Source organism: Hyalella azteca, unplaced genomic scaffold (assembly GCF_000764305.2).
Source record: "Hyalella azteca isolate HAZT.00-mixed unplaced genomic scaffold, Hazt_2.0.2 contig6661, whole genome shotgun sequence".
Lineage (NCBI taxonomy): Eukaryota > Metazoa > Arthropoda > Malacostraca > Amphipoda > Hyalellidae > Hyalella > Hyalella azteca.
Genome location: NW_025936815.1, coordinates 165,849 through 237,937, shown reverse-complemented (window position 1 = coordinate 237,937; position 72,089 = coordinate 165,849). Strand labels below are relative to the sequence as shown.

The window sequence follows — 72,089 nt, the reverse complement described above, 5'->3', positions numbered from 1 at the left end:
TACTAATCTCCCGCGAATTATCAATTCAACAACCCACTCAAGCTCCAAAAAATCAGCTATTTTTCACCATTCTGAAACAAACGCAAATCATAAGTAGATATCCCCTGATAAACCGACACAAGTTAGCTATTGAGTCACGCTCCTAAATCCCATCCAATTCAGCTATTATGCCACCTTTTCCATTTCAAATAAGTAATCCAGTGAGTGACCCTCTTAAGCCCACGCAGATCTGTTAATAATGCATCCCACGAAGCATACACAAACCAAGTATTAGACCATCCCACTAAGCCTACATAAATGACCTATTGAACCGCATTCCAAACCCACACAAATTTAGCCTCCATATAAGCCAGCCTCCTCAGCCCACTCGAATCCGCTATTGTGTGACTTTTAGAAGCCCACACAAACCCGCTATTAAGCGACCCTTATAAGCCCACATATATTCGCTATTAAACTATCCTCCTAAGCTATAGAAAATCAGTTACTAAGCAATCCTCCTAAGTCCACACAAATCAGCTATAAAGTTACTTTCCCAAAACCAAAATAAACTAGCCAATAAAACGTACTCTCAATCCTACGCAAATAAGCTACTGAGTTAAAGCTGATTAAGCCCACACACATCGGATATTAAGCGATTATCCTATTGCTCATGTTATTCCACCACTAAGCTATCCTCACAAGCTCACCCAAATCTACCACTAAGCTATTCTCCTAAGCTCACGTAAATCAACCACAAAGCTATCCTCTCAGACGAATAGCAAGATTTGTTCCAGATAAACTCACCGCTGTGTTCCTGTCGTAATCTTCCTCATCTCACAACTCAATCGATACTGTCGGCTTGCAAAGTTCATGCACCGTTCTATTTAATACTTGTAGGTCAACTCTAGAGTCTAGAAAACCACAAAACTAAATAACTATATCCTTAATTCTAATGCTCGTAACCAATAAAGTCTAGAACTTACATGCATAATTTGTTTACCTTTTTTTGACCTGACTTGTTGTTTGTAACGTTGTGTGCATGGTATACTGTGTAGTTTTAATGTCAGTTGAGTCAGGAAACAAATGTAAAGTTAACTGCGATAAATAATATATCAAATCAAGCAGTAAAGCACGAAAGCGCCAAAGCGCAACAATTTGCTTCCAAATCACAGCTGCTTTGAAATAAAATAAAAAATTGTCTCTACAGTTCACATTTCGCATTTGTAGTTGGTAATGTTTGCTGCTAGTCGTGCATTCACAGCAGCTTATTCCTCACTCAGGCGAAAAAATATATTTGATTTCTAAACTGTACTTAAATTTTTCACGTGCGCCATTAAAGTTTTGTCGATCAGGAATAAAAATCATCTCGTGTTTGAAACTTTGTTAACCCACATTAGTAGAAACGTTTACCGAAAACATTTGCATAAATAAACTTCATTTATTCGATGCAGAATATTGATTGAAACCTATTCAACCAGGAAGATCAAAGAGTTGTAATAGAAGTGGTCGAATAATGAATCTTTTGTCCACAAATACGATACTAAATTTGTGAATGATTTGTTCTACATTTTTGTTGTAGGCTATCAAAGTAAGTGAACAATTTTTCAGTGAATGCCTCGTATATTTTATAACAGCCCTTAAACATTTTAGAAGATTTCATAATTACATTTCATTTTAATATGCCACGTTAATAGAGAGTTTTGTCCGACGTTCGTGACCCCGTTTTATGTTCGTTTTGACATTTCCAACGCCATGTGTCCAAAATGCTGTATGTTATTAACGTCATTGTTTCATTCTATCAGACACTCATCCCGCCAATGGAACATGATTATGAACGCCTTCAAAAACAGACCAGACGAAGCTATTCAGGAGCATATGTTCAGTCCTAAAATGCCTAGCAAATTACGGACCAGGCAATATGTCCAGCAGCTATCTCAATCAATCGTCAGCTATGGAAAGATCGGGTTCATAAGTCCGGATCCCTTGTGAATCAAGTCACGAAAAATTCAAAAATAAGCAACAGGCCATGGACCTATTTCTTTAATGCCGATACTTCTATTCTATTCAATTCTATGATGTTAGATATCCGCTATCCTTGTATTCACATCACCGGCCGCTCGTTAGCCACTCTGTCCACTTGCGCCGCTGGTCCGCCGCTGAAGAGCGCGCTGGACACTCGACTCCTGCACGCGTAGCAGAGATCGACTGAGCTGGAGCGCACACCTGTCGCTACGGTGTCTCCATTGATTGCTGGAGATGCAGGTCTGTTCGATTGCTCCCTACTAGAAATCTTGGTACTTATAAAGGCGGCCGGTCGTAAAATTGTGCTGTTGATTACTAGTACCCAGTCAACCAGGCATCAGTATATCAATTAAATATTATTTAAATGCTTTAAATTTGAGGAAAAGAAGCATATTACGAATAATTTTCCTAGGTAATATGAAATTGTGTTACCTGTGCTTGCTTGTCCAGTGTATTTCACATCTCTGAACTTTTTCTTGAGATCAAAGAGACTGACAAATGCCTTACGTCAAGGCAGCCCTCGCTGTGGTTCTGAATTATCCAGGAGCAGCACACAAACGATACGCTTACTGTGATGAAAATCTTGGCAGGATCATCGGTGGCTACATGGGGGCTGTGTATAAGAATACAATATGGTACGTAATGCTGAGTGCTACCTGAATTAACCGAGACTCAGAATTCATAAGGAGATACTCAAACATGCATGAAGGAAAAGCACGAGGGAATTGCAAAGACGAAGAAACTGTAACGATAGCACAGACAGAATGTTTTGAAAGTCAGCAACATCTGTACGATGTCCATATTGAGAAATTTCTGTAGGCGTGATTACTACCAAGAACTGGAATCATAAACTGCGTGTATTCACTCCAGTCTCTGACTTCGCTCTAAAATTACTAGCACTTGTTTATGTCAGCAGCTTGAAGTTGTTCTGCTCGATTTTACGAGGCGCTATAAGCTGCAGAGAGAAACGAAATCTCCGTTCAGACTACTGATTTATGGGCAAATTGCGCACACAATTCACATGCGATAGAGATCCTTCCTGTCGTATGAATAACCGAGCCTGCATACCAACCAATCATGTCCAAGTTCTTCACTTCGTCTTCTTTAGAATGATGCTTGCATTTAACTTCAATTTGGAGAATAAAGCCCTAGGTTCTGAATACATGGCGCCTTCTTCGTAATTGTCTCGAGAAATGCAATTTATAGTTTGTAATGAAGTGTTGCTGCAAATTTCCCACTACTGTATGTCAGACTACGAAGTTTAAGTAGGACCGACTCTGACGTCGGTGTTAGGTTCAGTATAGCCGTCAGATACTATGCCGATCCCGACTTGCGTCCTGGTTCCTCTCTTATAGGATTTTGACTCAGACGCCAGGGTGAGTTGCGTGCTATGGTGGTGAAATTTAGCTTGGAATACTTGATGGAATATAGTGATTTTTGTGTATATATGACTTGTCATGCGTAGATATTTACTTTCTGTTTTCTGTTGTAGGATCGTGCGTTATTCTCGGATCTCAATACTCAAGCTCTCTCCTCGCATTTTGCTCATCGCGCTTTAACTTCCTCCGCATTTAACTTGTTAGTTCGTTTCATATGCCGCACCTCTGTAAATCATTAGTGTTATTTGTTTATATTTATTGTCGTATATAATAAATAAATTTAAGAAAGTTTGTTCGAGTAACTATCCGCTCAGTCCAAGCTCTTGCTGGTAAAACCAATAGGGAAGTTGAATTTAATTTCCGGTCATTGGTGGACGTGACAATTAGACCATCCAAACTTTGAGGTGACGCGATTAATTAGCTATTATTCAAGATTAGTTCGTCACATAGTTGGAATTGGGAAACGCGTGAATATATTGTTTGATATAATAAACAATAGGTATTTTTTTTGCTATGATTAACAACTAAATGTACCACGTTAATATCAGTAAAATGGATAAAAGAACGCAAAATCAAACAATATATTCACGCGTCTTCCATGTCTAACTTTAATTTGCTTATCTCAAGACAATTACGAAGGAGGCGCCATATTTTCAGAACCTAGGGCGATATTCTTCAAATTATTATTATTATTTGGTATTGGCGAATATTAGATTGCTTGCTCGATTGTTCGCTTAAATTCATAGAAGTTACAATAAGAAAGTTTTGTTTTCCATAAACACAAGGAGATCGTACAGATCGAGAGCGCTATCATCTAAAATGAATGCCGCGTCGCATTTGAGATAACATTGATGTATTTCCCACAAGCTGAAGCAACTCTTTCGTTTCTCGTGTACATGTAAAAAGAGCTAGCGGCTATGACGTGTGTAAAGAGTAAAACAGAGTAGAAGTTCGGCTTTAAATTGATGTTAAATCGAATCTCTACTATACTATAAGAAAATCTTCAAAGTAGTTAGGAAGATCCTTTTATCAAACCCTCCTCATCATATCGAAATCTGTTTAATGAGGGAAAATAGTTTTCCTGTGATTATAACAACAGATGTTTTAGCGATGAATGCATACTTTAAAATTCGCACTAGAATGAATTCACGAGTCAGCTCGTGTAATTCAAAGTTAACTATCTCGATTTCAATCTTGAGATTTGCTATGCACGTATATGTAGTGCATATTTAAGTAGCATTACTGTCACTTCGCGTTAATAATAATAATAATAAGGTATTATTAGTGTCGGTTAGATAACTTTAATCAAAATGTTTCCCGATGCACCAGTGGCGGTATTGTTGACAGCGTAAACAGATGAAAAGTGATGGATCAAAATACTGTGAGATCTAAAAATTCCCGAGATCTACCAATGAAAGTATCCAACATGATTCCATGAATAATAATATCAAATGAATTTTGTTAGAAAGTAACAGAAGATAAAAAGACTAAATACAAGATTAAATAAGAGAACTGACTCTGAAATGCAATTTGTCCTTTAAAAACGAGGAAAATTCTGAACACTTTAATTCATATTTGAGTTTTTACATGACACTTAGAGAAAATTTCAGGAAATTTTCTCAAATTTTCTCGACGTGGACATACAGATGATTTATGTCATTATACTCTAAAAAGCTGAATAAAATAAAAAGTATCTCAAGGTAGATCATTTTAGTTAAAAAAACGTCCTAGCAATATTAATAACAGTGAAGGGTCGTTCGTTTCTGTAAGATAACAATATGAAAAACTTGAAGAAAATTCATTGAAATAACGCCCAAATGAAATTAATTTATCATAAAAGTAAAATTAGGATGCACATACGCAAAGCAAGGTAATTCTACAAAGTTATTATTCAAAAGCCAAAAATTTTTAAAATGGATACAATTTTAAGAAACTCATTTTTTTATCATCACGCCATGAAAGAAGCGGTCCGTATTAGCACTGAAATAAAAATGAAATGAATGTTCATTTCCAAATACATTAGCATCGAGTTGATCCAGAAATTTTGGCGGTCTCTCTGATCTTTTGCTCTGCATTTGACTGCAACGAATGAAAGTGTGAATCACTCCAGCCCGAATATTCACATATTAACCATAATTTTCAAAATTACGACGGATGGATATTCGAATGACGACACAGGAAACCAGGCACTTATTTGGAATAGAATTTAAAAGCAAAGAAACACCACGAAAATTCATCACTTTTCAATAAAACGTTTTGGAGACCAGCTCTATCGACAAATCAGGATATTAATTCTGCTCGGATGCGATCTATTCTTGCTACTGAATACAGTTGTGCGTGATGAGCATCAGCGTTATACGTCTGAATGACGTCGCGTTACTTCTACAGCTGGGTTGCCGAAAACCGCTGCAAGGATTTTCGTTCGAATCATCCACTTACAGCCTGTCTTACTCTGCTTTACGCCTTCACACAAAATAGTGCATCGTGAAATACTGGAGTGCAATTTAAAATACTTAATTCCATCTCTGGTGGTTTGTATGTACAACCACAGGAGTTTGTTTATTCTACAATAACTAAAAATTTTTAGACGAAACCCTTGCCATGATAACGCTTGCAGGTCGAATGCCCATGAAATTGTAATATATAATTTTTTATGTTTCGATGTCGGTTTTTCATTACCTAGGTTCTCATCTCTTTCGTGTGAATTTGGATTTCCTCTGCTGATTGTACTTGTTTCCTATGTGTGTTTGAACTAATGAATTAGCTGGTCACGAAAACAGCTTAGTGAACATGATTTATTTACTTGGTGTTTCCTCTGCTTTTAAATTCTCGGTGAACTTTCAATTTAAGCCAGCTAATGATATAAGTACTTATTAGCCCGACCATGTTAAACTTAAAAGCAATTACAAAGAATTACCGCTGCAATAAAATCTCTTCCTATCTCCAGAGATCGCTCGCAAGCTCGAATGAAATGTAAGCCCCAAGCGAAGCAAAATTCTCAACTTCTCTCCTGCCATAACCAGCTAGGAAGCTTTCCTTTCGAAGATCCCCCTCGGGCTTCGAGATTTTGTTGCGGATAATTTTTCTTGATATTAGAGCAGGTTATATTGAGCTCGCTTCTAATGCTTTTTTACGAACTTCCTCCTGCGTATACATCGTGTAATCGCGAGTATTAGCCGAGTTAGAAAAGGAAAATTAGATACTAATACTAAAATTTACCATTAACTTTATTAACTTGAAATCATTTAACGTAAATTAAATCTAAACAAAATTGATTTTTTACCCCTTCAAATTGTCTTCTTCGAAATATTGACGGACTTCCCGAACGTATCAAATTTTTCTTCATCAAATTCAGTCAGAGTAATACAGAACAAAACTTTATTGAAATCGAATGAAAAATGTCCGCATGATTAATGGCAGTCTCTTTATCTTTTCCATTCATGCCGTATATGGACTGTTACCCGCAAAGTTCAGTCATGGAGATCAAACTATTCAAATGCCCTTTCCTTCCACTAGTATTAGTATTATTCCATTTTATTCAACTGTAGCGAAGAGGCATTTTTAACGCACATTACAGATTCAGCCGTGTCCATGCCGAAGCTATCAGGTGCCAAATACGCGCGCCCCGCGAACGCCCCAAGCTCACTCGGTCTATGAACGGATTTTATTCAGACGCTTATTTCACTCGCACAACCAGAGCGTAAAGCAGACATAGAGTCGCTAATTATTTACGCGTTGGGCGAGCTAAAAGTGTCTTCACTTCAGAAGCTAACCACCCCCATTTCGATAGGGTAAGACCATATTAATTCATCAAAACAAATAAACTATTTCGTGATAATTATATAAATTCATGCATACCATGAAAATTGCCTATAGTTACCTGAAAATCATGAAGCTAAAGGACGTCGTGACAAAAACTGGCTCAAGCTAATTTTATTCTAACCCGAAGTGTAAAGGATAAATTTAAGTTGAAGGCATCGAATCTGATTTTTCCTTGACCATAAAATAATTATATTTTGTTTCCAGTTCCCTCTTCTAATCAGTTCAAAAAAATTACATTCCTTAGGGCAATAAGTTAACTCGATCCCATTTCTCAAAATTATTAAGGGATGCTCACAAGTTTGACGTTACGCGAGGAAGAATATAATATATTATAAAATAATATTTTGTGAAAAATGAAATTGAAATTTTCCTCGAACTTGCGTGAATAAATGTTCCAGTTTGTCGTGGCTCACACGCCGCCGCGGTTTACACGTGGCTACCACTACACAAAAACCATTTGTGATCGTGCAATTCTGGTAGTAAGCGTTGTAGGATATAAACAAGACGCTGTGATTCACGACCGTAAACTCAGAAGCTTTACACATAGGACACTGTACATGAGACTTCTCTATTCGACTTTTGTTAATTGACTTCCATTACCCGACTAACCCCTATTCAAAAATCCTATCAAATGAGACGTCCTTATTTCTCGAAAGATCCATTTGTTTAGTTCATAAGCATGACTATTTATTAAGAGAAAAATACTATCAAAACAATTTAAGAAAATTAAAGATGAGCTCAGAAAACTTCAGAGTAGCAAAGGTAAATACAGATTCAAGCAAACAAATAATTACTATACGATATTACGATCATAACAAGCTACGCTAAAACATGGTTTTGTAATCATTTGTACGGCAACCACTTTTGTTTCTTGTGACATCCTAATGTTTTTTTTTTCGATCGAGAATTGCAAAGACAGACGAGAAAATCTTTGGACTTGAATTGCTACTCGGGGGTTGCCTTAAAAATCGATTCGGTTCATCAAGGACATTAATTTCCCAGCAATCAACGGGAACAGACTTTCAGGTCTTCCAATTTCCCGGACGGCCACTCAACTTTGAACTTTATTCAACTAATTGGCATCAATGGTAGGATTGTAACTGAAATTTAAATTCGAACGATAAAAGTGTTCGATGGGCCGAGCAAAATTGCAAAAAATACTCAATTCTCGGGTTTAATCATGAAATTTCCTTATTAGTGCATTGTCGGCACCAACAAATAAATCTACCGAATAACATTGACACAAATTAAGTGAACCTAGTTGTGTTACCACCGATAGCCAGTTAGATAAGATTTGTTTCCTGAAATTCCCTCTGAGAGATGTCGAAGAATTTATTTGAAGTTCATTCGCATTCACTCGACATTCCAGACCGATGAGCGTAAGTGAGCTCCAAAGGGAGTAGGCTCTGCCAGTCCTAGCACGTCGTTTCTGTGAAGCGATAGCTTTGCAGTCCCTAAGCCCGTGGCATTGACGAGCAAATGTTTCTTGAAACTAAACATTGGCGTTGAACAGAAAATTATTTCACGTTAACTAATACTCCAAAGAAAAGTAGTGGTATTGTTGAGTTATTCTAAGTGAAAATAAAATATACATTCCACTTACGTCTTGTTTAAGCTGCTTTTAATGTGATACTCAAACTAAATCGCATGATTCAGGCTTTGACTCTCTAACTAATATTTTATCAGCACCAACATGTACTAAAAATTTCTGATTACTACGTACACTACGTACATTGAACACGTACTAAAAAGATCAACAAACCCATTAGCAGATTGAGGTCAAAGTAAGCAAGCAAATGAAAATTTTTAAATAATTGATCAAATATATATACAAGAAACAAAAAACATAAACGAAATTGACATTCTTTTCTCGTGCACGACAGACGCGTTGCAGCGATTCTCGTCCATGTTCGTCTTTATAACTTCGTTCTTATTTATATATTTTTTTATAACTTGTTCGTTATTATTTTCTTTGTTTCGATCATAATTATGACCTAATTTATTACGAATTCATTCTTAAAAATCCGACTGGAGTAGCTTGAGATCTTGTATTTTTCGATAGTGGGAATTCTTTTTAAATAGTGTTGAGATATAACACTGTCCCTAAGTCATCAGGAGTGTAATGTTGTGTATATCCTGTTGTGCCGCTTTACGTCGTTCATGGAATGCAAAAGACTAACAAAATGGTCTTTTGTGGGTCACCCTAAAATAGTCCAGCGGTGCTTCAGGGCACAAATTCAGCAGAGAAAATTGCAAATTGGACAGCAAATGGCTCCCTCAGGTGCAAAAAGTTTGACGTGCTTTTGGAGACTCGAGAACCCGGATGATCTTGACACACATTCATCCCCATTTAGCCACGTATTTTTTTGCCGCTGTTATACGGCAATAAATTTTTCCGTAAATAGGAACGAGGTGAGCACTTGAGTAATTGTTGCATGACAATTCAACTGAATAGGAACAAATGAGGCCACTGTAATTTTAATAATTGTTTTGAAAAACATCAGGCTTTAATATTAATCAATAAAAGAATTTAAATTCAAATGCATACAATATGAAAATTTAGAAAAACTTGTCTTGATCAAGCAAAATAAGAAAAATGAGTTCCATACATTAAGTTACACAATAATAATTCCTTATAATCGAGTTGGGTTTAGAGATGTCGCCGTCTCGAGATCCGAAGGCTGCAACCTCAGATTTTGTATACAATACACGCAAGTTATTTCTAGAACTGCACATAGATCAACAATTTCTGAGTATATGTCCCGGTTCGGCGACCGGGGACCTTTGTCCATATTTCACCGAGGAGTTAATTTCATGAAAAGCGTGTCGTTTCTTCAAGACTTACAGATAACAATGGAAGGAATCTTCTCCTATAACTTTCCATTTAAACACAGCGAAGCAAAAAGGAAGCATATAGGTATGTCGACGCGGGAATAAACTCAGACGCGTGAGAAAGTCTGTGCGGCCTATAATAGCATTGATTACATTCGATTTAATTAGCATTCAATCTCATTAGAGTTTGAAATTTTATTTTGAGATTCTGTTCCCCACACACAGTTACATTATCTGATGATTGACAATTGATTTTGCATGTATGCATTTAACAAAAAATGTATAGAAGTTATTGCCATATATGCCGTATTTTTTAGTCTAAATTTAGAAATATAAAGTTGGTTGTAAATAACCATATTTCAGCAGTATTATATTGTTCAGGTTAGTTTGTTATGACAAATTTTAATGATGCGGAGTATAGTATTCTGTCCCTCCAAATTCAAAGAATTTAGATTGATTATCTTGCTAAAAACTCCATAAACAATCAAAAAAGATAAATTTTATAGTAAATTCGATCCAAAGTTTATTTTTATCCTATTTAAGACCTGCTCTACGCGACCGGACGAGGTCTCACTTCTTTAATTGCAGAGACCGGTCGGAGACCACTCGATGGCTAATTTTCAGCCTCCTTGAATAAGGAATGATTTTTAAAATGGATTAAAGGGAACGACCTAGCCTTAAATAAGGTTTATTTAATCAGCCTTAATTTCTCTGCTGAACATGAAAAATGAACTGAAGTTAGAGAGACGCTGTGCTCTGACTGCACAACGGAAACGCACGAAATGAAAGCTAAAATTTTTTTAACAAATAGATTATATTGAAACTCGAATCGTATTAAAACTCGTCATTTGATAATCAAACATATTCATCTTTATTAAACTTGTTCATCTATGAACATTGGAGGCAATCAAGTTATTTACCAGGTATTTAACTATACACGAGTGATTTTCATCAAATCAGCTTCCTACTAAAAAAAACAGCTTTCCAGGTCGAAAAATTTTTATCACTGATTCAATGAGAGTTTTCGTCAATAATTGACTTAGAATAATTTTGTTTTTAATAAAAATTCGAATGGCTGTAGTGAAGTATTTATGGCGTAACAGAAGTTCCATTTACTTGATTATTCTGAAGATATTTCAGGGAAGTTTTTACTCCAAATAAATAAACAAATCTGAGTATCATTACGACATTTGGTAGGGACACAACGATCGTCAAGATTAACGATTAAAAGGATATGAATCAAGGCGGCAATTACCCAGAAAATAAATTGTATGAATGATACCAAAAAGATTTCATAATAGTTAATATTTAATAATATACATAATATATAGTATAAATATAAAACTTGAAAGTCGGCATGTTGTAATATAGTCCTGATTTCTATATGAATAAAGTTCATAATAAGATGACTATCTGATGTTACATGGTCAGGCTTCAATACCTATACCGTATCAGTCTCAATGTACCCGTCGAGCTGACGCGTTCTAACTACCGCCGTAATGTAATGTAAGTTTTCTACCACGTACATGCTGACTTTAAATCTGCCGTTTAATTGTTTGTTGTTGTTGTTGTTATATATGTTATGTTGATTAGTATTTAATGTCGGTTACTCTCTTTTCAGGTAACCGGACATTTGTTTGAGTAAAGCTTGAATTGCCAAGTATTACTTATTTCACAACACGGCATTAACTATTTCGAGAAGGACGGGAGATTCATACAAATAACGCGTATTTAGATAAGCTTTTAAAGTTCTGTGATAGATACAGTATTACTATTTTTGCCGTAGGAAATAAACTATTGGAAACAAAAAATATTTTCTGAATACATCAGAACACATTTTGAGATTTAAAAACTGCAGGAATCATTTTTAAATTTATTGAAAAATTATACAAATTCATTTTTAAAACTAATAGATTTATTATAGTTTTTCGCAACAAATTAATATTTAAAGAATTATTGTATTAGACGGTCGGTCGAAGTCAATGGCACATAGACAGATGCTATTCTGTATGCCAGATTCAATTTATAGGTCCCTAAAAGGCATGCAATACATTTTCACTCAATATCTGTTTTGTTGCAGCTACCTCAGAGAAAAAATTTACGCGTGGAATAATCTAACAAGACTAACGCTTCTACAGGTCATTCCCTAATTAACTGAGCGTCTTACTGCGGTCATAGTGTACACATGGGACCACAAGAATTATTCTGAGCCTTGAAGGTCACAGGCAGGCAAGATTATGTTAATGCACGCTACGCCAAAACCTGCAGGAAAAAAGTGATACCAAAAGATAGTATAACAAACATATGTTTTCATTATTTGCTATACATTTTTAGGGAATTTTCAGAACATTATGTAAGGATGCAGTTCATTTTTCCTGTCAACTGCAGATATCCTTAATGAAATTCGTGAGAATTTTTATCCAATTGAAATTTCAGACCTTGGAAAATTGAAATAATATGCTGGCAGTATAAATAAGTTAGACGTAAATGGATAATACGGAGGTGAATTTTTGTAGAAACGTCGGCAAAGTTTTGATTGCGAGATAACCAAGCACGCTCTTTCAAAAAAATTGTTCAAGAAAGACAAGAAAACAGGGAGAATTTTTTTCCGAAGCATTATTGAAACAATACTATCGATAAAGACAATCAACCGTGTTCGCACAAAAATTGTTCAAGAACGAAAAGAAAACAGGGAAATTTTTTTCCGAAGCATTATTGAAACAATACTATCGATAAAGACAATCAACCGTGTTCGCACAAAAATTATTCAAGAACGAAAAGAAAACAGGGAAATTTTTTTTCCGAAACATTATTGAAACGATACTATCGATAAAGACAATCAACCGTGTTCGCACAAAAATTGTTCAAGAACGAAAAGAAAACAGGGAAATTTTTTTTCCGAAACATTATTGAAACGATACTAGCGATAAAGATAATCAACCATGGTCACACAAAAATTGTTCAAGAAAGAACAGAAAGAGGGAGAATTTTTTTCCAAAGCATTTATTGAAAAGGTACTAAACTTTTTTCGTGAAGAAATGGCAGAAGTAGCCACTTGGGAGTTAAAATAATTACACATTACACGTCCGCACAAACGAGCGGGTTTGAACATAATTGAACCATAAATCACTAAAGTCGAAATACTTTATAATATTCTTGATATGAATGGTTTATTCGGTCACTTTCTTATCAATCGTTGCACAAAAATATACGAAAATTTTTTCTTCCTTCCTGTCGTCTGCTGCTATCAAATGACAGGAACGCTATCAGTTTTTTAGCGCATTTTCTTGTTTATAGAAAAAAGGCGCTATCGTGCTCGTCATATTCGTCTGTCTGTCCATCCGTCTATCCGTGACTTCACGTTTTCGTCGACGAGAAAATGCGCTCTTTGTCATTCACTGCAGTGAGTACTGAGTTATATTTTAATTTGTTCATTTTGTGACAAATATTAAGTTGTTGTCATTGCTGTATTCGCTCTCAATGTGGAGTGGTATCATCATATAAATTATCGGTATTGCTGCTGTTTTTATTGTCGTTATAACGCATAAAAACTCACCATGCTTATTATTTTATATTCTCCTTGCGACGGAAAATAAATCGTTTTTCTAGGTATGAAGTTTTCGTGGAAGAGGTACAACATTCTTGAAACCATTGAGATGAATATTGTACGTAAAAAGTGTATTGAATCTTACAAAAAAAACATAATGAAGCATCGAGTGATTCATTTTTTAATGTCTCCCATTAACATGGAATAAGCTTTTTTGAAAACAATCGTTTTTCAAACTAATTGTCAATGGGCCACAATGAGCTTGAATGGCAGGTCCTTCGAGGGTGCAATTAAACCTCAACACACGTAAGTATTCGATTACATCATCATTAATTTCACGCATAATGTATTCGTTTGCGACAGACAAGCTCTGGTTTCGAATAGCCTAATCCCTTATCACCTCGGGTCCAAGCAACAAGCAAACAAATTATCAAGAGGTGTCATTAGGATACTGGTAAATAAAAGATTAGAATTTGCACTGTCCTGTTGCCGCCATACTTTTGTTGTGCAGTAGCGCACTGTTTACTATCAAAATAAATATTCTAAAGCAATATTGAACGCACTGCATGACATGGTTCCTAGGAAATAGATGAATTAAATTGTCAGGCATCTTCACATGTGTACCGCAATGTTCACCAAACAGCAACATCGACAGTGATTTGCATCGGCAACATATATAAGCGCTGCAACACACGCGCGCCACCGCAATATCCCCAAGCCGAAATGTTTATAAGACTTCATGAAAATGATCGAACTATAATTCAATTGATCACAGACAGAAAACACTTCTAATATCAAGAATAGTTCGACTAGCAAGTTGTTAACTTCTCATGGATTTCATTTCAAAATAGGGAAGCTTTTTCAGCGTTATTCAAGGATTTTGGAATTATCACAAGTGACGGTAGTATGGCCGTTACTAATACTAACACGCATCAGAGGGTGCCAACAGAAATTATTGAGACACTCTTTACGTAACTTCGTTACGAAGGACTTTGAATACGCGATTCTACGTCGTTCACTCTTATTAAAATCAGTTTCTGTAGAATTTTTACTAAAATGTTATTGCACTAAAATTATGACTAGTAAGTAAAACAATAATATATTTCGAACATAGTTCACTAAATTAAAACAGTTTAAAAACACACGTACCAAATATTTCCTTCTCCTTACTCCAGAGCCAGCACCAAACTAAAATTTGGGATGCTAAATCAATCGACTTTGAGAGCGCTGTACATGACACGCATGCCCCAGGCGAACAGAATACATAAAAATTGGACTCCAGAACGGAGAACCAAACAACGATCATTGCCGCCTACAGCGATTTTATATCAGCGTTGATTTGGCCTCATTATAACAACACTTTTCTTCGACTTCACTTCTTGTTTGTCTGCTACAAATCTTAGAATCGATATTCAACTCGCTTCTACCTGTCCATTCAATCGGAAATTTTTTACACTTGCATTAAGTCGGAGACAATGCTTGAAACAATTGACAGAATAAATAATTTAAAAAATTAAAAATTTTATTAATATTCAAAAATGTTTGAAATTATTTTCTTCTTAAATATTTAAAAATCTGATGAGAAATTCTTTGTACAAGTGTAACATCAGAAGCACTGGCCTATTTAGAAGTGTTGTATTTAAAAAAGTAATATTTAAATGCATATTATTTTTGGACTGAGCATGAAAAGAAAAACTTCAACGCAGCGATGTAACGGCGCAGAGAATCGGCTTATGAGTAATATATTTTTTACAAAAAGAAAAGAAAACATTACAATCGAATAACGTAAAATGGTGTAAGAGGCCTCGCTGCAAATAAGATTTTGGGAATATTTTGTAGTTAATCTTTCGTAAATTTGCGGTATGATGCATTATTTTTCGCCGTATGATGCATTCATTTGAGAACTAAATTTTACTAAATTTTGCTTATTGAGGAAAATGAAATTCGTCGAACAACAGCTAAAAACAAATATTAAAATACGCTCTATGCTGATAAGAATATTCTACTTGCGGTAAGAATGCCTGGCATTCCAATAATTTCAGGACACTCTATTGGCTTGATACAAACTTCTCCGGAATTGCGTCAGCATTTTTACCAAAAACTTGTGACAGATCCCGTAGCAATTGTGCTGAGGCAGCAACCAAACAACTCGATCAACCCTGGGAAGTGCTTGCCAAAAACATATTTAGAAGCTCCGAGATAGATGGATTGGTGAATAACAATAACCACCGTACGCATCCAAAATATTTTTATATTACTTTTTAAATTTGGTTTCAAAATTTCTGCATGAAAATTTTCAGTAAAAATCGCAAAAACACATAATATTATACGAGCGCCACGTGCAGTACACATATAGTTCATGTATGTAGTGAATAGAGCATCCAAATGATAAATTTCTAATGTCAAGGTTAATTAAAAATCAGGTGTCAGAGTGAGACCGATTATTAAATGACATCATCACTCATCAGCCTCAGTGTAACACATGCTAAACAAAATTCGGCCAATCAGAAGCAACGAATAGATTATGAACTAACTAATGAGATTACATATATAACGTCTTTCAAAGACGTTATAACTAATGAGATTATATAACGTCTTTGAAAGCCTCACAGAGCTTTGACTCAGCAAAGCTTTTTCCAATAAAGGCTTGTATTCCTTATTCGCTGCTATTTCACTCGTGTTCAAGTAAAGAAATGTTAAAGCCAATTGTCTTCATATTTATTCACTCGAGTAATTACGTTATTCTTGACGAGGGTAAGTACTCTTGTATTCATCACAGGCTAGCCGCGTTAGACGTTTTTACAGTACAAGTATATTCATTCAATGCTGATGTCAAGAAAACTTCAGTTCATCATTTTAATCATTTAACCGAACAACGAACTTCTTACAACGATAAAATGATTCAACGAAGAATTTTTACATATATAATATAACATATGAAGAGATCTTACCTTTCAAAAGGGTAAGCGTCGAAGCGACCGCCTGTGTGCAGATCCATTTGATCTAAAATTCCTTCCACAGAAGTTGAAAAAAATGTTCTTTTGTAAAGATGAACTTGGCTTTTTGCATTTATCCCACACTCCACGGAAAAAAACCGAGCGTCAATGGGAATTAATAAAGGAGTTTTTCAGGAAAAGTTTCATAAATTGGCACTGAATAATATTGTCTTGAGCTGAAGCCAAAATGAGATTCCTCAGCAAAGTTTTGCTTGGTCTGCCAGCCATCGCTGCGCCGGAAATACGGACGGGAGGCACGTTAGCTGCCAGGGGAAAAACTTGTTACCCTAACAAAATTTAGAGTCGCCCCAGCTTCTGATAATCCAAATCAGAAGCTGCCGCGTCTGTAAATTTTCACTGGGAGCTATATAGGTCCTCAGCCGCGGCAACGGCGGCCGACCGGCGGCCATCGAGAGGCTGCCTGCGATTTTTATCAGGGGAAGAAAAATAAATTGTTGTAGATTTTGTTACTGGGTTATAAAAATAGTATGGAAGTTGCTAATGAAAACAAATAGTATAGTTTACCGTTGTAATCCGTTATATCTGTATAATATTGTTTTTCACAGTATTATCCATTATATCTGTATAGTATAGTTTTCCATAGTATAATCCATTACATCTGTATATTATAGTTTTCCATAGTATAATCCATTACATCTGTATATTATAGTTGTCCATAGTATAATCCATTATATCTGTACAGTATAGTTTTCCATAGTATAATGCATTATATCTGTATTATATAGTTTTCCGTAATATAATACATTATATTCACGATATCTTGCACACATTAATCCCATCACCCCGTGATTGCATGAATTTTTTTTAGTATTCACGGCAAGTTTACAATTCTTTCAATAAAAGACTTATTAAAAGACACAATTTCAACTAATTTCAATGATTAACTTAGTAAGGTGTGAACGGCTAATAAAAATGTAACACGTGAAGACAAATTCGTGTAAGTTTATTCCCCAACATATACGCATATGCATGCGAATCGAGTCTTTATCTACTAAAAAACAAAATAATTTATTTTAAATGCAAAAGATATTATACAACACATAATCTGTCGGGGAAAAAAGTTAACAATCAAAGATAAACAGTTATTAGCTGTTTAACATGAATAATTTATATTGATGAATGCTACATTAATTCAATATTATTCCTCATTCAAATAATATGTATCGCCAAACAAAACAGTTAATTTCTAAAAAAAAACATATTGTCATCCTAGCATAAGAACAAAAATATATAAAATTCCGGTTTATTCTCGCTGATACCGTAAAACCACTTTACATTTTCCAATTTTCTCTGTCCATGAATTCTTTTGATCTTTAATTATGGAATAACTGATCGCTTTTTTGAACTGTGGATTTTTGATGCCAAGAAATCCGGTAACTAGATTTACATCTTCAAAATATTGTATGCATGAATTAACTATAAGCGTGTTGTGGTAAAAGAAAATTTTCCAGTAAAGACATGAAAATAATCGCGCAGTTGCCAACTCCGTCTTCTAATGTTTTAAGTTTTCGTATTCGTGTTCACGTTACATTGAGAATAAATAATTTTTTTCCGCCAAGATACTCAACTTAAATCGATGTCGCAAGGACTTTTGTAACAATTTTATTGTAAATAATGTAGTGTCCGTCTATAAATACAAAGCTCCAAATAAACGGCTTATTTTCCAGTTAGTTTGCAATTCTTCATCAAAGATCACATCAATGGCGCCAGTTTATATTTGTTATTTTTCAATTATGCCGGTAATTACCTCCCCAGCACCAAGCGTCCTATGAATATTTTTCCTCGTGCTGCCTTGATGGATTAATTTTATGCTTAATTTCTGCAGGCATCGTGGCTGAGAATAAATTAGAAGCGAGTATTCAGTTTATGCGCTCTTTAAAACAAAAGAAAATATCATACTGAAATATTAAATTTAAATGTCATTTTATCCCCAACTGGATGTCGGCCCCACGTTGCCCACCCATAAGCCGACGGTAATTTTCAACAAGCTGAGACTAAGTCAGACAATACCCCAGAAAAAATGTGGATTTTAACATTTCTAAAAATATAATAAGCTCTTGCGTATCTTAGTAGTTCTTTTTACGATGACTTATTAATTTTGCAGTGATCAATACTTTGCGACTCGCTTCTACGACTGTTAATTATGGGTGTGTGAGACCAGCTTCTAGCGAGGAAAGTAATGTTTGTTACCTGGCATACTTAATCTTCTTGTCATCATGTTGCTCGGAGGATATTCTTTCCTAACCGACTAGGGAACGTTCAAAGACGGAAATTCAGATCCTAGGAAATTCAGTGAATCCCGAGGAAAATACAGAATGTCCATCATATAAAAACGAAAAACTGGTACAAGAAATTCTATCGTAAATCCATCAGCCAATGAGATTCCGGCCTAAACAGGCCGATTTCAGACGTGAATCTCGAATTAATGATCTCCACCGTATTCATGGACAAAACATCATTTGCAGCAAAATGGACTAGAACGCACCGTGGATCATCAGTCGATAAGTCACGTCCAGCGGAGCTCAAAATTGCCGGCTGTCAGGGCCATATAGGTTTTCATAGGCGGAATTTGGTCCATTCATTTTATATATAGATGCATATACATATTGTATGTATATTGACTCTTCTACCTCCTTCCAAAGAATTGAGCAACTGTCTTACCGGATTTCCGTTATGACGAAAGTTTCTGAATACAAAGTTCAGTTATAGCGAACCGTTCTTAACAACAGTTGGGTACGGCAAACTGACGATTCTCGATGCTCAGAATCAAGACTGTGCTGTGATATAATAATCTAATATAAACTATTCACTATTATAGTACGCGAGAAATTCTCTACTTTACCTATCGATTGATCAGTCAACTGTTCCGGTAATATTGATAACCTATGGCCAATGTTAATATATCGTCAGGTTTGATTCTCCCTAGTGGCCTCGAGGTTCGGCTTGCGATGGCCTTCAAGCTTATATTATTCAGTTAACAGTGAAGGCTAACAGTAAAAGAGACCCATAAAACGGCTGTTGTTAAGATTGACAACTTTACTATTGAATCATCAGACCCAGATAAAAAGAGACATGCACTCTTCAGTATGTCACCGCGACATATCATGTGCGAAGCTCCCGGCTGCGCTCTCTATTTGAACTCTGGTTAAACTGTCCAATGTTCTGGACTGCAAGTTTACGGGAAGTTTACGGTAGTGCTGTGCTATGGTAGTGCTGTGCTCCAATGTGGATATTCTTGATAGCACCGAAGCGTTTCTCGCGGTCACGTGTTAGTGCGAACTGAATTTGGAATCTTCGGTGTGGTTCGTGCGGACGTTAGATTTAGCCAAAATATGACTAGACGCGATCGTTAAATTGTTTAGAAGTTCATCGGTGACGGACTTCAGTACGGTGTGCTGAAAGACTGGCACCGTGGAAAGATCCTTTGGATGCTTCGCTATCCCTAAACTCGGTCAGATACACATTTTTCGGCTAGCCGAGTTAAAGATGCTATGATATATTCCTTAAGCAATACAGATTGTTTGCAACTCTGTCTGAAAATCATTACATAGGTGTGAGTTTGCTGCAAAATTGAATTAGCGACGAGTTTGTGTTCAGGCGACGAGCTCACGACGCAGGCGACGAGTTTGTGTTCAGGCGACGAGTTTGTGTTCAGGCGACGAGTTTGTGTTCTGGCGACGAGTTTGTGTTCAGGCGACGAGTTTGCGCTCGGGCGACACACCGGTCGCCAGTGTCCACCGCACTGATGATAAATGACCGCCTCATTGATCCTATCGTCCGCCCTCCTGCCTCACTTTTGACATAATACTGTACACTACGGAACAAAACTGAACTACACGGTAACTTAGTAACCTTGTCTCATTCGAATATTTCTTTTAAAAACAGATGGAATCATTACTCCGAAAATGAATTATCGCTGAATAAAGTTTTAAATCAGCATGTAGCTGAAAATAATAGGAAAAGTGCTGGGAAATTTTGACGTGTACTCAATTAACGGAAAATATTTTCAGACTGAATTTTTGGGGTAAATATTTATTGCCGCTGAGTATGATGAGCGATATTTTAAGCAATTTTTAGATCGTCACACGATGTTAAAATTAAGGATTTTCAGATCCAGAATAATCTTCCCCTTAAAAATAATACGGGAAGAGGTGTTTCAAGTTCTATAATGACTTCCCCTCTATGCACCAGTGATTTAGTAATGTTATGTGACTGTTATCAGTATTCTACATTTAATCTCGGGGGTGACAGATTCACAATAATATTTGTTCGCGCCTTTACTTGAGTGCCAGTTCTATTCTTTGTTCCTTTAATGAAAATATGGACGTTGCAGTCCCAGGCCATGCAAGCCTTCGTCTTTTGCCGCCTCCCAGCCCCCGGCAAGCAAGAGGCCCTCACCGCCAAGGCCCTAGGAGACGGGAAGAAGAACGTAACTGCTGCGCATCTGCCCTCATTTAGGCCCTCAGTTGGGTAAGAGATGCCCTCATTTGGGCCTACTGATGTCCTCAGTTGGGCAAGAGATGCCCTCAGTTGGGCCTGCTGATGCCCTCTGTTAGGCAAGCTGATGCATAATGCTTGGGCTTGATTCTTGCTCGTTGTAGAAAAGCAGAGGTGGAGAGTCAGGGATTGTGCTCAGGCAGGAACACGTCCAGCAGTCTCTTGATTGTCTCTGGGGTGAATGCACCCTCTCAGCTCCCACTGCAAAGCGTTAAACAGCCTCGGCTTCGCCTTGGAAAGAGATTTTCCAGCAAACATCGGTCTCAGGCCGCTGCTCTGTTGTGCAATAGGAGTTTTCAGAACAGTATCGCACTTTTTCGCCGTGAAATGTTGCAACCTTGAAGGTCTCGGTCGCAAAGCTCACAAAACCTTATTGATTGCACTAACAATACCTCCAAATAGTGTTAAATCAGATTTATGTGGCCAATAAAGATCATGCAGCTTCCAGTTCGGCAAGCGAAAAAATTCCTTCCAGAGGCTGAATCAACTCATGTGCTAAGGGGAGAGGGAAGTGAATCATCTAATCACGGCGCACACTCCACCGGTGCATTTGTTTTTTCACAACAATAAATAGAGGCTTTTTCACAAGAAACCTTATAATCTGTTTTCTCAATTTTAGGTGAATTTACACATCCCATTCCTAATTTGACCTTATTTAATTTCAAAGAATGGTTGAAATTTCTATAGAAATGGTCGAAGCAAATTAGAAAATATGAATGTTATTAGAAATTTTCATACTTCTTTGGTGGCAACTTGAACGTGTCTTTTTTCTTCGTACCTATCGATATATCGATAGGTACGGGTCTGTAAATAGGTGGCATTCATTAAGATTTAATTGTATAAACTATCGAGTAATTGTAAATCGTACAGGAGTTTGAAGCCTTCTCTACATTATTTCTACTTATATTTTTGGTCGAGTGACTACTCTTATTTTCGAAATAATAATTTTCGTTGATATTGCATGTTCACTCTAACTTTAGTAAGGAGAGAGTCGACTATAGTTCAAGTTTCGGGCTTTGCCTTTTACTTCGGGACGACAACTGCAGCTCTAGAGCTTTTGCTTGTTGCTATTATAAATATTCTCAACGGTATTGAAAAGCCAAGTGCTTTTCTAAGTTTAAATTACTGTATTATAATGGAGACAGCACTTCATTCCTTCTTCTTTTTTATTTTCTTATCTTAGAATATACAATTCCGTTAAAATTATCACTTGGTGACTTAAGATTTTATTGCAGGTGCAAGGCTGTAATCTGTAACTATACTGATACAGAGAAACAAATCTTTAGGTTCTGATACCTTATGATTGATTCCTATATAAAGCTATTTCGCATGAACCTATAAAATAACGGCCATTCTAAAGGGCCCATAGATAATTTATTCGGATTCTAAACCGCCACTTAATTTGCAGATCGAAATTCCTGTTGTTTAAGATGTGTGAATTTGGTGCTTCATCGACTGCATTCGTTACCAATAACTTGAATATTTTCATTTGTATTACTTAAACTTTACAACTTGTTTTATATAAAGGTTTACTTGTTTGTTTTCTACTGTTAATTTGGGCTGGGTCTAGTCGTTATTACTGCGACGACCTGTATTTACTTCGCTACCAGGTAATTTTTCTATCTTAATTAGTCTTTTCTGAAACAAATTGTCGGATGGTCACTTTTAATTTGGAGATCTCGAGGATTTGAATTAGGGCTCGAAAATAAGGGTTCCTCTTGTCTATTGTCGTTGTATGTATTTAAGCCTTAATGTTATAAGAAAAGGATGCAAATTTTGAATAATGAGTAATAATTGTGGGAATGAATTTAAATTCCAATACAAAGGGAGAAGGACCAAGCCAAACTGGCAAGGCAAATATTTATCTCCGAAAATAGCATTGTAAACTGATATGCACTACCCTTAATTAAGCTACACGAATGAAATTATCATGAGATAATCAAAAAATTATTCATACATCTTCATATTCTAAATGTTCCGCCTAAGTATTCTGAAATCTGTTATGCAAAATTGACATCACTCAAAATTTGGTTATTGTTGTGGTTTTAGTAAAAAATTTTTTACATACTCTACAGCCCTTCAGCTCCCTGTCGCGAAACAATGAAGATCCTCGGCTATTCATCCCAGAGCGGCTCCAGTGCTAAACAAAGAAGATAATAATATACGTTTAAAAATTACTTTTTAAAGACAACACTTCCAAAGAATCCAGTATCTCCAATCTTACAGATGTACAATGAATTTCTCATCTAATTTTCGAAAATTAAAAAAATTTATTTTTCAATTTTTAATATATACGGTATAGATTTTTTAATATATAAATTTTTTCAAAATGATTTATTCTGTTAATTGATTCATGCATTGCCTCTGAGTTCACACAAGTGTGCAAAATTTCAGATCAATTAGACAGGTAAAAGTGTGTCAAATATCAGTTATGAGATTTGTAGCTGGCAAAATTATTTTGTCAATTTTTTTTAATATAAAAAAAAAATTTACATTTTAAAAATCATTTATTTTGACATTTGATTCATGCATTGTCTCCAACTTTAAACAAGTGTGCAAAATTTCCGATCGATAGGATAAGTAAAAGTGTATTAAATTTCGATTACAAGATTTGTAGCAGACAGACAGACAGACAAGAAGTGAAGTTAAAGAGAAGTGTTGTAAAGATGGAGGATAATTTTCTGCCATCGCTCATTTTAAGTTAGGAAAAAGGAAATAAGAAACAGCTTTGTACCTCCCGCTATACACTAGTTTCAATACACAAAGAAGTATACACTAGTTTCAATTAAAACTAGTGTATACTTTTGTATAAGTGAAAAAAATTAGAAACTGGCGTTGAATCTCAATAAATCAAGAAAATTTCACAGCTTCGCAATATAAGCTCATGATGAGAAGAAAGCCGAAAATTCAATGAAAGAATAATATTTCATATATATTTTTTAATTAACTTCAAGAAAGAATGAATAAATATCAACGTACACTATTTGCCCTCACGCACTATAACAGAGTCCAATACTTCAAATTTTCGGAAAGCGGCCTTTGTTTAAATGAGGTTGGAGTATCTGCAATACGATACCTTATCCAATAATTTAGGCCGATTCTGTTTTAGCAGGAACAACCACCGTGCTAAGGTCAATCAGGGAATGTAAGAAATGCTTAGTAACTAATTTCCTTGATAATGATTTTTTTAGTGAATTTCTCCGAATAATGGACAACATTCATTCATATGGATCATGATAGTATAAAATAATCAATAGTTATTTGTCATCTGACATGGACTCACTTCATTATGTAATGCTTGTCCGCTATTTGGCGATGGAAATTAAGGCTCTAAAAGTAACTGACAAAAATTCATAAACACACACGAGTAATACAGAAATGGGACTGTACAGCTCACAATACACAATAAGGGCACTTTTCAAACAGCATCTAAATTTAAAACGAGGAACTGTATCTAAAAAACAGACACGTTCTTGGAGCGGAATGGTATAATACAGTTAAAAGCGATTTAAAATGGTTAAACGATTTAAAATAATTACATCGAATCAATTTTGGTCCAATGCAATTTATGGTTAAATTAAGTGCAGCATTTCGCATAACCAAACGAAATTCGAAATGGTATAGTTCTGTCAACAATCCCTGCTCATTTCGCCCACACCTTTTAGTGATGAATTGCTCTGTAATCAGAAGCAATTAGCCCGGTGCATTAAAAAAATTAAAAAGAGCTTCAAAGCTTTCAGGCCTCCGCTGCTGTCCAAAATAGGGTCATTTCAATGAATAATACATTTCATAAAAAAATCGCAATGAAAAGAATATTTCATTAACTCATCATTGTGATGAAGGCTGAAATGGTTTTAGGACACCGAAAATATTATATATAAAATACGGAACTTAACATATTTAATTTTTTGCACGCTGACTTACAAATACATCATTTGAAGTGATGCATTAGTCGGGTTATCATCAATTTTTGTATTAAATGGATCATTTCACTTCATATAGAGCTTAGTTAAAAGCCAATATATAAATGAGCCAAATAATTATCACAAATTTTTAAATACTTTACTTATACTAATAATGCTTTCTTTATTTGGAAAATTTTATGTCATTACCCTGATATTGTTGGAACAGTTTTAAATTCGAATAGTTAATATTTTTGAAGATAAATGAGAAAGCTTTTAAATCTGTTGTCATTTAGTTATTTATTTATTTATTTTTTTTATAACCTTCTTTAATATTCCTGTTCCTGATGGGACGGGAATGTGAACAACCTCGTGATAACCTGACAGATCAACTTGCAATTAATGAGCCCCGTTTGTAGTTAAAAACATATATGGATATTAATGGAATGTAGTTGTGAAATATCTCCTGAGCCTTAGTTCGTTTTTTTATCAATAAAATTCGTTAATAATTTTCATCTCCCTTGAGGCGCCAAAAAAATTAACTTTTGTTTTAAAGAAGTCTTGATATAAATTGTACTCTATTTTTTGGAAATTAAACTCAAATTACTAAACATATATGTGATGTCCATTTAAAATTGATAAGAAAATAAAATTTAATGAATATTTTGGCGAGCGTTAGAATCGAGAGCACAGAATACTCTTTGTTTATTATAATTTTAATTTATCATTTTTATTCATCCTTTGCTTACCACTATCAAATGAGCCCCGATAGAGTAAACGTACAGTAATTTTTCCATTATTCCTCTCTGTACTTTCGTGGAATTATGCAAAAGATGTGTTTACTCTGCGGAAGGAGTACAAAATAATCGCGTAAATAATCATCATTGAAAACAACCACTTGAAGCAAAGAAAAGGTTAATAACTTTCCAGAGCAGGTTTGCTCTGAAGGGTTTGTGCTGCAGAATATCTGGCCGTTAATACCTGTTTTTGTGCTTCAGAGTATCCGACAATTAATACATGTGTTTGTGCTGCAGAGTATCCGACCGTTAATACCTGTGTTTGTGCTTCAGAGTATCCGACAATTAATACATGTGTTTGTGCTGCAGAGTATCCGACCGTTTATACCTGATGCCAAATAAAAGTAAAAAGGCAGTAATTCATCATCGATCACAAACATTCAGCGTTTGTTGGTGATGACAGCAGCAGCCGAAGGCTAATGGAAAAACTTATGGACATATTTCACAAAGAAACCGTGATTGCATGCGCCGGGGCAACGAGCTAAAGATTTACGTAGTTCCGACATTTGTGTATAAATGCAAATAAATAATTCACTGGTATATCAGTTACTATTATTATAATGGAAAATGGTTCGCTCTTAGTTTAAATTTAGAAGCTGCTTAGCGAAGTTTGAAAGCATTGAAAGAATTAAATTGATATGCAAGTGAAGGAAATATTTTTATTTAATTTTTCCAATTTTGTTAGTCTTTGTTCAGGTTAATTCACTCGTTGACTGTTATTGCTCATTCCTTTCCTAGCAGACAGTGACAAAATCATGCGATTCCAAAATATCACCCGAAAAATAAGAATATATGCCGAGTGTAACTACATTTATCTCTTTTTAAAACAGCAATTCAAAAGAAAGACCAGTCAAAAGTTAGTAATACCTTAGAAAGTAGTCACAACCTATTTTTTTCTTGCTTTAAAACAAACCCCAAGCATGCATTCACCCGACATCTTCAAGCCGCGCTATAAAGTGAGTTTATTTCCTGTTCCTCAGCTCCGTTCGAATGCAAATATTTTGTCTGATCAAATGCACGACGCGATTCATGTTATAACAATTGCACGACGGCTCGGACAACTGAACAAAAGTTCTGAATACAGCGTTGTGCTTCACCGCTTCTGTCCTGAACAAAGTGTTCGTCCTCTTGTTTGCAGTTGTTAGTTAAATGGACGCTGTATAAACCAACGTGACAGTTATTTTTCAGTCTGAGAACAAATTTGGACAATTTCAATCATGATTTCAAATAAAAATCTCTCTATGAACGAGTATCAATGCGTTTTGTTTAATTTTTCCAATAGGCATTTTTATGTCCTTGAAAGTTTACCTGTAATATAATTTAACCCTTGATATTGAATTAGGAACAGGATAAAATTTTTCTTCGGGAGTATTTCTTTAGTTTCTCAATTTCATTTTTGTACTCCTGAACCATTTAAAGTCTTGGATCTAAATAACTTTTCATTACAGGTCTTATATTTAATGAAAAATGTATTTTTGCAAAAAATTTATGAAAACTTTTTGTTACCTTAGCCATTCGTGCAAGATTATTGGATCCGTGATGTTCCTAGATCTTTCTAATTCACAATAAATTTCTCGTTATAAATTGCCCACCATTTCTCAAGGCGTCTTTCGGTCCTTGTCGCCCGTACAGTTCGCCACTAATTTGATCGTGCATTCAAATTTATTCATGGAAATCCAGGGAAAATTCTGGTATCTTGGATATGGCAGCTTGCACGTCATTCCCGACAACAAACTCAATGCACACGATGAATGCAAGAAGACGATGTAGTACGTTACACATCAGTTAGGGCACGTCACGTTGTGATGTAGTACGTTACACATCAGTTAGGGCACGTCATGTTGTGATGTAGTACGTTACACATCAGTTAGGTCACGTCACGTTGCGATGTAGTACGTTACACATCAGTTAGGTCACGTCACGTTGCGATGTAGTACGTTACACATCAGTTAGGGCACGTCACGTTGTGATGTAGTACGTTACACATCAGTTAGGGCACGTCACGTTGCGATGTAGTACGTTACACATCAGTTATAGGTCACGTCACGTTGTGATGTAGTACGTTACACATCAGTCAGGTCACGTCACGTTGCGATGTAGTACGTTACACATCAGTTAGGTCACGTCACGTTGCGATGTAGTACGTTACACATCAGTTAGGCCACATGCACGCCAGGTTAATCACCAGCGCTTGTAAATATCCATGACAAATGTTTAGTTTATAATGATGTTCAGACCAAATCCGATTGCAAGCTACTAGTTTATCGACCTATTAAAAAAATTGCTTGGCGATGGTTGGCAGTAGGAAGTAGATTACTATTAATAGTGCATTATTAGATATTCTTCGATAAATTATATATTATTGATTTAATTAATGTCCTTCTTGCTCTTGTAAAGAACAGAATACATTCATAATTAACAAATTTTAGACGCATATTATGTACACAAATTCAACTAATGATTTTTTTTATTATTCTAGGATGCCTGTTTTCATGTTTTCGAAAACTAAAAATCAACGAATCTGATTAGAATACATGACAATGGTTCTGTCCTAATTCTTGAAAAGAGAAGAAAATTATTCTTAACTTCCTGCTCACTAGCCAACTTGATGGGGCCTTAAAAAATTATTTAGGCCTTTAAAATTAAATTAAATTAAATTAAAATTTTGGCTCAGATGGATATTTCAATAATTACAAAATTCATTGAAGAAAATGTTCGGCCAGAAAAATACAAATTATATCTATATCGATCGTTCATTTCGTAGCGAGCTCATACAGTTAATTAAAAAATTCTCATCCCGCAAATAGGCCGTGACATTTATGGTTATGGCTGGAAGAATCCCTTGAAATTTTTTTACTACAAAATATGAGAAACGTATTCCAAGGTCTCGAATGATTTGCTGATCGTTACAAAGCTTCTTATTAACGTATATTAATAAACGCGAGTTACATTATTTAACTGTATATGATCTCAACAAGCGTCGATAAGAAGAAGGAAGACAAATTTTAGTTTCAGGAACCAATTTACTAAAAGGAACAACATATTGCTCTGAGATTATACGCTTAATATATCATACTTCGGAGCTTCCTCCCTGAGTAAATCTAACAGCAACATTACTACGCAGTAGGTAATGCAATTCCTACGGTCTGTAGAAGCGAACATAACGACAATTTGTGAAGAGGTACAAAAAAACGCGAAAGATTGTTCTGCTGAATCAAACTTTAATCGAACCTAATTACGCCTTACGAATAATTTTTCATGATATCTAATGATGTTTGAAATTTGTTTTCAATTACGCGACCAATAAATTTGTGTTGCGGCATTTATGAACGCTTGATTTTCATTGAATGTAAAAAAAATCAACGAAGATTAATAATGGAATTTATTTTTTTGGAATGATTTCCAGGAGAATACTCATAGAATCAACTTAACCTTAAAAAAATTGGTCCACCTTCTAATCTAGCGTCAGTATGTCCTGCTTTCGAAAAACGGAAGGTAATATTTATCCTTCGGTGAAAGTTTCCTTCAAATGCATAATTAAACTCAATTTCTAAAGATTTCCGACGATTATTTTTTGCTGAGACTCAAATCAACGTAGAGAGGCAAACCCTGCACAACTTTTAGCAATAAAACATTGTTTTTTTCTCTCTCTCATTTTAAAGCCAGCTAGCTTATTGAAGTGAGCCTATGTCAACTTATGTGCTTTGATAATCCCAACTTCACAGGAGAATGCAATTATTCCCTCGTTGAGCAACCATAATATCTAAACAACGGTGCAGTTAATTAATAAAGCCATGCTGGTCAGGTTCAGAGTACGCAGAGTGCTCAGGCAAGGTCTCTCAGACGATGCCCGTTCAGGGTATACTCGCACATGTTCACACATGAATGTTATCGTGCGATAACTGACCAGAGAATTCGATGATTGAATATGCGTGAACATGAAACAACTGGAATCTGGAAGCGATTTTAAACCAACCGTCCGTTGAATGGATTTGATCAAAAGGCCAGTCTAGCCAAGAAAAAAACAAGAATCGGCGACAGGCTTATCCAGGCCTATTCTTCAATGCCGAAGATACTATATTCTACTATATGCTGCGTATTGTCGTACGTAGCATGTTCAGAGTACGAAGTGTGCGCTCAGTCCTCAGTCATGGACCGCTCTACAAAGCATGTTCAGAGTGCGCAGTATGTAGAGACTGCTGCGTTTGGGTATTCATAGAAATTTTAGAGCACTAAATGCATGTGTCGTGCCGAAATCGAGGAATTGCCGACTCTTTGGAATCGGCAGCCAGTTTGCCGAATCTGTAGAATCATTATTGCGTTGCTGTTTCAGAAAATCGGACGTTAGATCTAGAGTTAGAACATAAATCGACAGTTAATTAGAGTTAGAGAAGATTAGGTCAAGTTCGGTCAAGTTTTTTTATATATAAACATTAAAAAAACTTCACTGACTGACCAAACCCCAGATTCCAATAGTATATAAATGCTGATTCTACAGATTCGGCAAACTGGCTGCTGATTCCATAGAATCGGCAATTCCGCAATTTCGGCACGACACATGCATTTAGTCTCGTCACACAGGTTATGCATTTATGTTCAAATGCCATCATGGATGCGAGTGCGAATGATTAAATGTAAGGATTAAATTTCTGATCTGATGACTACAACTATTTCTTAACTTCCTTGCAACTTCACTTTGATTATCATTCTATGTATCGGCGTTTTTTAATGCATTCGGCAGTGTGTTCATTCGAGAACAACAAAAAATATCAATACACTATGGTTAAAACTAAATAATACCTAAAAGTCATAACACTTTTAGGTTGTGGGGGATGCACTCTTCACCAGTTACCAGTCCTCAGTAGACAATTATTAATTTTCAATGTGAGTTGATCATCTGGAAAAAAATTCACTACAGTTACCTTTCCTGGTTCTAAGCTCCTCGAAATATATTTCGGCAGGTTTAGTGTCGGTCAGAGGTTGGTTTTCGATGTAACGAAGAACTGATGCGTGAGTTCCATTAGCCATTTTTTCCGTTTCAATTGACGTTACTGGAAACGTCGGGATCTCGTTACCGCCTCTCAAGATCGGTTGAAAAATGCACAAACATGAGGACTCGTTTCTCATTAACGAAGGGCTAAGTTACTGTTTCTCATTAACGGAGGGCTAAGTTATTCATGTTATTCATGAGCAGACACGTGGTTTCAGTTTTGAAATTCATCAAGAATTACATTATCTGGAAAAACCAGGACTACAAGAAGTCGCTGGTGATCTACACATACATCAAGTTCTGTTAAAAGCTTTATAATAACTTTGCAGCTCGGTGTCTTACACTAGAATTAAATTTTACACTAGAATTTAAATTAAATTTTGTTGCAATAAATCATGCACAAACGAAACAATGAATTATTATTATTTAGATTTGTTTAGCGTTACCTTGAGGTTTGGATATCTCTGTGTTGAGGCATAGAATTGCTAGAGATCATAAGATTACGTTTTATTATAATTATTTCGTAAATTTGCTAAATTCTTCACGCATCGAAGCCTCGAGCTTATTTACAACACATGCACCCAATCACCCTGGAGCTTTAATCACAAATAAACTCCAGTAGTTATAGAAAACTTTCCACCGCAAAATTTCAACTCAAATATAAAAATTAAGCCTACAGATCAGAAAATAATTGAAAATCACAGTCGTCTACATCGGCCAGCTCTGACCGCCCCAGCCAGGAACTGGTTTACGCTAATGACTACGGCAACAGAAGCGAGTATTTTTCTCCAAGTTATGGTGAGTTTCAATGGTGGACAAGCAGTAACTGTAATGAGGTCGAGATCAGGGTCCATTGATAAAAATGCGAATTTCCATGTCGCTTCCTTCTGCCTAGTTAATTTCTTTAAACGAATTAAAATATATATATATCATCTGTATATTTATCATCTGTAAATTAGCACGATGTGTGAATAATTTTACAGAGTTAATGTTTTTTGCAAGCAGCATATCCATGAACAAATTTTCTGGGCAGGAGAATTTTCCTGTTTCAAACAAACAATAGCAAATACTTTGTTGTTTGCTGCTTTTTCTTCATTGCACTAAGAAATTGTCAATGAAAAATGCTCACGGTTTATGAATGTCTCATTACCAAAATTCAGCTTACTTCGAAGCAAAACAAGCATTGCTTGTTACGTTATTCATTTCTAACCTCAACTAATTTGCCCTCTTTCTTCTCCCGCGTTTCAGAACATTTTGCACTGAGAATTGTCATCGCTTAAAAATTTATTTACTCTCATGAAAACTTATTCACAACAGTTCGGTCAAACATTATACATCTAATTTGATTTGCAACAAAGATCAATATTCTCTGCCTTCAATCTCGAGATTACTATATTTCAATTTAACTAAATTAGGCGTCATTAATGTTGCTTGAGCCAGCAACAATAACATTGTTAGTGCACCAAATCGCTTGGAATAACAGAATAAGTAGCTATTATTGAAGATTCTATATATTCCAATTATCTTCTAAATTATCTTCTAAAAACCCTAATGGGAATAAATTCATGTGGAAGGGAATTTATATATATTTAATTATTATTAACGAAGATCGGAGACTGAATCACGAAAAAATAAGCTCTAATTTAGATGTTTGATCCGCAACGAATGGATAAGATTATCATCAGGCAGAGCAGGACGAGGCAACGTCTGTACAGAATTTGTACAGACATCATCGACGCAACAGACCAGCCCTCAATGATGCCATGAACGATGCCAAGTCTGTACAGAATGAGTACAGACATCATTGACCTAACTCTCGCAAATTGACTTGAGTTAGGCAAGAGTTTCAATAATCTGCCTCTGCTTGAGAGTTGATCTTGTCTAGCAATTCACTGCCGTCAATATTGCGAATCTGGCACAGATTCGAGCAGCTAATTGGCTTTTCGGTCAAAGAGAGAATTCGGTATAAAGGTCTTTGAACCCGGGGTTTGAATGTTATTAAATGACTTCCAATAAAAAATAACTTACTTTTTACTTCAACATTTCTACGATATGTTCATTAGCCGTACACTTATTATATAAATAAATAAAATTGCTGTACTTTCTAGTTGAATATCAATAATAGTTTATTGACATCCCTACTATTGCTTGAGAGGTGATTTTTATCTAACCCTACAGACCCAATCCAATACAACCGTGCCAATGTTTCGCAATTTTTGTTTAAATTTATCCTCAAGCCTTTTATCTTCTCAGATTTTTCACACTCAGTCTTTTCAGTTCTTCAATATTAAGGCATATTTTCATTCCTCTAAGAAGCACGTTATTATCGGAAACATGAATCACACATAATAATGATTTTCCCGCCATGTTCGGCCATTTCTACTGATAGAAACATTATAGAATACTGATAGAAACATTCTTCTACATTGAAATTTTGCTAGCCGTAGTCATTCGTGAGCGTTTCTTTTGGGAAATTTTGGGCAATTACAAGAATTGGCCTGATGATTTCAGAATAAACTGTACTCAATCTATTTTAAAGACAAAATTTCGTGATCTTTATCTTGTTCAATATTAATTTAACTTTCTTTATCATATAGTTTTTCTCTCGTGAGAATTTACTTATGTAATGCCTTTACTTTAGGATGTGATATTTGTATTAATTTTTGTTCTAATTTTTGCCACTATTACATTCATACTTGACACCTATTACGCTCGTGAAGCTTTATTTATAGCTTGTATGGGTTTTTCACCTGGAAACTTTTATTACCAAACAGTGTGTTTTTTTTCTATTGAGTCGTGCTGTGCTGCTTCTGTGAGCGAAATAATACAGAATAAAGAAATAAGCAATTTTTGCTTAGCAATGCACTACTCAATCATTGTATATACTGACCAATAACGTAATTGGATCTTGAGCCATTTAAATTATTGTAATGTATAAATATGGTGTCGAGGGAATTTGTGTCTCTTTGCAAAATTTTTCTTGTGTACAAATGTTGGGAATATTTTTTGCCGAATTCTCAACATACATTTTTTATGTTGAGAAGCCATATTCTTTGGCTTTATGGACTTTGAACAGTTTCATTCCTTGGTCGTTACGTCACTTAATGTCTAATCATTAAGCTGGAAAACTGAACTAATGTTAGGATTTAAATTGAAATAAATATAACGGAGTAATATAAAAATTATATTACTCAATTATATAAGTTATATATATATAATATAATATAATATATATTAAATCATATATTATATAAATATAATTGAGTAATTGATATAAATATAATACATACATACATACATATTCACATTTCGAAACATGAGAAAAGTCTACGGTGTCTAAGTCTAACATTTAATTAACTTTGAACCCTCGTGTTACGAGTTACGCGAACATCAACTTTCCATTGATACCGGAAAGTTAAGATAAAATTTGCTGCAGAAGACAAACTGCATGTCATTGAGGTTAAGAAAATATTGTTTTTAGTACAACAGAATAGGTCATGCGAATCACACTAAACAATTGAGTAATAAGGGTTCAATTCATTAGAACGCAAACTGAATGGACTAAGTTTAGTAGAACTACATCCAGATTTTTCCTAGGAAACACTCATTTCCAACGAGACAGTCAACAAAGCACCGTATTACCGCGACCGCGTCGGACGCAATACTGAAGGAAAACTGGCGCCAGAGCCCCTAACCTCTGACATCAGTCGAGACTGCGAAGCAAAATCCTGGCGACGTCTCACAAAAACTTAGACATGAAGCATAATTCTTTGAGCATGCGGAGAATTATCGCTGTTCGGCAGTGCGATAACCAAAAAATCGCCACTTGCACGTCAAATTAAAGTATAGTAGCATTTTAAAGCCGTAGTTTTGGATTTTCATCTTAGACAATAGCATTAATTCATTGGCATTTAAAAAAATGACAGCATTAGTTCAATATGAAACGCAGCAGATAAATTTTTTTGAGGAGGGAGATTAAATAAAATGAGCTTTAAAAACAATCTCAGGAAACATTCAATTTGGCGAGGAAACTAAATAATGATTATCACGAAAACAACGTTGATGAAGTGCGCGTTCAATTCACGAGGCACTTGAAATTTTAATGTCATCGGATTACAGCCATAGCAGCAAGCTACGTGATCACTTATTTTGCTGAGCTACAAAAAAAGATATTATATTGTCACGGAGCTTTGGCTTAATTTAGTGCACGAATGTTTTTTTAGTGTGACTTGCACCAATAAGTAAATTCCAATTTACATAATCGGATATGATTTTTGGGGTATATAATTTTTTATAATGTAATATATTTATATATCATAAAATATATAATTAATTTTTAATTTAAGATATAATTTTTCTTCTGTTGAGTATGAAAAGTATCCTTCCGTTACGTTTTGTCTGACATGCACTGTGATAATGTACCATGGATATCAAGTCCAGTCATGAGCACAATATTTGTAGACATGATCCCACTTATTGTCAATACTCAGAAAATCGAATGTGTTACATTTTCCAAATATTTTTTCACAATATTATCCAAATGTTTTCATACCCACTGCGCATGGAGAGAGAAAGAGAGAGAGAGTGTATGCAGCACTAATTCGCTGGGCCTACACTTTAAAAAAAAGTTAATAGATCGTAAGTTCATCAGCCAATCATTGACGGCCTTTTAAGCAAAATCCACCAAAAATGAACAAGAAAATAGAGCGAAGTACTTACGTTCACTTAGCGAGTTTTGAATGTATGGTCCCTGGTTTCCGCGCCAATTTGGGTCAGTATTAGCCGCATATAAGGCCAAAAATGGCATTGTAACCGCCTCGACTAAGTCTCATTAACTTTTCTGAGTGTATAAATATCATAGAATTACAGTTTTTTTCGTTTACGATAACGTAAAATTAACTTGAACCCTATAAGTGGATAAATTTCGATAGAGTTGCGAATTTGAAAGTCGCTTGTTGAGACTGTGGTAGCTTATTTCTCTGTAGTTTAAACCAAATAAGATTGCAATTTGAAAATTGGACCTCTTTCCTTAGGAGGGCTGTAAAGTTTGTTTGTACTCTACCATTGTTTGTTGCCTTTGCTATTTCTACTATTGCCTTTAAGAAAATAAATCAACTACTCTTGAAGCAAACTTCTCTTACCGTCAGGCTGCGTTAATGTTGCCTGCGCGTAACTTTGACAGGCTTGACATAGCCTGTCGTGACTACTGACTCGGGTAATGTCCAATAGTTCCTGTCTCACAACATAACATAGCAATAAACAATTCCCTTTTGATAGGCGGCCAAATATACGAGGTAATTGTAACTACAGCTTGAAGATAGCAGGTTAATAATCCGCGATCGGTATGGCTTGAGTTTATTATCAGAGAAGAAGTACTATTCACGATACATTAGCAGCAAATCAGCGCTCTTCATTCCTGGTTTTACTTACTTATTACTTTGATAAAATTTTATTTCTAGGTGACGAATTATGTTTGAGGGCAAAGAAGTTTGGATTTGGTGGTGAAATTTGGTTTCAGGTAAAAAAGTTTGTTAGCGGGTGACGAATTTTGGCTGAAGGCGACAGAGTTATGTATAAACTTGCGGCCTATCATTCCCAATCATAGTTGTCGAATCTTCCTGCTCTGATTGTTGTCTCATTGGATGTCGGATTTTCAGTGATTGTACTTTCACCGATCGTAATATTAGTGGTCGTACCTGCCGTGGTAGTACCTGCAGTGGTAGTACCATCAGTGATACCATTAGTGGTAGTACCATCAGCGGTAGTAGCATCAGTGGTAGTAGCATCGGTGGTAGTACCATCAGTGATACCGTTAGTGGTAGTACCATCAGCGGTAGTATCAGTGGTAGTATCATCAGTGGTAGCACCATTAGTGGTAGTAGCATCAGTGGTAGAATCATCAGTGGTAGTAGCATCAGTGGTAGTATCATCAATGGTAGCAGCATCAGTGGTAGTATCATCAGTGGTAGTATCATCAGTGGTAGCACCATCAGTGGTAGTATCATCATAGTATCATCAGTGGTAGCACCATCAGTGTTAGTATCATCAGTGGTAGTATCATCAGTGGTAGTACCATCAGTGGTAGCACCATCAGTGGTAGTACCATACGTGGTTGTATCATCAGTGGTAGGACTATCAGTGATCGGATCATCGGATCTGACGGAAATCGTGTCGATGGCGATGAAGTTTGAACTGCCCCTGCCAAGATCAGCCTCGATCACGAGCTGTGAGGGAAAATTCATCACTATTTTAGAAAATATTCATGAATATTACGAGACAAATTGTATAATTTTGAAAAGAATAATAAATATTTTTGGCCAAATAATTGTCATGTTTTCATCGTCATAATCATAATCGTGATCATTGCGCATCTATAACATACTTTTTCACAACTAAGTTTTAGGAAATAAAGATTTTGTTTTGTACTTCTATTACCCATCATTATTTCTCATTGATTAATTTAGTAATATTAGGAGTGGAAACAGATTATAAAAATTAGATTTAATAACCACTAAAATACTTAAACAAATTTATTTTTGTTCATACAATTCTTTCGGTTGCTTATTGACTTGTTTCATTTTATTTTCACTATAGAAATTTCGGAAAAAAACAATTTCTGAATTAGTGTCCATCTTCAATAGCCTTAGATCTTCCTATTTTATAATTGGCTATAACCATATCTATCAATCGAATTATTTCTTCTGTTAGGTAAGAATAATTTCAATTTTGTTGTATTAGAATTCGTGTTTATGAATAGTTAATGTTTGGGAATAAATTGGATGAGAAAATTAGGCAAAGTTAGATTTTTTAACACTTACTGAAATATTAATACATAATTTTTCCAAAAGTTTTTAAAAATGCAACAAATACTTTAATTTTGTTAAGATGTATATAGAAGACGCTAGGTAAAAAAATTCAATGACTCAGTTACCTGGAAGAACTCGTTGTATACTTGGTAGCTTGCCGTCACGACCTGCCAGTTCAAGTTGTCAGCCTTCACGAGCACCGAGACGAAGGGAAGGTTATCGTAGTCTCCGTCCAGAGATTTGGCTCGCAGTCTAAAAGGCCAAACGACACGTCATTAGTAATTCTATTTCACTGGCTTGATGGTTAGAAATTGTATTTCTTTCGAATCTTCTAGTAGTTTTTTTTTCATCACGAACACTTGGAATATTTTATTAATGAAACTTTGTCGCTACAGAGATTTCTTGGAATTCAGCTTTGTGCAGCCAAATGAAAAAAAGTTTCCGTGTAAACTAGCTTCAGTCCACGGAGCAATGACGTTTTTGAGCCTTCGTCTTGTGATCTAACAACTTAATTAGAAGTACGGTAGTCTTTTTTCAGACAAATTCGACTTATGACTTTGACTGATGTCCGCTGCAAAACCATTACTCTTCTATTACACTAGCACTTGCCTAGCTAGAACAAAAAATTTAACATCTATAGAAGACAGATTGGTGGATTCATTTCATGAGTCCTTATACGTTAAAAAATTTTGTTGGAAACCGTTTATTTTAAAGCAAGATCTGAAATAACAACTCTAATTAAAAAGATGTAACAACAATAAAAGAGCATTATAGTACATCAAGTTTTGAATGTTTGCATTTTTAACATTTAACAAGTTATACAGTTAATAATATTATAATTTTTAATCATTTGATCTGATTGCTTTGCTTTACCTCAATTATTCCATTTTTAGAGATCAATGATCATTGTAATTCTCAACAATATATTTTTTAATTTCAGTTCGAGCTCGAACTTCTTATGAACTTCAACGTAAACTTTTTTTAAAGTTCAAGTTCAAATCTCTATTTCTCCCCTGAATTCGAAAGAACTTTCGCACATTTTATGTTCAATTCTAATGTACATGGAATCAAAGTTCCAGTTCCATGTCTCACAAAGCCTTCAAAAATATAAGTCAGTTTCAGTTTCACACATAGGATTCAAACTAATATCCTCATCAGTAGTATAGGAGTGAGCCTATCAAAACAGTTTATCTAAACAGCTTAACAGTACCGATCATTTACCCAAAATCTTATTTCGAATCTTGACCATCAAAATTTATTAATTACCCCTAAAAACCTGATCATTTACAAAAAATCTTATTTCGAATCTTTGCGATCAAAAATTTTAGCAATGTCTTCCGATCAAAAGCCTGACCATTTACCCTGAATCTTGAACATCAAAATCATGGGTTAACGACCATTTACCCCGATTGACCGAAAACATTTTAACCGATAACTCAGGGCTTCACAAAGAGCGGATGTTGGAAAAAATACTTCTGCGGGATATATAATTTCCTACAGTGTAATCATGAATGCTGAAACAGTATACTGCTAGTGTGTATCACCAGCTCAATTCATATATTTATGCAGAGCAAACGCGCCTCTCTCACGAGTCATTTCCGGAACCCCTAACAAAGCGCGTCCTATCAGTTCCAGCGAATAAGTGTTGCCTATTTAAAATCACGCGAGTAACACTTTATAGAGAAATGCTCATGCTCATTGCGAGACATTACCACTTCGGAGAACGACCGCATCAGATCACCATTCTCATACACATAAGTTGCAGCATATTTTGTGAAAATTCGAGAAAAAAAGTGATGACGGAGATAGTGTGACGGAGATTCAGTGAAAGTAAATAAGTTGAGAAAAGCACGGTCTTAACTGATATAAGTTGTAGCAATGATCGATTATGCGATAGCAGACGCTCAAGCATATCAAACAGTTATATCAAGCATATCAAACAAGCATATCAAAGATAGAAATGACATTCCAAAAAATCTTCGTCAATTCGTTAGACAAGTGTTCAATGTAATGAAGAGAAGCAGAATTAAAACACCAGCGAAACTAAATAATTGGTTAAAAACGCATGTATTTGACAATCAACATTACCAAAATATTGAACCTCCTGCTTCTACTTGTGATAATTATGACGAAATTTTCGGTTATTTGGTGAGATTTAAAAACGCAATAAAATCACAGCAAAAAGCTCTTCCTGTAGATCAAAATTAATGCTCTTCGGATATTTCCTACGCCTTTTGTGGGAAAAATACTTCAATGAATATGTGTGTGCGGAGGAAATCAAAGTTACACAACCTACCTTACAAACATTGTTAGCTGACCATATAGGCATCAGCATATCCTTCGCAAATCGACTTCGATGGATTGGTAAACTCGGATATCGGTTTAAAAAACTTAAAAACTTATCCTTATCCCTCCCTCAACTTTTCAAAAAGCAAAGGGATATCACTAACTTATTTAGACATCATACCCATTTGCCAATGAGCGGAAATTAGAAGCACAGGAGATGGATATAGCGAGCGAATAACCAATTAGGTCACTAGCCTGCGCTCGCCGAGCGCATAACCAATAAGGTCATTAGCCCGCGCTCGCCGAGCGCATCCGGCCAGCGCTGCTCCAGCTCATGGTAAGCTATACGCACCGACCACAAGGCACCATTATTAACAGCACGCAACCGACTCAAACCCACGAACCAAGACCACCGATTACTAGGCGTCACCTCTCCATCACTGTAACTCCAGGAGGTCAACAGGCATCACCAATTCAAGCATCAAGTCACCACCCACATTCAGTATCAAGCTATATCTCAAATGTTGTGTTTTATAACCCGTCTCTATTTTATCAAAGAGATCAAATCAATAATTTTTCAATATGCTTCTAATTTTTTTCTATATAAAATGAGAGCTAACGAATCGTCTAATGTAAATCATGCGAAAAAACATACATTTAATGTGAATTCTCTTTGGATACATATTTTAAGTAAATAAAAGCATGTATTGTCAGCATAAACCATTGTGAAGTTTGTGACACAGATAGTTAAAAAACCTAAAAAAACATATAGAAACTCAAAGGCATCGGAAAGCAAATAACAATCGATCATATCACATGAATACTTTAATACAAAGACAAAATGCGTAATATGTAATCGCGAAGTTCAAAACTTAGAAAGGTATGAACAAACAAACGTCCATAGAAATCGTTTAAATTATAGCATATTAGCCAATTATTTCTTTTATTGTAATCTTTGCAATTAAGAAGTGGATGATATCGGAGCGCATGAAGATTCAAATGTACATTTTAAAAATAATTTTGAATGCATGCGAGGTGAAATTAAGTAGTCTATAAATGATAAATGCGCAGAACATATATATCATGATATAATAACTATCGATCCGAAGTTATTTCTCAAAAATATAACATCTGAAGATATTCAAGCAATTAAGCAGTCAAAATTAGGTAACGCGAAAGCTTATAATACCGCTTGGTTCAATTCAAACAGGTATAAAGAACTTCCAAGGATTCGCATAAATTTAAGTACAATTAAAGGACTGTATGATAATCTGATACATAGAATCGAAGAATTTACGAATAACTCTTCTGGATGGATATTAAACAAGTTGCTATACTTCACAATCGAAATTGTTGAATACAAACCTTTAAGAGGTTCTAGTTATATAGAATTACGAGAACAATTGAGACATCCAAATATAAGTTAATAAATATTCAAAACCAAGATAATGTGTGCTTTAAGTGGACGGTCACGCGCCACTTCTTCAGGGATTAAAAAAATTGTAACGGAATAACAAAAATATTAAAGAAGAAAGCTGAAGAGTTCGAATTCGCAGATATCAAATTCCCTGTGAAAATTAAAAACATCGATAAATGTGAAAAGATTATAATATATCTATAAATTTATATGGCTTGAGTTATTGTTTGGAGCTATTCCCACTTCGAATAACTAAAACTAAAAATAAAGATGTGGTTCCGTTATTGTTAATTACAAATGAGAATGGAAGTCATGTCTTGATGTAGTCTTTAAGTCCATTTATTCACAAGGCGAGTCATAGAACTAAATATGTATGTCCATACTGCCTGCATGCATTCATAAGCGAAGGCCTATACTTGAAGAACATAAAAATGATCGCTCTATTCACACACCCCTCACATATATGTTTTTAGTGATAAAAAGCTAAAATTCAAGACCTTTCAACAGACAAACATCCCTTTGTAATATACGTTGATTTTGAATCGACTATGGTAGGTATTGATTCAAGTCAACCAAACCGAAAGTTGAATTATACGCGGAATATAAATAAACATGAGCCAAATAGTTTCTGTTGCGATATTAAATGCGGAGATGATAGGCACTCAGAGTTGGAGTTATATAATGGTAGAGATGCGTCCTAAATTTTGCGAAATATCTAGAAGAAGAAACAAAACTTGTGTATGAATTATTAAATCAATATCCGAAAAAGATGTTCATATCAACCGAGAAATATCACGAACACAGAAATACTACAGTTTGCTATGTCTGTCATGAAGAGTTTACTAAAGAAAACTATAAGGTAAGCGTGAAAAATATGTAATCCATTACAGTAACTTAAAACTATGAGAAACTTGGATTAAAACTAGAGAAAATTCATAGAATATTAGAATTCGATGAAAGTCCATGGATAGAGCCATATATAGAGCTGAACACAAAAAAAGTGATAATAAGCGAAATCAGATTTTGACAAAGATTTCTCTAAGTTAATGAATAATTCTGTATTTGGTAAAACGATGGAGAACATAAGAAACCGAGTCGAAGTTAATTTGGTTAAGACTAAACAAGAATGGAGAAGATTAATTAATAAACCTAATTTAAAAGGATTTAAACTGTAATGAAGTGTTGCTGCAAATTTCCCACTACTGTATGTCAGACTACTAAGTTTAAGTATGACCGACTTTGACGTGGGTGTTAAATTGAGTATAGCCGTCAGATACAATGCCGATCCCGACTTGCGTCCTGGTTCATCTCTTATAGGTTTTTGACTCAGACGCCAGGGTGAGTTGCGTGCTATGGCGGTGAAATTTAGCTTGGAATAATTGATGGAATATCGTGATTTTTGTGTATATAGCGACTTGTCATGTGTAGATATTAACTTTTTGTTTTCTGTTGTAGGATCGTGCGTTTTCTCAGATCTCCATGCGTAAGCTCTCTCCTCGCATTTTGCTCTCGTCGCACTTCAGCTTCCTAAGCATTTAATTTGTTAGTTCGTTTAATTCATGTGCCGCACCTGTTTGATTTGTTTAGTTTCAATTTGCCGTTTATCTTTAATGAATAAATTTAAGAAGGTTTGTTTGAGTAACTATCCGCTCGGTCCTAGCTTTATGCTGATTAGGCCAGTAGGGAAGTTGCATTCAATTTCCGGTCATTGGTGGACGTGACTATTAGACCATTCGAACTTCTGAGGTGACGCGAATAATTGGCTATTCGGGGATTCAAGATTAGTTCGTCAAAAAAACTATTCTCGGAAAACCGGATAGTCATGCAAAAACAAAAGCTTAAATTTTATAAACCTATTCATGTAGGGATGAGCATACTAGATATGAGCATGGCATTGATAAATGATTTTCATTACAATTTCATTAGTGAAGAATATGGTGATAGAGCAAAGCTATTGTTCACAGATACAGACTCGCTTTGCTATGACATAAAAACCGCTGACTTCTATGAAGATATGAGGGATAATCAAGACTTATTTGATACTTCGAATTATCCTAAGGATCATTTCCTCTACTCAAATCAAAACAAAAAAGTAATCGGTGAAATGAAAGATGAAACTAGCTGCATTCCCATAGAAGAATTTGTAGGTCTTCGGGCAAAGCTGTATTGTTATCGAATAAAATGTTCTGTAGCTAAAAATGCTAAAGGTATAAAGAGAAATGTAATTGAAAGGAATACAACCATGGATGAATATATGAGAGCCTTGAATAATGAGGCAATATATAAAACATTGTATGATATCCAAGTGATAATCATGAATTATACGAAAGTAATTAATAAAATTGCACTGAATGGTGACGATGATAAAAGACATTTATTAGCAGACGGTATCAATTCGCTACCATTGAACCACTGTAAGGGTACGCACACAGTTAAAGCAGGTTGCCAGCGTGCTGGTTACCTGCTCAGGCTGGCGCCTGAAACCATAGAATACAGAAGCCTATTCGTACAGGTTTTCACTGTGAACACTTACATTATTATCCTATGTTCATTCTTGTGGCAGGTTGGAGCAGGTTGCCCGCGCGGGCAAACCTGCTTTCACTGTGTGCGTACCCTAATGCAAGCTGATAGAAGTCTTTATAAAATAATCTAATAAAAATGATAACTATCGACTAGCTATCCTGAGCTACCATCAACCGATAATAGTGAGTGGTTAATTAAACCAGATGAAATCATATCTTCGTAATGAAAAAACTGGAAGCGGCATTTTTAACACAATGTTGAGGAAATTACCACTGCCAGAAATGCATTTAAAATTACCTTCAACATTCAATCTGAGCAAGTTCCCAACGGTTCTTTCAATAATAAGCATACCTACTCCTTCTGTGGTCCTGGCACTAGGGTGGAAAAATGACTTATTCTGAAAAATGACTAATTCATTGGATATAGCTTGTAGAGAGCATGATATATTTTATAGTACACATTCAAAAACTAGAGACAGTCTGATGATATCCTAGCGAAAAAAAGCTGCTGAAATTGCGATAGATCCTAATGAACCTGAATATATTAGAATTGATGCATAATTAGTTAATACTATAATGGCTGTAAAAAATGTGTATGTCTTAGAGTATCAATAAAACGTAAAAGTCCAATGAGTGGTAAAATTCTATGGCAATTATTTTACGATCCTAAAACCGGCTACGTGGGGACAAATGAACTCGTTCGTAGGAGTAGTTTATCTCGAAAGAAAGTCACGAATTAGTTGGAGTCACATGAAACACACACTCTACATAAATCAATAAAATATATTCATCACAAGAAGAGTCAAAGTAACAAAGATCGATGATCAATGGCCTTCAGATTTAGATGTCTTGCAGAAGTATACAGATAAAGGTAAAAATTACGTTCTAGCTTTGATTTACGTCTTTAGCAAACATGCATGGGCAGTTCCTATATGTAGAAAAACTGGTGGAGAGATTAAAACTTCTTTCCAAAAGCTTTTCAGTGAACAAATTCCCTCTAAATTTCAAACAGACAAAGGTCTAGAGTTCATTAACAAGCCGACAAAAGAGTTATTCAAAAAGTTTGAAATTCAATAGCTTGCAACTGAAAATGAAACTAAAGCTCAAGTTGTTGAGAGATTTAACCGAACTCTCAAGACAAAAATGTGGAAATATTTCACGTACGCCAAGACAAAAGAGTGGGAAGATATTTTACCAGATTTAGTTGATAATTATATCAATAGTTATCATAGATCAATAAAAATGACTAGACTTGAAGTTTCACTTGAACAGAACAGTAATATAGTCTATGCAAATTTGTTCACCGAGATAAGTACGGTTGTAAGAAAGCCTAAATATTGAAGATCGTGTTAGAATTAGTATTAAACGTAAGGATTTTAATAAAGGATATCTGCCTAATTTCACACGTAACTTATTTGTCATCTCTAAACTATTAGAGACGAAACCAGTAACTTATATGCTGAAAGATATGAGCGGTGAAGAAGTAATAGGGAGTAAGCCCTCAGTTCTCGGTTAAAAAGTGCACGGTCAATCGAGGTAAATGTTCGTTAACCCATGATTTTGATGGTCAAGATTCAGGGTAAACAGTCAGGTTTTTGATCGGTAGACTGCTCAAATTTTTGATGGCCAAGATTCGATATAATGTTGTGAGTAAATGATCAGGTTTTATTTAGGGGTAATTGATCAATTTTGATGTTCAAGATTCGAAATGAGATTTTTGGTAAAGGATCGGTAACCGGGTAAGCTGTTTAGACAAACTGTTGTGATAGGCTCAATCCTATCCCACTTACACGGAATTAAAGTTCCAGTTCCGTATGTCACAGAGACTTCAAAAATATAAGTCAGTTTCAGTTTCACACATAGGATTCAAACCAATAGCCTTATCAATTTAAAAAAACTTTAGTAAAATAATTCCCACAAAAGCTTCGTATCATGTACAGAAATAAAAACTCTCGCAACACATAAAACAACTCGCAGCATATCTGATGTAGTATGACGACTTGATTCAAGGTTTGAGTATCGTTCAAGATTTAACGCGGCTCGACGATGTGTAGGCAGGGTGGCCCATTGGTTAAAGTTCAGATAACAAGGAGGTTTGCTAGCAGTGAGTTGCGTATTTGATACCAGCTTCCTATGACAGTTAAAGTTAAAATTGATTAGGTAGCCGGGTGGTTGGAAACAGTCGAATTGGAGCAGTAAGTTGCGGGCTCAAAACCCCACCTAGCTGTAAGTATTCCGTGATGTCAAGCATCATCAAGAGTCCATACTTCTCCTATCCAACGCTGACACCGCTATGACTATTACTATCACCTCAAAGATACTGGGTTGTCGTGGCTGCCTCGAACCGAGACCCGGACGCTGATAGTCTTGTTTGAGCCGGTGATGGTGGAGAGGGGAGGAGACTCGATGGTCATCACGCCTGGTGGTGGAGTACAATTATAATATCTATGTTTGTTAGAACAGGCCGGTAAGTGCCGCCAGATAATACTATCTAGTTATTTCACACGATTAATCTGAAAAAATTTAATCGATCAGGTGTAGTTAGTTTCTACAATGACAAGATAATAAAAAATAAAATGTGTCGATACCTTTTTTCTCACATCGAAATGTTGTTTCAAATAATTTAACGAAAATTAGTCTTGCCAGAAAGTCAAAACATAACAAAAACAGTTAAAAAAACAAGCAAACCAGAAAAAAATGCTCGAACAATTTTACTGAAATTGTTTATTGCCCTTTTAAATCCTCAGCCCGGGTAACAATGGTTAATCTGCTGTTCTCACATGTTATAATGCTGACTTAACTGCTAGTTGGAGAGACTACAGACAATAGTGATGAGTTTTCAATCAAATAATACTCATAAGAGGAATTCTTTGAAATTTTCTTGAGGCCTCACGGAAACCTAAGTATTTGATATCTTGCACTTAGTTCACAGAAGTTTTAATCACCAACCGCTGAAAATGTCGTATCTGTCGACGTAGAGAACGTTGAGCCCAGTGGGCTTGGGGATGGTCACGCCTACTTTTCGGTAGTCTTCCACCTGCCACCTGCCACCGTCCATGTTGCCTTGTGACCAACCTTCAATGAACAAATTTTATTAGGTTTTGGGGAAAAAACTTTTTGAGTTGTTCAACTCATTTCAGCAAATCAGTAGTTCACGTACTCAAAAATTATAAAACAATTGTCTTGAATAAAATGAACGTGTTTTTGAATTGGATAAACTTGGTACTGTGGCGTAAATCGATAGGAAAATATGCTGCCAGTATGCAGTATGTTTTTTTCTTATTTTAAGCTAGTAAATTTTTGTGTAAACGAATTTCACGAGCATAAGCTAATCTGTTATGTTGCATTTCTGAATTTTATTGGCATCTGGCTCACTACCCTAAAATTCAAAATTCTCTACACAATTCCTTTAACGGAATATACACAATAATTTATATTATACTGAAATTCGTTGCGCAAAAATGCTTAGCGGATATTTTTCTTCATTTACTTGTTTATCAATAAACATGATCTTTAGAAATAAATTAAAAGAAAAAATTCTAGATTAAAGAAAAATAACTTAAAGAACAAAAAATAAAATATTTTTCCACTCATATAAAACAAGGAAATATTTGGTCTTCCTTTTACAGACCCACAAGCCCACCATGGAAGAGAACACATGTTTTGGTGAAGTAATTTCCCTCTCCCAAAGAACTCTACAAATTATTCCGTATTCCATTTACCGATCCACAAGACCGCCCTGGAAGAGAACTTATGTTTTGGTGAAGTGATTCCCTCCTCCCAAATAACTCTACAAAATATTACGTATTCCTTTTAAATAAATTTACCGACCCACAAGGCCGCCATGGAAGTCGAAGAAGTCCTGCTCAGGCACGGGGTATGGCGAGGCGCCCACGAGCTGCATCGCCGTAACAGAGATTACGTTGCCCTGGTCAATGCCCAGCGACCCCTCTGAAATATTGTTGTCATCACATTATTATCTTGTAATCATTATCTAATTGGCATGGTGAATTGCATTTCATGATATATAAGATAACTTCCTAATATTACTGCTCATTTGTTTGTTCAATTATTCAACTAAACCGTTGGAATATGCTAAAATTATAACACTATTTATCAGTCGAATCATCCATGTCACAAAATTTATATACGATGATGGCATGAGAAAGGTCTTAATGACAATATTTGTAATTAATTCATACGATTAAACTAAGAAGCCTTTATTCGTAAAATTAACTGAGCCCAAAGCCTTCATTTATGAGTATCAACAGCTCAAAAAATAATTCTATGCCCAGCAAATTTGTTTGCTTGCAGACTGAATGAAATTTTATTTTAAATCAACAGCCTTTCACTCATCAGTAAAACAAAATGAAGCCAAATGATGAGATTTTAATCTGATGCATAGAAACCAATTGCATGTTTAAAATTCTTGCTGTCATATTCAAGTACGTGATGCCAACAGTCAGTATTCCGGTATATAGTCATTGGCACGAAATCTGCCCAGGATTTTCAATATTATGACTAACGAAAAATTAGGAACTGACGCAGCAAGTACAAAACATCAATTTGATCAAAATCTCCTGAATAATAGTAGTCTCACCCAAAACAATGAAGAATTTTTCGCCGGGCACCAGGTTGCGGAATGTGTCGGTGTAGGTCTCGTAACCGAAGGTACCGTTCGTTCCGAAGTCATCCATCGAAATTGCGGGATTAGGGTCGAAGTTACTGAGGATTAGTGATTGAGCATGAATCAATTTACAATTTAAATAGAGCAGTTTTGTCAAGTAATTGGTGCGGGAGTTCAGTTTGGTATAAAAATTTATATTCTTTCCGTAATTTCAGTCTAAGATCGTGCATCTTAGAAAAAATAATTAATATTGGCTATATTCGTTCAGGAGCATAATTTCACCGAAAAATATTTCTATTTTTTGGCAGAATGAAGCTTGAACTTAGTTTTACATTTTTTTCTTCTTGAAACGAATGATTTTGAATGATGCATATAAAAACCGTCTAGATATACATTCCGAGACAAATCTAGCATCGGTTGTAAAAAGAGATCCTTCATTTTTCGACAAGAAAATCCCCTCATCAACTGCGCAAAGGAAGATGTGACAACAAAACGTGTAAGCTCTCTGAAAAATTACTCCAGCTTATATGATGAAGAGAACCCTCTTTTCATCATATATCTCAAGTCACTTTTGATGAAACACTTCCTCGTTTCTTATTATCTGCGATAAATAACTTTCTGCTTGTTACAACTGATCTTCCGGTACAAGTATAGACAAGAAAATATTCTTATCCTTATTTATTTTTTTGAGAAAAAAAATCCTTGCTTACTTTGCGATAGATTTTTTTACATTTATGAGGAAAGAATTTCACTCAAGTAAACTAAAAGCACCAATTCAATAATAAAATAAAACTCGCCATCTGCCTTTTTTAACTCTAATATTTTCGCGTAACACCTTACCGGTAGGAGAAGAAGTTTCTTTTTTACAGCTTCACCTTGTATGGGAGGAATATTACCTGTAGGACTGTGAACTTTCTTGTAGGAAACAAGAGCTTACTTGCAGGAGTAGCAGCTTACTTGCAGTAGTATGAACTTACTTATAGGAGTAGTAGTTTATTTGCAGGAGTATTAGCTTACTTATAAGAGTAGTAGCTTACTTTTAGGAGTAGGAGCATATTTATAAGAGTGTGAGCTTAATTGCAGGAGTAGGAGCTTACTTATAGGAGTAGATTAGAATATAATAGAAGTATCGACACTGAAAAATATTCCCATGGCCTGTTGCCAATTCATGTACTTTTCGTGACTTGATTCACAGGGTATCCGGCCTTTGGAACCCGATCTGTCCATAACTGACGATTGATTGAGATAGCTGCTGGACTTATTGCCTGGTTCGTAAGGTGCTAGGCATTTTAAGACTGAACATATGCTCCTACATAGCTTCGTCTAGTCAGTTCTTGAAGGCGTTCATACTCAGAGCGTCAACGATGCTATCAGAGAGGCTGTTCCACATGTCGATGACTCGAAGCGAGAAGAAAATGTTGTCGCATGGATGTGCTACAACGCATTTTTCAGTTTATAGCAGTGGCCCTTGGTGTTGGTTCTTGTTTCAAATTCTAGTAATCCTTCTGGGGCCTTGTATAAACCGTGGGTATACTTGTATACTTCAATAAGGTCACCAAGCAGACGTCGTTAACAGAGGCTTGGAAGCTTCATAATCTTTTAACCTTTCTTCATAAGACTTGCCTTCTAAACCCGGAATTATCCTTGTTGCACGTCTTTGAACACTCTTGACTACATTTTCATCCTTTTCTAGTTTTAGTGACCACACGGCGTTTCCAAACTCTAGGTTCGGACGCACGACAGACAGCGACAAACAACAGTTTCATCGCTTCAGCATCTATGTACTCGTAGGAGCTTCTGATCAGTCCAAGTCATTTATTTGCTTTATTACCTTGACCTTCAATATGCTTAGAAAATTTCAACTCATTGTCGATATTAACTTCTAAATCTTTTTCCATTGTCAACTTCGACATCATCACTCTGTCGTTGCAACCATGTATTCTCATACTGTAATCATTCTGTTCATTATTCTTGCCAAGGTGGATTACTTTACACTTGTCAGCGTTAAAACGCAGCTGCCACTTATCAGCCCAGTCAACCAACCTGTCAAGATCACCTTACAACTGTACTTTTTGCGACGTATTTTTCACTGTATTATAAACTTTTGTGTTGTCAGCATACATCGAGCACACGCTAGACACAGCTTCTGGCAGATCGTTTATAAACGCAACGAATAAAACAGGCCCGAAAACGCTTCCTTGTGGCACGCCGCTGCGCACTGAAGCCCAGTCTGATACGGACCCATTAATACCGACACGTTGTCGTCTCCCTACTAGAAAATCTCTGATCCATTAGATTAGAGTACATTACTCTCAATTCCCAAAGACTTCAATTTACGCAACAGCCGCTCATGTGGGACACTGTCAAATGCCTTGGCAAAATCGAGGTACACTGCATCTACTGGGTCCCTTTCGTCAAGCAGGCGGCTTCATTCGTTCAGAGTAGACAAGAGGTTAGTGGTGCAGGATATCCCGGCAATAAAGCCATGTTGACAGTCTAATAGGAGATTATTAGCAGTCAAATGATCCATCAATCGATCCCTCACAACAGATTCCATCACCTCGCAAACGAAACTTGTCCAACTGACAAGGCGATAGTTGCCCGGGCAGCTTTTGCCACCTTTTTTGAACAATGGTGTCATTTGAGCTTCTTTCCAGTCAGTCTGCAAGATCCCTTCGCTCAAATTTTTTTTTTAATTATGTCAGAGGGCCGGCTACTACAGTTGCTGACTCTTTGAGTAATATGGGGTGGAAGCCGTCCGGTCCACATGACTTGTTTGGATTTACAGCGATTAGGCGCTTGAGAACCTCTTCTTCTTTTATTTCGAATCTATTAATATAGAGCCGACTGGGTCCTCCTCAATAGCTGGAATACTGTTCAAGTACTCATCAGTAAATACGCTACTGAAAAACTGATTAAGGACGTCAGCCTTGCCCTCATCAGAGGATATCTTTCGTTGATCTACTTTCAAATCAGAAATACCGTCCATTATCTTGCACTTATCTTGCTAGCGTACAAAAAGAAGGCTTTTGGGTTCCTTTTTAAATTTTTAGTAATATTTTTTTCGAGGGTTTTTACTGCGTGCGACAGCTTTCTTTAGCTTGATTTCGAGCTCTAGGTTATAATCAGCAACGCTACGAGTCTGTAAATAACGCTGGTATGCTTCCTTCTTCGTTTTCAGCTTAGCTAGAACTGTACTGTTCATCCACTGAGTTTTTTTGGCTCCACCAAGCTAAATTTCAGGTACACACTCATCAACTGCAGACGCAACCGTGTCCTTGAGAAATGACCATAACTCAGCCACATTCATATCTTTAATACAGTTCAAAATATTCACTGCATTCACTTCTTCGCGGAGTTAATCATATTCGCCTTTCGCAAAATTCAAACGCTCACGCTTCTGAGGCTTCTTTTCTGTACAGCACTCAAGACTGAAAAAAAAATAATTGGTGATGGCTTTTGCCCAATGGAGCTTCGTGACGAAGCTCATCTAACATTGATTCATCACGATTAAACACCAGGTCTTGAATTGGGAGTCTGTTTACTTCTATAATGGGTTGGCTTGGTAACATGCTGGACTACGAAGGAGTCTCTCACAGACTCCATGAACAAGGAAGGATGTTGGGTGATTCATCTGTCCTTGGAGCGGATCCATCTGTCCAGTCTAGCTCTGCATGATTAAAATCACCAACGATCAACGTGTGTGACCTACGGAAAGACATGCTCGGTAAAAGACTGTTTAGTACTTTATCGTTATCAGAGGAACTGTTTGGTAATCTATACACGACGCCTTTGAGGAGGTTATCTTTGCCTTTGAGAGAAAGTTCGCACCACACTGATTCTCTAGCTGATTGATGCTCTGCAGATAACTTGATTTGTTGTGCCCCATAAGAGGTTCTAACCCACAAAGCTACACCTCTACTGCACCGCTCTTCATTTAAGTTATGAAGACAATCAAAACCTGGCAACTGAAATTCAACAGGTACAATTTCCCCCGTGAATTTTAGGGAGTGTTTCTGTAATACAAATAATGTCTATGCACTCGTTTTCGATCACAGTAAATAGTTCACTTATTTGTTCAAAACGCAATCAGAGTTTGTGTAAAAACATTTTAAAACTTTTTTGTGCACTCTCACTTTGCTGCATGCGTTTACTACTTACATTATTTACAGGCCTGGATCTATGGCCTATTATTTACAGGCCTGGACTTCTTACTTGTCTTCCAGCTTCGCTGACTGGCCGTGTGCGGCCGGTGTTGTCATGACATCGTGAGAGTGCTTGACCTGAGCCTCTCCTGCCATTTCTTACGAAAATTTGCTCTCTCTTAAGGGGTAGCATACGTCTTAACAAATACTGAATTAAACTCGAATTCACTTAGTTTTCTCGCAACCTTAAGCACATGTCCGACCTCGGCTGCATCCTGCACAGTCACCAGCAGCGGTCTACAGGTGGTAGCGTCTTTCGATCGCAGCCTCTTGCATGCCATTATATTCACAACGACGTTAAGTGCCTTGGCACAACAATCAGTAATAAACGCAGCATCCGAAGCATTACTTTCAGTAACGTTAAACCAAATAAGGTTAAGTCTTCTTCTCTCTATGCAGCAGTTCACGAGTGCTCTCGCTGGCGAGATCAGAGATGACATCTTTGCGGCCTTTACCTTCTGTGTTATCGCTATTTTCTGTTTTGTGCAGATGATCTTTCATTTCCACCAGCTCGTTTCGTAACGAGTGTAATTCGCTACTACAACAAGCTCAATTCTTTCTTGTGGTTCTCCTCCATTTCGGCTCTCTTTCTCAACTCTTGCTTGTTGGTTTCTTCCATTTCGGCCTTAAAGACAGAAAAAAATAGAAGAGCATTTATCTGCCACCATCTTTTTGCCTTTTAAAGCGCTAAGTGCAGGTTGTTGGCAGTCCTGGCAGTACCAGTGTACTGTCTTAATTGTTTCTGCGAATAACAGAGCAATCAGTCTTGCTCAACTTTGCACAATTGTTGCAGAGGATATCTCCGCAACGATCACAGGCCACTGTAGCGTCATTGACGTTAAGCAAAACCAGCTTGCAAATTTACAAATTTCCTTTCGCTCATTTTGCGATTGATCTTCGCATTTGGTTTAACAGGACTGGAGGCCTTTTCAATTAATTTTTGTCCTCTCTGACTAGCCATCTTTAAATGCAAGAGCTAATTAAACTCAAGTTAAAAACCGAAATCAAGTTGAGTAAAAATTGTACAAATTACAATAGTGCTGTAAAAAAAACTCTTAGAGATTTTAGAGTAAGTGGCTTTCAGAGAGCGGCGATCTCAGCGGCTTATGTGTTCAAAGAAGAGGTAGGCTTGTACAAGAAAACAAAGGCTGTATTGTCCCGCTTGGGCGAAGCAGTGCACACGTTACCCTCACTTGCTGCAAGCGATCGTCCCTCACTGACTCTACAAGTCCGAATTATTTAAAATGAAAACACTTTTACTATAGTCTTGTTCTTTCTATTCGCACTCTCGTTTACTGACTTCACTGAAATTCAGTCATTCTCTGACACGGATCATAAAAAATGCGAAAATAGTTCCGAAAACGGCACAGTAGAAGTTAAAAATTTCAGACCACAAACATATGTGCATCCTCTTTCGACCTCGGCTGAACGGAGTAAGAGGAGACACGGCTGATCGGAGAAGGAGCTTAATATTGCAGGGATTAGTATGAGCTTACTTATAAGAGTTGGAGCTTACTTATAGGAGAAGGAGCTTAATTGCAGTAGTATGAGCTTCCTTATAAAAGTAGGAACTTACTTTTAGGAGAAGGAGCTTAATTGCAGGAGTAGGTGCTTACTTATGGGAGTAGGAGCGTCATTGCAGGAGTAGGAACATACTTGTAGGAGTAGGAGCGTCGAACTCTGAGGGATGCAGGATACTCATAAGATCCTTCCACGCTAAACGTCACAGACACGGTCACTTCGCCTTCCTTCCACACGATCAAGCGCGGACTCGTGGCCAAAACCACACCTGCAAAGACAAAGTTATCAAAAAACATACCAGAACACGACATCGTTATTTTATACATATCAGTTTTTATTTGATTGTTTAGGTCAAACAAAATCTGCTATATATCTGAATGAATGTAATAACCTCATTTTGAACTGCCAACCAATAGTAGGCACATGATAGGCAGAAACTTCAATAATTAAACCAATATAATGATAAATATCAGGAAATGATTTTTGATGTTGTTAAATATATGTAGATTCGCATACTAATGATATAATGAGTATATGATGGATTGATGGATTTATATGAAACATGAAGGCTATTTCTTCAATCTTTCACCATAATCTTATTAAGAAAAATGAATATTCGTATAATCCCCAACATACATAATAGCAATTTCCCACATTATAGAAATTCGTGTTAATCACGAATTGCTATTATGACCAAGAAATAACCCCAGGAACGAGAATTACTGTCAGTATTCACTGACCCAACTCAACATTCAAATAACTCGAAATCAGCATAAAAAGGTTTAAGGAAATTATTCAGATTTTATTCTTCCTGTATTCTTCGAACTACGACACCTGAAATAACTGGTGACCCCACAACTTCAATGGCATACTCCCCGCTGGTGTTTTGCCGTCTCCAGGCTGCCCCATTGCTGCTCCCCAACACCCAGCCTTGGGTACCCGACGTGAAGTTGAAGTCAATCACAGGACTGCAACATAAAAGCTTTACTTAGCTTTAACCTTCCTTAATTATGACATTATTTGAATTTGCCACTTTACAAGTTCGATTGCATGGATATTTATATCAATCACAAACTGCAATTAAATGCGAAAAATAACGGCGAGGTATGTATTGGCTAGCAACTTGATTTGGTAATAAAATTCTCTCTCTTCGCCGCGACCTATTTTAGAAGATAATTATCTCCATGGCGTAATATGCCCATTACCCATTGGTATTGGTTATTGTGTTAAATAGCTGTCCTATTTTTGGCAAATTTCCTTGGTAAAGGAGACGAATTTATCCAAGAGATTAATCAATAATAATCACTCGAGATTTATATGAAACTAACTTTACGCCAAAATTGGAACGGCTTTCATCATTTCTACTCATGAAGTTTAAGAATGGAATGAATTAAATTTATTGTCGAGTCGTCCAGGGTGATTCACGGTAACTTCCTGTTTTGTACTTCTCGCCAAGCAACCAGACATTGTAGAAAAAGTGCTAAAAGTATTTCATAAACAAGGCAAGGTCATAAAGTTTTGTATCCCGCCTAGTCAGTTGCCACTGTGCATCGTACAAGCGAGCAGCGTGCGTTTGCTGTCGAGGCCTAATGTTCTGACGACCGTTTCATTTTCGCTGTTCAGCGAGCTTTCCCTTACTCGGTTCCGTATTCGTCCGGCAGGTCGGGTTTCTCATTGGATATCGATTGTTACGTGGGTGAAAACATTTAAGGCAAGTTCTCTTAAATCATTTGTTCACAATGGCTGTCGTCATTTGAAGAACAACTTACGCCACGCCATCGACTACATATACCCATCAGCATGCTTCAGTGGGTTGAACGGAAAGAAAAAATAGACAATGCATTTGAAATGGTTGCCGCCATTTGTCCGATGTCATTTGTAAAACGAAGTGAGAAAAAATTTAGGTGATGTCTCTTTCAAGAAAATTTATATTGTATTGTTATTATTAGTTTTCCTTATTGAGCTTCTAATGGCGAAGTTTCCGTGAATCACCCTTTAGATTAGATAGATTGAATTCTTCAGGTAACTTTTCTTGCTTTCACGGATAATTTGGTGGGCTACGCGTTTAATTTTCAATTCCACTGTCGTATCCGTAGGCTTTGATTATAATTTTCTAACTTTATTTCCACGGGAACACGAAACGGTCGTGTCGTCCGTAACGATGCAATAAACGAACCATTCGTAATCGAAGAAGGTGATCTGGATGTTTTATTTCCAATACACTAATACTTTATCCGTACAAGAAGATTCAAATGAGAAGCCGAAGTGAAATTCAGGATTTTTACCTTGCTTTTCCTATACGAGTGACCCCTATAAAGTCGTCAACGCTTATATGTACTTACGGAGGAGGTTTGGTAGTAGTGGTTGGAGTAGTTGTTGTCGTAGTTGAGGTTGTCGTAGTTAGGGTTGTTGTAGTTGTTGTCGTAGTTGGGGTTGTTGTCGTAGTTGGTGTTGTTGTAGTTGTCGTAGTTGGGGTTGTTGTAGTTGTGGGTGTTGTTGTAGTTGTGGTCGTTGTAGCTGTAGTGGGAGTTGTAGTGGTCGTGGTAGGAGTTGTTGTAGTGGTTGTAGTGGGAGTTGTAGTGGTTGAGGTGGTTGTTGTGGTGGGGGGTGCGGTAGAGGTTGGGTCAGGTCCTGTGATGAGGTTCATTGAGTCCACAGCACAACCCCAGAGATAACCATTGATGCCGTTTGGATTGGAATATTCAGACTGGCAGAATAGCGCAAACTGCAGGGAAGAAGGAAAATTTAATTAGGTTTTTATTTATTCTGGCAAAACTAGTAGTAAAATAAATAAATAGATTAAGTTCTCATACGAACAATTAAGATTAGTTGCATTGGCTGGAATTTAGGCATAAAGAAAGAAAATGCGAGTGAACTGAACCCCAGGAAATATATATCGACTTAATGTCATCAATCGTTACGTATGATATTTCAAGTTTAAATTATACATTGCCTGCACTTCATGAATGAAGAATACCTTAAAAGTTAGAGAGAAATCTGTAAAGTTTTTTCGGTTAGCAGAAAATAAGCATTAAATGAAAACGTAGTTCGTCACTGGCGCACTTCGAGTAATCCCTTCTTAGAAATTTACGACTTTGAAAAAAAAATCAGTTGACAAGCACTCTTGTTATGTGCTGCCAACATAGTTTGCTGTAACAGATTCACTGTATAGTGAACGAAGAAAAGTAGCAACAGGCAATGCAGCTGTTTCAAGATTAGTAAATGAGGAGTCCAATAAAAATGCGCTCTTCAAATCCCAACATTATTGAAGGTTAGGCAAGGTAGAAATTTTAAGAATGCTAAGATCCCAGATCGGAAACTTAACAGATCGGCCCAAAGTTCTGATCTTTTTAGTTTGATCAAGACCGATCAGATAATTTCGTACAAAGTTCCTGCCACCAAGAACTTAACAGATCGGCCCGAAGTTCCGATCTTTTTGGTTCATAATAGAATAAAAGTGTCGGCACTGAAGAATAGGCCCATGGCCTGTTGCTGATTCTTGTACTTCTCGTGACTTGATTCCACAAGGGATCCAGCCTTGTGAACCCGATCTTTCCATAACTAACGAATTGATTGATATAGCTCCTGGACTTATTGGAAGGCTCGTAAGGTGCTAGGCATTTCACGACAACATATGCTACTGCATAGCTTCGTCTAGTCTGTTCTCGAATGCATTCATACTCGGAGCGTCAACGATGCTAATTCAGGGAGGCTGTTCCATATGTCTGTGACTCGAAGCGAGAAGAAATGTCGCATGGATGGGTTACAACGCAGTTTTTTAGTTTATAGCCGAGGCCCCTGGTGTTGGTTCTTGTTTCAAATTCCATTATTTCTTCTGAGACCATGTATAAACCGTGAGTATACTTGTATACTTCAAGGAAATCACCATGCAGACGTCGATAACGGAGGCTTGGAAGCTTCATAAATTTTAATATTTCTTCATAAGGCTTGCCTTTTAATCCCGGAATTATTATCCTTTATGCACGTCTTTGAACACTATCAACTAAATTTTTGTCCTTTGCTAGTTTTGGTGACCACACAGCAATTCCAAACTCCAGATTCGGACGCACGACAGTGCCAAACAACAGCTTCATCGCTTCTGCATCTATGTACTCGTAAGATTAGTATAGGTTGGCAGAATTTCTTCTCTCAAGCAGGTTTCATTGAAGACCAGAGAATTTGTTTTATTCGCAATTTTCTTATTAGTTTTTTCAATATATCGAACAATATTTGCCAGTTCAAACTAAAAATATTGTTCGATATATTGAAAAAACTAATAAGAAAATTGCGAATAAAACAAATTCTCTGGTCTTCAATGAAACGTACTCGTAAGAGTGTATGATCAGTCCCTGTCGTTGATTGGCTTTATTAACTTGAGCTTCAATTTGCTTAGAAAATTTCAACTCATTTTCGACATTAACTACCAAATCTTTTTCCATTGTCGATTTCAGGCAGATCGTTTATAAATGCAACGAATAAAACAGGTCAAAGAACGCTTGCCATGTGGCACGCCGCTGCGCACTGAAGCCCAGTCTGATACGGTCCCATTAATAATAGCACGTTGCCGTCTCCCAAATAGAAAATCTCTGATACTTTTGAGTACATTACTCTCAATTCCTAAAGACTTCAAGTTACGTAACAGCCGCTCGTGTGGGACACAGTCAAATGCCTTGGCAAAATCGAGGTATACTGCATCTACTGGCTCCCTTTTGTCCAGCAGGCGGGTCCATTCATACAAAGTAGACAAGAGGTTATTGGTGCAGGATCTCCCGGCAATAAAGTCATGTTGACAGTCTGATAGGAGACTATTAGCAGTCAAATGATCGATCAATCGATTCCCCACCACAGCTTCCATTACATTGTAAATGCCACTTGTTAAACTTTCAGGGCGATAGTTGCCCGAGCAACTTTTGTCACCTTTTCTGAACAATGGGGTCACTTGAGCTTCTTTCCAGTCAGCCGGCAAAATCCCTCGTTCAAAGTTTTTTCGATAAATGGACATTTGCTAACTCTTCGAGTGATCTAGGGTAGAAGCCGTCTGGTCCACATGACATGTTTGGATTTAGAGCAATCAGGCGCTTGATGACCTCTACTTCTTGTATTTCAAAACTTGTCAATTTAGAGCCGACTGGGCGCTCCTCAATAGCTGGAATACTGTTCAAGTCCTCTTCAGTGAATACGCTACTAAAATACTGATTAAGAACGTTAGCCTTGCCCATATCAGAGGATATCTTTCGTTGATCTATTTTCAAATCGGAAATACCGTCCGTTATCTTGCACTTCGAGCTAGCGTACAAAAAGAAGGCTTTCGGGTTCTTTTCTGCATTTTTGGCACTATTTTGTTCGAAGATTTTTACTGCGGTGTGACAGCTTTTTTAGCTTCATTTCGAGCTCTGGCATATAGGTTGCAATCAGCATCGCTACGAGTCTGTGAATATCGCTGGTAGGCTTCCTTATTGGTTTTCAGCTTTGCTAGAACTCTACTGTTCATCCGCAGAGTTTTTTTGCTCCACCGAGCCTAATTTTAGGTACACACGCAGCAACTGCAGACATAACCGTGTCCTTCAGAAATGACCATGACTCGGCCACATTCATGTCCTTAATACAGTTCGAAATATTCACTGTTCCACGGAGTTTATCATAGTCGCCTTTCGTAAATTTTAAAGGCTTAAAATTTGATCAACACAGATCAGATAGTTTCGTGCAAATTTCCTGCCACAAGGAACATCTTTTAAAGTATGATCAGAATGCAAGTCGAATGAAGAAAAAATCTTACAGCTGTAACTAACTGAATAATTCCTTAAACAATTTCAACATAGTACATAACAGAAAAGAAAAAATATTTTCAATTTTCCGTACGGTTATTGATAGACTAAGATTATTGAAAGATGTAATTCGTATAAAATTATACCTTCTTACCAAAGCGTGAGATTCTGGTGGCACATATCCAGAGACGGTCATCCAGTTCTTGTTGAGGGGACTGGAGAGATACGTGTAGTCGGCAATGATCTCAAGGTAATAGCCAGAACGGGAGAGTTTGTGCAAGGCAAACGTTGTTCCCTGTTCGTACTTTGAGTTGAGGAAGAACGTGATGGTGTAATTTAAGCCGTAATCTAGTGGAATAAAATCAGAGTATAGCTCGTCCCCTTCACGTGGTTTGTCGTAAACTGCAAAGCCATCTTTACCAGGAGGTACTTTGTACTGCATGCTTGCCATGTCAGACCATTTCCAGGTGCCCCTGTGCACCGTTAGTCCTTGCAAATCGTCATCGAACGTAAAGTAAAAGTTGGTGTCGCTTTGTCCAACACAAGCATTGAAGTCGAAGCTCAGCACCGCGACGAAAAGAATGAGTGATAGTAATTTCAACGCCATCTCGTTGGTTGTGATGGTGAAGAGATGATCAAATAGAGTGAGGAATTGCTCTGAAGAACGACAGTTTTGGAGGTAGCTTATCTTTGATCGCAATATTTTTGATAAGACGAAATACACGTGGGCGACTCGATAACAAAATGCAACTACGCTCAAAGGCAAGTTACATAAAAACTGTATATATGAAGATGGAAAATATATAATACTTTGTGAATAAATACATTATTCTTTTCACCAGAAAGAAATGGAGAAACATTTTTCACTTCTTCGACTTCTTTTGTAAGTTAACTGAAAGATTTTTCAATAACGTTTCCAATACCAGAGATGCATTATTGTTTCCAGTTATACCTCTAATCTCTTCATTTTATGAAGATTTCAAATTTTAATGGCAGAATTTTTTGGCCGTTAAGGGTTTTGAAACAGACTTAATAAATAACAATTGAACGACATATTCCTAAAAATATTCATCCTTCAGCTGAAGCTTGTTTTCTACCAATCATTCGATACTCACCAATGAATACAATCTCAAGCAACCCATTCGAAATGGGCTTACACAGAGCGAGCCAATTCGACACATTTACAGGAAAGACGAATGCATTCCAAAAATTAATTGCATTTCCATAAACAACTTACTTAACTTACTTAACTTATGTTTTGCTCTTTGGCATCTTTCAAAAGTAATTCAATTTGCATAGATGAAAGATAAGAAACTTGATTGTAGAAATCTATTAAAATATATTTCGTACTACGAAGGATTTCTCCTACCCTTTCTCAATTTAGAAATATTGAAACGCCGTTCACAAAGTTTTTCCTGTGACAAATGAGCATGTGATAAAATAAAGTTTGATGACAGCAGGCGTCATGATGTCTCCATGATATGGCCTTGTGATTGACGCCTGATATTCTACAAATCGTCGAGCGTATTTCCCGCGAGTCATTGGCGATACGCACGATTACAAGGTAGATTGATGCATCTGTTCTATGCCATGGTTAAGAGATAAAAGTTATTGGTATGCAAGAGTTGAAGGTCAAGCAAGTTTATTCACGTAAAATAAATTAAATTGTTCATGTTGAGAACTGAGAACAAGTTTATCAAACAATTTGTCAAGCGTACAGACAAAAAGCTTTTAATTTCTAGTGTTTGTTCTCAGAACCAAGATGTGCGATTCTTCCCACTGACGTATTCGTCGAATATCGGGACGGTAAACAAGCAAACTGTGCTCCCAAATTTTCAAATATACCATGTTGCTTTATTAAAAAATAAACGAAATTATAATACGTTATGCCGCGTAACACCTGATGAGAGAAACAACAGGTGTTAAGAAACATCAGGTGTCACACAACTCTTGATATCAGAAAAATTTACTTATGGTATGCACCTTCCATCTCCTGAGCACTGAGAAATCGCAACAAATATCTTAGAAAACAATGCACAATACTATTACACTTTTTGCACGCTTTGACAACCACTTTTCGTTAAATGTAGTAGTAATAAATCTCTTAGATATCCTTATGACTTTTTTCACACCCCACAACAATCAAGCTCACTTAGCAACAGTTTCATCTTGAGAACTAAATCATTCAATCGAGAAAACTTGACATTTACCCGCCGGAGTAAATTTAGCGGTCAAGTTTATTTACAGGCAGTGCATTATTACGGTTACCGCCAGATAGAGTGGCAGTAGTATAGAGACCGAGCTTATGGTAACAATTTGCATAAACAGCTTAACAGGTTACCGATCATTTACCCAAAATCTCACCCACCCCGAATATTACCCATCAAAATTGACCAATTACCCCCGAATAGAATTTGGTCATTTATCCAAAATCTTACCCGAATATTACCCCGATTTACCGAGCACCTTTTAACCGAGAACTCAGCGCTTGAGCGAGTGTTTTGATGGAGGATACTTTTTTGAGATGCTTAATTGATTTAAAATTTTAAAATACTTTCAAGAAGCGGGATGCTCATCTTTATTAATCAACACAAAGATATAAGGTACTTAATACGTTTCATTACACAGTTCTTGAAACTCGGCAAAGGGCATATCACAAGCAATGTAATCACTATGAATATTCTTCATATCGATGAAAGGAAACTCGAATAGAATTAATAAATTTGAATTCGTTCTAATGGTTTGTCTTGGTGATATGTGATAGTTTTGGGACAAGTAAATTGAAATAGAGTTATTATGTCTTCCACGGGTATGAATACTATCAGCAGGATTCTATTAGAAAATCAGCAGGAAATACTATCACCAGGAGTATCGGCTTTTCCGTAGCAATATCATAAAATATGGACAAATTCTTCCTTGGATCTATATCAGTGGGACCATGTACAGAAGCAGTATTCTCAAAATATAAGATAGCACATTTTTGTTGACGTCTTTTAGGTAGGTTTTTAAGGGAGCGCAGCCGTGCACCACCAATTTTGTGCACCAATAAGCCCTGAATCGAACGCATTGGATCGCTCTGGATATCCACCAATCGGCCGTGCACCACTCGGCTTTGTCCTCCTCCTGCCTTGACCACCACCTACCGTGCACCACCAGGCCGCGGATCGAATCTGACTACAGGGCATCGTTAAATTACGTAATTTTACGTTCACCGCATCTGAGGTTAGGTTTCAGATAGCATAGTTCTGTTCCAAAATTTATCGTCCTTCGACAAGTGGCCGTTCGACCGAGGGCTGGTTCGACCCACGGCTTAGATACGGACGGCTTGAAGTGTTGAAGGCTACGTTCCGGCAGGCAGGAATCATGATGGCCCATTACATCCAGGGCAGTTTTTAAAATATTCATCAATATTGCCATTGCGGTCAGAAAATAAATAAATTATTTCGGGTTTATTATATCCCTTATCGAAAGCGTTCTTCAACAACTTATATTCAGGCTGATGAGTTGACTTACTATACAGGAAAAGATTGCTTAAATCAATAAAGTTCTCCAAAAGCAACTTCAGTAGCAATGACGTTTTACCACAGTTCGATCTTCCAATTATGAGACACCTCAAACTTGAAGAAGGAAATACAAATGGTTCTTCTGTTCATTTTTATTATCGTCTTTCAACTTATAGAGCATTTTTTTAAGTTTTATTTCTAAAGTCCTTTTCAATGCTTGTTCTGATATATTCACTTAAATTATAATCTGATTATTTCAGTGGAGAGATGACGAATATCATAGTGAATATTATCAGCATCAATCTACGGCTGATTAATATTTCCAGACTTGGACATTACCTCTCATCGGACATCTGTTATTACGTCTTCCAAAAAAGGTCCCAGAAGGATTACTGGAATTTAAAACAAGAACCAACACCAGGGGCCACGGCTATAAACTAAAAAATTCCATATTACGGTCCTCTTAGATATGATAAGGGAGTACTATAAATTTCAGTTCCAAATATATCAACACCAGTCATTTTAATAAAGAAAAACTTCTAAAGCCTACTGACTTCCCGAGCTCGTGAAGATATAAGATTATTTATACCATCAGTTAATATTTTGTTCGGTTCTATGTTTCTATCAGTTTCATTTTGTAGCATCAATTTAAGTTGATTAATTTCATTCTGATTTGATATATCTCTAGAAAACTCATGAAATATGTTTTAATATCTTTCATATTAATAATATCTTCCATTTTTGTCAGCAAAACTGACCCCGCTCGTAACTCCATGACGTGTTCTGTTATGTTATTACATTTTACATCAATAATTGAAGCTAAATTTAACTCCAATCTTTTGAATTTCTGATCAACTTCGGCACATGATACTTTTCCATCAATTTGTGATTCGAGGTTATGAATCCGCAATTCCGAATTTTTAGCTTTTCATTTACTAAATCTTCAAACGCTAACTGTACTCTATGGATTTCCTCAGCAACTTCAATAATCAGTTTCAAAGTTTCTTCAATATGAAATTCCGAATTTTTTATCATCAAGCGCTACCTGCAAACGATTTGTTTTTTCCCCAAATTGTTTCCTCAATACCCATTTCTATATATTTTACTCTGTCATGCGAGCGCTAATTGCAAACTGATGATTTTCTCATCAATTTGCTGGATTAATTTTCTTCGACATGCAATTCCAAATTCTTGACTTTGCCATTGAAAGCTGACTGCAAACAGTAAATTTTATCATCTAATGTTTAATTAGTTTTTCTTCAGAAGAATCGATCATAGACTCTAAAATTTTATATTTATCTTCAAGAGTAGACTAAAAATTTCAAACCTAAATCAGTATTAGAAAACTCAACTTGTAAGTCTTCTCTCAGGGTTGTAATAATTGAATTGAAGGTGGAATGCTTCTTTCGAAAAGCTTCAATTGTTTTCAAAGACTCTAAGTTTTCAAAGACTCTAAGGGATATACTTCAATTGGTTCTTCCTCACCATCTTTGCAAGTTGATGAAAGATTCAAATTATTTACATAGATATTAATACTTGCCATTTCATAAAGATAAATAAAATAAAGAAATCTTAATACCCATTCCTATAAAGATCTATTAGGATGGAATCAAATTTTTCATACTCCAGTCCTTTTAACATTTCTAAACATAAATGTCCATAAATTACATCACCAATTTTTGTATCTTATAGGCAGACCAAAAAATGTTGTTTTTATTCATGCACGTTTTAAACTCGTTAGGACATGTCAAGACACAACGATCGAACTAATAACAAGTATCATTTTCCTTATACCAACAAGTCCAATGTGTTCCGGTTCCCTCTTTCACATCAAGATTCAAAATTCCTCGCTCCGTTTTAAAAGGTGACCTAGGCAGTGTTGTCACGTCCAGTAGGCGCATGACGTGCAATTTTGTATTCTTACGCTAATAGCGCGGACGTCACAGTATTCAAATTCACGGCCGCCCCGCCCGCACATTGTGTTGATAGCTTGTGCTGGTTAGTAGCGCTACAGCTGCGCTACTCCATAGTCCTATTAGTATAAGTGTTATACATGTTTTGTTAATTTATTGTGATATGCGAGTCTTATATATTCCGTTGATCTTGTATCTTAGTGAGTCATGCTCTGTATGTATATTTGCACATGCAGTGTAACGTAATTTGTTCATTTCTCAGGGCTAGGGTAAAGCAACCAAATTCCACCTTAAGTTCACAATTCAGACTAGGGATGCCATTCACGTAAGTTCAATAACCTGCAGTCATAAGCGACTTATTGTGATACATCTGACAACATTATGATTTCATTGTCGTTTTCCCTTAATCCTTGATTATTTGAAGCACTTTTATTTTTTATATATTTGACTTTCTATTCTTATGCGGTGTTTCCTGTCCCGCAGTTTAACAAACCTGAAATAAAGAAGATTTAAACGGAGATTTCTGAAGACTTTATTTCTAATTGTTCCTGCCAGGCCATTATTAAGTGGCCCTTGGAATTCTAGCCAGAACAAGTGTATCCCTCATAAAAATATCTCTGACTGCAGGAACTTTCAAAACTCCCAAATAATGTTGTGTAAATGGTTTAATGGGTATTATTTTCTTGGTGGATTCAAGTAGAGACCTAACCCACAAGATTTTTTTTCGGTGAAGGTTTTTTTTCGCTTAGATCAATCTTAAATCAGATCACTTTTTGGCTTCCATTGCTTCGTAATGTCGTTTCGTTTCTGCTATAAGTTTATCATCAGCTTTCTTCTTATTGACCGCACTAGCTATGGCAGAAGCTCCTCCTGCCAGAGACCCAGCAGCGCCTAGAGCTCCTAGGGTAGCAGGAATTGAAAAGATGAAATATTTTGCTCCTTTTGCTGATATAAAAGAAGTTTTAGTTTTCTTACAAATCAAGCAACGTCCGCTTTTTAATATTTTATTATTTTTCGTCATAACATACTGAGCATGCTCAGTATGTCTTTTTTTAAATTGTAGGCAATACATCATTTTAATAAAATATAAATTCGAAAGAATTTTTAAATGTTTAGTCATTTATATTCATTTTTTCACCATCAGGTGTAATTGAATTATTCTGTCTGAAAGAATCAGAGCATATGCATGTGTATTATCAGGAATGTTATTATTGAATTCAGCTTTAATCTTCATATCAATTAAACTGTCCTTAGGACGTTCAATTATCCGACTGATATCAAATACGAGAAATCGGATGTAAAAACCTATAATTTCTGTATGCAACCGCACAATTTGATTGTGATTCATTATCAATCATCATTTTATAAACTACTGCATAATTGTTACTATCAAAATCAATTTGTAGGTTATACTCAGGATACCTTTCGATTTTTAGCTGGATATATGCATTCTTTATATCACAATGATCAAACAATGCATTGTTAGAAAATTGTGAATTATCTCTACCAGTTTGAAATGCTAGAATAACATAACGAGATCTTTGAGTTCCCGAACTTGGTGTAAGAGTCCAATCCAAGAACTTGTAGTGACTGTAGTGATTCATGAGATTATTAGGTGTAAAACTGCATTTTGCTAAATATTAATACCGTAATTATGTACGGTTCTCGTGAACTCTGGCCGATAGCCATATCAAAAAGACTAAAATTAAAATAATAAAGGCAATCGATATTGTAAGTCAGTTAATCATGGCCAGTCTTGACATCTATAAGATTTTTTGTAATGGTTTTATGCTTTGGTATTAGCAAATATTTCATTCTGTAATTCACGTATAGTTCTAGAGCAAAACGAGAAATTCTTCCAAGCCGCCCAGCAACACTGACTTGCACTTTTAACCAGATTTCGGCCCAACGCGCTGTGTGTTTTCCTTTCGCTCGTGTTTTGTGATAATTGTCCCCTGTGAAAATAATAATTGTGTAACATGATTGTAGATAATCATTCTGTGGAGTTGATTCTGCAGTTCCTGGCGACTGGCATTTTCATGGAGTTATTGATTAGATAGGACATGTGTTCCGTCAGCTCTAGCTTACGGGGTAGGCTGTTCTGAAAAATGATATTGTCATTTCCTTTAGAGTTTAGACCATATTAGTTCATTATGTTATTCAATTTTTTTTGTCATTTCCTAGATCATACTAGTTCATTAAGTTATTAAATTATATTGTCATTTCCATAAAGATCATGCTAGTTCATTATGTTATTCAATCATGTTGTCATGTCCTTGGAGATCATATTAGTTCATTCTGTTATTAACTCTTTTATGCCGACGAGAATATGAGATACAATGATGATTACATATTAATATTATTAGGCTAGAGTAGTTAAGTTGACTTAGATTCTCATTGACCTTACATGGGGTCTAAAATTCAATCTCGATACTATATCCTTGACTAGAGTAAAGATCGGTGCAACATTGAATATTGCTTATGAGAGATGTTTTTCAAAATGCCACTCCCAGTTTTTTCATTACGAAGAAATGATTTCAGCTGGTTTAAATATTCACTGTTATTGGTCGATATAGTAGCTCATGATATTTAATCGATAGTTATCATTTTTATTAGATTATTTTATAAAGACTTCTATCAGCTTGCATTACAGTGGTTCAATGCTAGCGTATTGATACCGTCTGCTAATATACGACTTTTATCATCATCACCATTCAGTGCCATTTTATTAATTTTTTTCTTATACAATACATGATTATCACTTTGTATATTATACATTCTTTTATATATGGTCTCATTATTCATTACTCTCATATATTCATCCATGGTTGTATTCCTTTCAATAACATTTCTATTTATACCTTTAGTTTTTTTAGCTACATAACATTTTGTTCGATTACAATACAGCTTTACTCAAAGACCTACAAATTCTTCTATGGGAATGCAGCTAGTTTCATTTTTCATTTTACTGATTACTTTTTTGTTCTGATTTGAATATAGGAAATGATCTTTAGGATAATTCAATGTATCAAATAAATCTTGATTATCCTTCAAATCTTCATATAAGTAATCGGCTCGAATATCGTAGCAAAGCAAGTCTGTATCTGTGATACAGACTAGCTATAAAGATACTAGTCTGTATCTGTGCTCCATCACCATATTTTTCTCTAATGAAGTTGTAATAAAAGTCATTCATAAATGTCTTGCTTATATCTAGTATGTTCATCCCTACATAAATATGTTTATCAAACTTTAGCTTTTGTTTTTGCATGACAGGATATCAGGTTTTCCGAGAATATTTTAATCCTATGAAATTAGGTTTATTAACTAATCTTCACAATTCTTGTTTAGTCTTAAATAAATTAACTTCGACTCGGTTTCTATTGTTCTCCGTCGTTTTACCGAATGCAGAATTATTCATTAACTTGATTAACTACTTTAACTATTAACTGTCAAAATCTGATTTCGCTTGTTGTCGCTTTTTAGTGCATTTTCTCATTTATGGAAAAAAATGCACTATTGTGCTCGCCATGTCCGTCTGTCTGTCTGTCCTTCCGTCTGTCCGTCCGTCCGTGACCTAAAGTTTTAGGCGACGAGAAAATGCGCTCTCTGTCACTCACTGCAGTGAGTACTGAGTTACATTTCTTGTCTTTACATCTATGTACAGCTTCATCGATGGACTTTCATCGCATACTAATATTCTATGGATTTTCTCTAGTTTCAATCCAAGTTTCTCATACAGCTTCATATTACTGTAATGGTACTAACTTATGAACATCACCTATTTGAATATTTTCAGAAGCTAATGCTAATTCATTACGATTTTTATGCAGGTCTTTTGGATAACTGAAGTCAACTTCGAGAATGTAGCCATTATTGGCCCGTATCCTAAATAGGGCACTAGCACTACGAAGTAGCACTACGCACTACGAAGTATCCTGTTGGTATGCTAAATACGTCACAGACACTAAGCACTTCGAAGTAGCTCTACAATGTTTAGTGTCGCTTAGTGTCGCACTACTGGTTCGTATGCAGAAAGACTTTGAAGTGCTACTTCGCTGTTAGAGTACTTTATAGTGCCGCACTACGCTATTAGTCTAGTGAAGAATGGTGGTTAAGTGCTCAAATAATTAATTATTGCCTAAGTAATTCTCATTCTTTGCAGAAGATTGATGTAAAATGTCTAATTGTGATGGTAATGGTACTAGTAAAAATTGTGATGGTGAGCTGAAATTCGCAATGCGTCTGCGCACCTTCCCCATCATATATTCAAAGTCCACGCTTCCCAAAGACATTGAACAAAAGAGAGAAGCATGGAAATTTCTTGCAGAAGAATTCCAAATGACTTCAGAAAAAACAAAAAAGAAAATTCAGAACATGGTATCAAAAACAAGAAAAGTATTTTTTACTTCCGCTACAGGTAACAAACCAATTAAAGCGAAGGAATGGGAAAAGGAAATTAAGAACCAATTAGATTCAGGCGAAACTAATCCTGTGTTTCATGGGGTTCCAGGGGGTGTATGTAGTACCACCTACCCAACAAAAATCCCTGTACAACCACCTACACTGGTGGAAGAAGTGGTAGAACCGGCAGGTTGTCAGCCATCTGTTAGCTCATTTGTAAAACCGTCAGGTTGTCGGCCATCTGTACTCTCAGTAGAACCATCAAAGAAGAGAAAATTCAAATATGTGACACAGGACGAAGAAAGGATGAGCATTACCCAATTACAGAAACTGTACCTATTGGAATAACCGTAGTGTTCCATGCCGCACTATGGCTTGTAGTGCGTAGTGCTACTTCATAGTGCTAGTGCCCTATTTAGCATGCCAACCGTAGTGTTCCATGTCGCACTACGGCTTGTAGTCGCACGCACTACGGCTTGTAGTCGCACGCACTACGGCTTGTAGTGCGTAGTGCTACTTCGTAGTGCTAGTACCTATTTAGGATACGGGCCATTATTTTCCAATGGTTCATTTTCTTTCAACCATCTAAACTTTGCTGTTGGTAGGCTCTGTGACAGTGCCCAACCTATTATATAAATTATTCGCATCCATATATGATATATATGTACTCGGTTTTTGAGGTTCATAACTTTCACGAATATATTTATTATTTGCTTTACAGCATATCATGTAGATTTTATTGAAACACCACCTCTAACATCTTTCTCAATGAATAGTATCATATGAGGATCGTTTAACAAGTCAAATTCTATCTCAGTAATCATTAATAGAGGATCAAAGGATAGACCTGGAGCTGGGAAATAATGAGCTGGATCCAATTTGTATGTTTTCAAATAGGTATTTCGAAAGTTCTTTAACACTTCACATAATAACAATTAAGGTGTCTACTTTGAGAGAGATTATGATAATCTTTGAATATTTTACATATGAATACATCCCAAAACTCTTTGGCATGACCATAATCTTTGTCAGATATATGCTTATCATTTAATTTGTTATAGAATTGCTTCGAGAGCTATCTTCTCTTGTCATCAGGCCGCGTTATTGTTGCCAACGCGTAACTTTGACAGGCTGGACATAGCCTGTCGTGACTACTGACTAGGGTTAACGTCCAAGAGTTCCTCGTCACAATGTAACCTAGCAATAAATAATACCCTATTTTAGCTGTTAATATAGGAGGTAATTGTAACTACAGATTGAAGAAAGCAGGGTAATAATCCACGATCTATGTGGCTTCAGTTTATTATCAGAGAAGTATTCTTCATAATACATTAGCAGCAAATTGAAGCAGTGCGCTTCATTCCTGGTTTTACTTGCTTATTACTTTGATGAAATTTTATTTCTGGGTCATGAATTATGCTTGAGGGCAAATTAGTTTGGGTGGCAAAATTTTGTTTCAGGCGGCAATGTTTGTTAGTTGATGACTAATTTTGGCTGCGGGCGATAGTTATGTTGACCAATTCAATTGTCTGGATGTTGGGTGCATGCTGCATATAAGGTACTTGGGCCATTGAGCCCCTTTGCACGGTGCATAGTCTTTCATCAAAAGAGTGACAGAGACCAGGCTGGGCAGTGCACAAGCACTGGAAGCCTCCAAAACCAACTATAAAAAAAAAGATAGTTATGTATAAAATTGCTGAAAATCAGGGTTTAACGGATCTTCAACGGACCCGGGGTCGTTTCTAGGGTTGAATCTGTGAACGGATCTTCAGAGCTCGTTTCTTCAGTGAACGGATCATCAGAGGTCGTGTGTTCAGTGATCGGACCTTCAGTAATCGGATCATCGGATCTGACGGAAATCGTGTCGATGGCGATGAAGTTTGCACTGCCCCTGCCAAGATCAGCCTCGATCACGAGCTGTGAGGGAAAATTTATCACTATTTTAGAAAAAAATCATTAATATTACGAGTCAAATTTCTTTATTTTGCATAAGATAATGACTATTTTTGGCCAAATAATCGCCATGATGTCATCGTCATGATCAAAATCGTGATCATGGTTCATTACAACACTTCTCTTTAACTTCACTTCTTGTTTGTCTGTTTGTCTGTCTGTCTGTCTGTCTGCAACAAATCTTGTAATCGAAATTTAACACACTTCTACTTATCCTATCGATCTGAAATTTTGCATACTTGTTTAAAGTTGGAGACAACGCATGAATCAAATGTCAAAATAAATGATTTTAAAAAGTAAAATTTTTTTTAATATTAAAAAATTGAAAAAATAATTTTGGCAGCTACAAATATTATAACTGATATTTGACACACTTTTACGCA

At 36.2% G+C, this 72,089-nt stretch overlaps 1 protein-coding gene across 1 annotated transcript; it reads right to left on the bottom strand.

The window, feature by feature from the left end:
- Positions 1-36,126: 36,126 nt before the first annotated feature.
- Positions 36,127-60,585, bottom strand: LOC125178043 (mucin-5AC-like). Its single transcript, XM_047880940.1, has 11 exons — positions 60,088-60,585; positions 56,511-56,893; positions 55,003-55,136; positions 54,304-54,436; positions 48,416-48,540; positions 47,647-47,766; positions 46,765-46,890; positions 46,126-46,234; positions 37,716-37,842; positions 36,858-37,008; positions 36,127-36,771 (listed from the first exon to the last, which is right to left on the bottom strand). The coding sequence occupies exons 1-11, from the start codon at positions 60,538-60,540 to the stop codon at positions 36,374-36,376; spliced, it is 2,259 nt and encodes a 752-aa protein (XP_047736896.1). The 5' UTR covers positions 60,541-60,585; the 3' UTR covers positions 36,127-36,373.
- Between the last annotated feature and the right edge of the window lie 11,504 nt (positions 60,586-72,089).

Bases quoted from the DNA above. Each gene is read 5' to 3' on its own strand.
- LOC125178043 (XM_047880940.1), bottom strand. From the start codon at position 60,540: ATGGCGTTGAAATTACTATCACTCATTCTTTTCGTCGCGGTGCTGAGC. The intron at 55,137-56,510 runs GTAAGTACATAT...TTTATGTTGCAG, and splicing joins ACTACTACCAAACCTCCTCC to TCCTGTGATTGACTTCAACT. The intron at 47,767-48,415 runs GTGAGACTACTA...ACAATATTTCAG, and splicing joins AAAATTCTTCATTGTTTTGG to AGGGGTCGCTGGGCATTGAC.